Below are 72,089 nucleotides of genomic sequence, written 5' to 3'. Positions count from 1 at the left end.
TAACCAGTTAGTGTTCACATTTCTCCTTTTATCCAAAAATTTTAAAATGGTTTGTTGAACCAGCATCTAATAAAGCCCATGCATTGCAATTGGTTGCTATCTGAAATCTCCTTTATTTTAATAAGGTCCTCTCCCCTTTTTGCCCTTGTGATTTATTTATTGAAAATAGCTTTATTTGTCCTGTCAAGTTACTCGATTTGCTGATTGCATCCCTGTGAGATAGTTCAGCTATGCCCCTACCCTATGTATATATTTCCCATGATTTGGTAGCTGCATATAGAGGCCAATTGGATTCAGGTTCAATTTTTGGCAGGAATACCTCATGATTGGCGGTGTGACTTCCCTCCGGAGATATATGATATCTGATTGTCTCTTTTGTGATGTTAGTATCTCATGATGATCATTTCCTAGATCTATTATTTCATTAGGGATATTCTAATTCTATTATTTCTTCTACAATTATTGATTGCAATTTTGTAAAAAGAAACTTAACCCTCTTCAACTATTTGGTTGTCCTGTGCTAGTTTATATAGGAACATCAAAATAAATGCTTGACTCTTTTCCTTTATTTACCAGTTTTGAAAATAATGAATTGGGATTCCCTAGTCTCTGCCAAAGTTGGCCAATGAGTATTATTTCCCAATATGTTTCCCCCCCTCACTCAGCCCCACCGTCATTATGAACATAAGAACTTAAACATGTTTGATGAGGTTTAATTTGAGCATCTAATGCATTTGATATTCCAATGATCCCATCTTTGCATGGGTGGTCGGGGGATGCTCTTCAGGTTGGCTCCCGAGCTTTTTTCTTTTTATAGCCACACCTGCAGCATATGGAAGTGCCCAGGCTAGGGGTAGAATCAAAGCTGCAGCTGCTGTCCTACTCCACAGCCATGGCAACACCAGATCCTTAACCCACTGAGCAAGGCTAGTGATCGAACCCCAGTCCTCACAGACACTGTGTCAGGTTCTTACCCCACTGAGCCACAATGGGAACTCCCTGAGCTTTTTTTTGATACAACTTCAATAGACTTTAATAGCTTCCTGGCTTTCACATAGGCTCTTGCCCTTGACTTGATACCAATCATTTCTCCAACAAGCCTTGGTTTGTTTTAGTAGGAAGCAGAAATTTAGAAACCATAAACTGAGTACTAAAGGTGTTCATTGCTATTAGGTTGGTCACTATTTCTAGTCTTTTTTAGTAGTTAGAGCTAGTATAAAAAATACATTTATGTAAAGAATATAGCAAATGTGGTAAATGCTTTCATGTGTTTTACTCAAGCTATCTGATTTTTAGAATAGATTATCTTAACACATACTTTTGGAATGACATTATTAAAGATTTCCAAACTTCAAACTACAATCATAGGAGATAATATATGAGAAGAGATATCCTAATGAACAATATTTTCTTCTGATACAAAGTCCCTCCTTTAAACAAACTCTTTAATTGAAAGGCATGTTCAAAATCTTACAAGTGAAATCTTTCAGCTTACTTATGAAAAGTAAGAGCAGTCTGTAATACAAAATTATTTTAAGCTGAAATAAATACATAGTTATATTTGATAAAAATATAGCATAGAGTTGAAAAGTGCACACAGCACAAAATGATTATGGAAAAGTATAATTCCACTGAAAATAAATATACTTAATTTAATATGCTATGTAAGAAATAAAAAATTCAGGAAGTATATTAATTTTTTTTTGCTTTAAAAAACTTAATGCATGAAATAATACCTGAACATAAAATTCTAATATCAATTTTCTTTCCTTCCTTCTTCCCTTCCCTCCTTCCTTTCTTTCCTTCTTTCTTTCTTTCTTTCTTTCTTTCTTTCTTTCTTTCTTTCTTTCTTTCTTTCTTTCTTTCTTTCTTTCTTTTTTCTGCAGCAGGCAGCCACTTGATGTGGAATCTCAGTTTCCAGACCAGGGATTGAACCTGAACCACAGCATTGGAAGGGCTGAGTCCTAACCACTAGGCCACCAGGGAACTACCCACTTTTCATTTTTTAAGATTAGAAAACCTATTTTGAATAACAGTATTTCCAGAAAAGGAAAAAGGCTTTTTTCCCCAACATTAATCATTGCATCCTTAGCTTAACTAGTATCGTTTCCAGGATATTAGGCTGATTAATTTCCAACCTTATCAAATTTCAGATTTATATCAAGTAAAATATTTTCAGACACCCTTGCTCATTTTTGTATATTTCATTACATTGTGGTGCGTTACAACTTTGGGGTTCGTAGTTTTTCAGCATTTTCATCTGTACAATGCATTTTCATCCATATTTAAATGGATGAGAGCAGAGAAGAGCAGAAATAGCTTTACCCCAGAGTCAATTTCCCATACATTCTAATTCAGGAGTGTGGAGGAGAGACAAATTATGAAGTCTCTATTTTTGTCACAGTCTCTTGCTCCCCACCATTACCTTCTCATCTCTGAAAGCTTTTCATCCTATCATTAAAAGGACTGCCAGCAATGTGTGCCTATATTTTGGCATTTAACTCATAACTATTGAGAACACGTACACATTTCCCCTCCAGCTAGATGATGAATAAACCCTTAACTCATCTAAAAGGAGCCCAGTCACCAAGTTCAGTGCCCATCATTTCCGTTTCTATGTAGCCTCTGATGCCACCTGCCTCCTGAGAAAGAGGCGCAGAACTGAGAAAGGATCTGAACTCACATGAAGAGCCACTGTCAGATGCCTGAACCGCAAGCCATCTAGCAGACCCAACCTGTCATGGAAAGCAAATGTCACACTGAGAATGATATCTTGTTCACATGTGGTACCTGGGTTTTGTCAGTCTGCATTAAATAAGATGTGCACAGAGGGAGAAGGGTCCGAGCATATGTATATCAAACTGGAACATGAATCTCACAACCAAAGATGAAAGGAATCCACATCTGTAGGACAATTTGGAAGGAGAAAGCTGGCTTTTGCTGGCATCACACCTAGGCTGGGGGAGTGGGGGTGGAACGTGGAGGAAGAGGGTGCACGAATAGAAGAAAGGTCTAAGCTTTGAGCTCTGGACTTTCCTTTCTTCTCAGATGTGCCTTCATTCCACCTTTTCCATTAGTTTAAGACATTTGTTTCAAATGCACAATTAAATTTTACTACAGTATGAAGGAATTTAGAAATACACAACATAGTTGAGGAGGGAAAATCATAAATACAATTTTGAGTTAATTCTCTTGGCACAAATCTAAAACAAGAAACGCCTTCAGGTGGTCCCTGATGACATTTCACTTTCAGATGGTAAGAACTCCCTAAATGTAAAGTTTCATCTCTATGTTGGCGGCTTTTTGTTATTTTGGTTTGGTTTTTCTTTTTCTGTTGTTTTGTTTTTCCTTTTATTTATTTATTTTTTTATGGCCATACCTGTAGCATATGGGAGTTCCCTGGCTAGAGGTCAAATTAGAGCTGCAGCTGAGGCCTACACCACAGCAGCACAGGATCCAAGCTGCATCTCAACCTACACCACAGCTCATGGCAATGCCAAATCCTCAACCTATGTATCAAGGCCAGGGATCAAACCCACATCCTCCTGGACACTATGTTGGGTTCTTAACCCATTGAGCCACAGTGGGAACTCCTAGTTTTTGTTTGTTTCGGGAGAGGGAGAAGGAAAGCAGGAGGGAGGAGTCATTGTTCTCTTGAAGAATATGATGCCTGCTAAGGGTCTGAGCTGCCCCCCAGGAAAAATGTAGAGACACACACATTTTTACACACAATTCTAGGGACCATGGACTTCAGCTCTTTCATCCATATTTACTTCTCAGTCCAAAGGCAATTTACTGAGTCCCTTTCTGCTTCTGGAAGAATAAATTCCTTCCCAGGCTGATCCTAACTCCACAATCTTCAGGCCTGGCCTCGCACACCCAGTTTGTGGCCATAGGCTTCTGCCCCTAGCTTTGCTCTTTCTCTCTAATCTGAGTCTATAAAATACTGTTTCTCCCTAACTTGACATCTCCTGGAATCTTAGAATGCTTATAGATTCTGCCAGGCAAGAAGAGTCCCTGGCACTTAGAGATTCAATTTGCAACCCCACCCCCACCTTTACAATGCTCCTGTGGGAAGCCGCAGTAATGACACGGTAATGACAATTCCACAGTCTTTCCTCACAAATTTTAAAGCACTCAAGACTGTTCCATTTACATTTTAACACAAGAATCATTAGTCCCTTGATAGAGAGCTCAGCTCTTCAATTCACAGCACTTTTTTTTTTTTTTTTTTTTAACCAGTAGGGAACATTTTATCACAAGCCTAGATAAAGAAGATAAAGTACTACTTAATGGCTGCCTTCATACATATATTTCATTAGAGATTACTCTATTTTCAGAGCAACCCCCCCCCAAATCACACTATTTTCACAACGGAAAACTAAGCCAAATCAGCGTATTTCTTATCTGTTCACATTTTCCTACAAAAGTGACAGCATGCGAGAGCTAAGATTCTGTCTATTAAACACCAAAGCCCTCTTGCATTTTTATTTTTATTGAGAAATGATATAAAATGATTAAAATTATATTGTAGAAACATGCTTTTATACATGACATGCATAGAGTATTAATTATAAATTGAATTATAAGTATAATAAAAGTCTTATTTTTCCAGGGGCAAAATACTTTGAACAGTTCTAATTAATTACTGATCTGGATTTCAGGCTGTATGCAGTATATTACCAGATACATTTTTGTGACTATTTGCTTTCTTTGTGCTTTTTTTCTTTGCATAGATCCTAAAGAATTGTTAGGAAAAATATCTACAAAAATGCATGCCAATACATCATATATTTTTTAATCTAGAAATATTTGAAGAGCTTCTCATTTGAATAAATTGTTGGAAAAAAATTTTTGAAAAGGCATTCTCTCAGTAACTTATTAAAATTCCCAGGAAGCTTAACTGTGTTAGCTTCACTATTTCTTTTATTTTGATGAAAACTTTGTGGTGAAGAGATGAGAAAGTGAGAGTAGAGTCAGTATTGCCAACACACCTTGGAGAATAAGACTCTCGCTAATGAAGATGATATTAACATGAAATTGACTAGTGGTACTTTATTTAGAGTCCCTCTAAACACCATCCAGGTTGAGGACAAGAGGACCTGGGGCCAAGTGCCGAATACCAAATGAAACATCTTGATAGCATGTGAGAAGAAGGGGTACCCCCACCCCACCCAAGCTTTCATGTTCTCCCAAGGTGTGTTGAACACAGCTCTCATCAGAGCACTTTGGTGGTATGCTTACCTGTTTCCCTTTGAGACTGCCCAGTCAAAAGCATGAGATTGACTACCTTTTAGTAGTTTTGGGGTTCCCCATGCCTGCTACTTAATGGGTGATCAGTAAATGCTTTTGTTTGTTGTTTTTTGTTTGTTTTTGTTCATTTGTTTGTTGTTATCAGCTGTACCAGCAGCCTATGGAAGTTCCTGGGCCAGGGATCAAACTCATGTCACAGCAGTGACAATGCTGGATCCCTAACTTACTGAGCCACCAGGGAACTCCAATTTCAAATGCTTCTGAAATGTAGATATGACATTGGATTCTGCTATGATCTGTCTTTGTCCCCCCCAAAATTCATATGATGAAACTTAATTCTCAATGTGATGGTATTTGGTGTTGGGGCCTTTGGGAGGTGGGATTCATGACCTTATAAAAGAGACCCTGGAGAGCTAACTCAACTATTCTGCTGTGTAAGATTACAGTGAAAAGATGACCACAGAGGAAAATCTGCTGGTGTCACCATCTCAGACTTTGAAACCTCCAGAAATAAATATTGTGGGAAATAAAAGTGTGTTGTTTGTAAGCTAGACAATCTTGGGTATTTTGTTATAGCAGCCCACTATAAATTTTTCTTAGAACTTTTCATTAGGCTATTTTAATTAACTTGTATCAAGGTTGCTCAATACCTTTTGAATGCCAACCTGATGATACATTCAAATGACATCTTGCCTAGACTTCTTCTGAGCCTATTTGCCTCATTCACATCCACTCACCCTTCAGTCTCAACCAAAACCTGGAGTCTCAACTAAGAGCAGGAGTCTGCCTGATCCTCCTGGACTGGGTTTTTCCCCACCAAGGTATTCCCATAGCCCCTTGTGCTTCTGCTTCCAAAGGTAAGTGAAGAAGGAACAACCTACCAAGCTTGAACTGAGATTACTTCAAAGTAGAAATATCTGAGTTACAGAAGATGCAGAAAGAATTCTTATCTGAACCTTCCTTGTCTCACTGGAACAGAACCTTAAGACAGTCAGCTGCGATCCACTCCTCATCCCTCTGGGGAGGGAGGGCTCCAGTCAGGGAGACACTGACCCTAAACACCGGACATTCCAAAAATCTGCATAAAGAAGACTCAGCGTACTTAAATCCTTTGAAGCCCTTAAACTCCTCTCTACCTTAGTCTTCCTCTTCTTTTTTTTCTTTTTTTAATTTTTCTTTTGGCCGCACTTATGGCATGTGGAAGTTCCAGAGTCAGAGACTGAACCTGTGCCACAGCAGTGACAATGCTGGATCTTTAACCCTCTGAATCACCAGCCTTTACTGAGCTGGTATATAAACTTTTATCCTCAGCTGTTCTAGGAGCTACTATCTCCATGAGGGTACTCCTTCACGGATAATAATTTTTTTCTCATGTTAATCTTTCTGTTATCAGTTAATTTGCAGGTGCTTGATGAGTCTGACCTAGGTTGATAGAAAAGTTTTTTCTTTTCAATGTGTGGCACTGTTTATTACAATTTGGTTTTAACATGACGACAAGCTCATTGAAAGCACAGTTGAGTCTGTCTTGGACTCATTGAATCTCCTAGAAGATTCCCTAAACTGTACTTATTTTTGACTACTTTTTCACTTCATTCACACATGGACAACAAAATAATTGGAATGTGAATCCCTGTACCACAGTCTTTTTTCCCCACAAATCTGACTGGCTATTTCTTGATTCCACTAGTATTTAAATTACTAGAGGAATCAAGAATTATTAACTTGTATCAAGGTTGCTCAATACCTTTTGAATGCCAACCTGATGATACATTCAAATGACATCTTGCCTAGACTTCTTCTGAGCCTATTTGCCTCATTCACATCCACTCACCCTTCAGTCTCAACCAAAACCTGGAGTCTCAACTAAGAGCAGGAGTCTGCCTGATCCTCCTGGACTGGGTTTTTCCCCACCAAGGTATTCCCATAGCCCCCTGTGCTTCTGCTTCCAAAGGTAAGTGAAGAAGGAACAACCTTGGTATTAGATATACCAATTATTCTCCTTCTCCACATTTTCATCCCAACCTCTTCTTCCACTTCATGTTTTTCTACCTTTTTCTGACCACTGTTTTCTTTCTTTTTCTTTTTTCTTTTCTTTCTTTTTTTTTTTTTTTTTTTTTTTTTTGCTTTTTAGGATTGCACCCATGACATATGGAAGTTCTCAGGCTAGGGTTCAAAATCAGAGCTGCAGCTGCCAGCCTACGCCACAACCACAGCAACATAGGATTGAGCCTTGTCTGAAACTTACACCACAGTTCATGGCAATGCCTGAGCCTTAACCCACTGAATGGGCCCAATCGAATCCACATCCTCATGGATACTAGTCAGCTTCTTAACCGGCTGAGCCATGATGGGAACTCCATGACCACTGTTTTTGGATAGCTGGCTTCTGCCTCCATTGGCATTCCTTTTAGCCAACTCCCAATGAAGCTCAGCCAATGGGAGGTACCAGCAGAAGATCAGAGAGTGGGGGGGGGGGGCAAAGTTAGATTTTCCCCATTCCCCAGTGCTTAGTGCAGCATCTCTGGTAGTACTGTGTTCGTTTGCAGTTTTAGAAACCACACAGGGCTCCTCCTGCAGGGCTCCAGCTCACTAGACTCAGCTAATTCCACTTTCTTCCCTGGCTCCTTCAACCCAAGGTATTGAAAACTTCCCCTGTTGTTAATCTCTGGGTGCTTCACCTTCCTTTTTTGTATCTTAAATCCTCTCTGTAAGTAGGGGCTTTAGTAAAGCCTCTTCACTGAACCATCAGAAGTGGTTCCTATTTCCTACAGGGATCATAATTGACACTGTAGAAAATATGATGTGTTGTTCTTGGGTTTTTTTTTGCGGGGGGGAGTTGGTTTTGCAACACCCATGGCCTATGGAAGTTTCTGGGCCAGGGATCGAACTCATGCCACAGCAATGACCCAAGCCACAACAGTGATAAAACCAGATCTTTAACCTGCTGCACCACCAGAGAACTATTTGTTGTTATTGGCTTTATTTTGTGTGTGGGGGGGTTGGGAGTACTGAAAATGCATAGGACTTTTACAAAACCTTACTGGGAATAAAAATTTTCAAATACTTTAGTATTGTTTTGTTATGGCATTTGACTGGGAATATTATTTATACTTCGATTTATAGATGTCTAGACTGAATTTTTGTGGATCAGTAAAGTTTTCTTCTATTAACTCTTTGATCTTGGCTTCTGGCCCATCTATTCTATTCTCCCCTTTGGGATTTCCGTATCCCTTGGTTGAATCTCCATGACCTTTTCCCCATATTTTATTATTTCTATCATCGCTTTAATCTTTTATGCATTTCTTCTGTGTTCTGGGAGAGTTTTTCAGATTCTTTCTGCTTCACTAATTGATTTTCTACAATATTCTCCTTCTATGGTCTGCTTCCTCTTCTTTTAAACTTGGCAGTCATGTTTTTCAAATTCAAACCATCCTTCATTACTTAAGATTTTCATAATTGTTCATTCAAGTTATATAAATGCAATATCTCTTGAATCTTAATGAGAAGACAAACCAAATATTGTTCAAAGTGGTTTACTGAAAATGGCAGTTCTCTGAGTTGGATTATCTCCTATTTTTTTAGATTTAAAAATATCTTTGTAGGCATTATGTTATTTCTCTGTTTTCTCATCATTTAGAGGATGCTGTATGCTTCCCAGCTTGGGCTTACAATTAAGTAAAGCTTAAGTTAGGTCAGTGTGAGTTTCTATCCAGATCCTTCATTCAGAGGGCCATCAAGGTCTGTATTAAAAAATAAAGGGAAAAAGGCTTCAGAAGATACCAACAGAATTCATCAGGGAGCAAGTCAGAAGTGTCTTGGAGCATGAGTTGCTGCCAGAAACCATGTTTTATTCCTTTTTGTATTTCTAGCACTATATCTGGTTAAAAAAAGGTTTGATGAATGGATGAACTAAATAATGAGTTCAAAGTTCAAGACTTCTTAAAGTAGTCACTGAAAGAAATTTCCATAATATAAAAACAAACTTTTAAATATTCATGATTTTAACACATTGTCAACTCTACAAAATTGTAGGTTTAAAGAAAAGATTAATGTGTTTAAGTCCTAATGTGTCATTTTTATTAAAATGCTGTTGTTTTCTAAGTCCTGAATCAATAGTCTTTCTCTCTCTACTTGGAGAGAACAAATATGCAGATGAGTCATCTGACTTGCAAATAGGCCATGGGAGGCACACTGGTGTCGAGAAACGAGCAAACTGATTTGTGAGAGTAGATGGAAGTCCCATTTCCACCATTCTAGCCATATGACTTGGATATGTCATTTAAACAAAGTCTGTTTTCTTAGCTGAAAAATATGCCTTATCTACCTCAAAAGAAAGGGAAAACAGTGCATTTTAAGTGTGAAGTTACTATGCAAATTTTAGTTGTGGTTATTATTGTAATTTCATGTGCTGTAATGATTTTAAACAGAATGGTTTTTGAGTTAGAAGGTAAAGAACATGAAAGACTTCAAGAATGAGAAGGAAGAAACCCAAAGGATCTCTGGCTGCACTGAAGGTGGAACAAAAGGCAATAAGTTTTTTTTTTTTAAAAAAAAAAGAAGTTGAAAAGGTAACAAAGTCCTTGACTTTGAGTGGATAAATAAATGAAGGCGCACACAAGGAAAGTGCTGTTATTTTCCATTTCCTTTGAAATCAATCAATACTCTTTCACAGACCTTTTTCATTTAAGTGATAATCCATGGAATATGGAGAATAAGCTTTTCAAACATGTACCTTGTTTAAGCCTTTTGAACATGTACCTTGGATAAAGGGATGGAAAATAAGCCTTTCAAACATGTACCTTGGATAAAGGGATGGAGAATAAGCCATTCAAACATGCACCTTGGATAAAGTAGAGCAGGATGAGAACATTGTAAAGTCATCAGTCCATTGCTACTAGTCATTTGTCCCTGCAGTACAAAAACTGCAAAAAGTACCAGTTACAGTGTAAGCTGAAGGAAAATTGCCTGGCACTCTCTAGGGCACTCTTGAACACAGGTGGCAAGGCTGATGGACCAACCCCCTCATAAAAAATACGATTCCATCTTATGGATGTCATCAAACAGGGACCATCAGTTTTCACATTGCCTTTGAAGAGAAACGAGAGTAACAGATTTGATTTGTAATGGAAAGGCTGAAAAACAAAACAAAACAAAACAAAACCAGTATCAAGAATGAAACACTGTAAAATAGATTTCAGGATTCCTAGACTATACTCATTTAGGAAAGCATCCATAAGTCCTTGAAATATTCTTGTGTAACAGTGATCCAGCGCCCTACTTCTTCATGATCGCTACAGTAGATTAATAAATTAGGGTTAATCAAAAGTTTATACAAAAATGTTTTCAAGCTTTGAAACTTAAGCGTGGTTGCATGTGAAATGAGAGTAATATAGGTAACATCTTCCCATAATCTCAAAAGAAGGAATAGGTTCTTTATAGAATGGATCAATTCATCAATTAAGTAAATGTTATTGAGAACCATGTAGGCCCTGTTTTGAGAGCTGAGACTAAAACAATGAGCAAAACATACAGAACCCTGTACTCATGAAACGTGGATGAGCTAACATTTTAGAGAAGGTTGTAGATTTCTTCAACAGCAACATCTTCTCAGATCCACCTCTTAGAGTGATGTCAGTGAAAACAAAAACAAACAGATTTCTTAATTCTTTTTAAAAATTATAGACTCTTGTGGTAATGTTATAGGTAGTCAACATTTTGGAGAAAGGATTTTTTACATTATGTAAAAAAGAAAGTCAGTAAATAGTAATAAATCATCTTTGGGAATGAGAAAGACCAAAAAATATTTAAAGTGTAAATGAATAGTATTTTAATCGTAGAATTTAACACAATAGTTAAGTTCTTTCTGCAAATATAGGAGTCTGGGCTATAGTTAGCAACTTGTATAGTAAACCACACACACACACACACACACAATATATCTGGCACTTGAATTCTCTTTCCACACCTAAAAGTACAAAAACCAACATTTACATAGCGTAAGTTGAATAAAAATTACTCCTATAGGTAGATACATAGCGATACATATCTATCATACATATAAGAATATTACATGTGAGGATATATATGAGGGTTTTAACTTTAAGATCTGAGGACTGAGCCTTAGACACCCTGCAGAGGTGAGAAAACTGAACTCAAGATTTTCATACTAAGCCAGGACCTTAAAAGAGGATTAAAGTTAATCTAAATCAGTAGCACTCCCTGCTTTCTCATAAAAGCAAAAGCTAAAACAAATCCTCTCTGAAGAAAAGTATCTTCAATTTAGGTCCTCAAGATTTCCACAGATTAAGTTCTATAGAATTTGAGCTCTCAATTAAAAATGAAGCATAGGAAACAAAGTACAATGAGTGAAAGTGAGCAAAAACAACTCATAAAAGATGACTGGCTATTCAATGCTTCAGATATTAGAATTATTAGATAACCAACGTAAAATAATTAATATGATTAAGGAGTTCCCGTATCATGGCTCAGCAGAAATGAATCTGACTAGTATCCATGAGGATGAAGGTTCATCCCTGGCCTCATTCAGTGGGTTAAGGATCTGGCATTGCCATGAGCTATGGTGTAGGTCACAGATGCTGCTCAGATCCTGCATTGATGTGGTTGTAGTTTAGGCCAGTGGATTTGACCCCTAGCCTGGGAAACTCCACATGCCATGGATGCTGTCCTGTCCTAAAAAGATTAAAAAAAAAAAAAGTTTAAGTAATGGAAGCGGAATGAAAAAATGAACAAAGAAAAAGAGACTGTTCAAAAAACCAAGTATGCTTGGAGACCTAAAGACAATGTCTAGATGAAAAGTATAAATAAAAACAAATAAAAATGAGCTACACTTTTGATTAGACATGGCTAAAGAGAAAATGAGTTAACATAAATATAGATCTGTGGGGGAGTTCCTAATGTGACACAATGGGTTAAGAATTCGACTGCAGAGGCAGCTTAGGCTGCTGCAGAGGCACAAGTTCAATCTTGGCCTGGTGCAGCTGTGTGGCTCCAGCTCACATTGAATTCCTGGCCCAGAAACTTCCATGTGCTATGGATTTGGCCACTTAAATACACACACACACACGCACACACACACCCACACCCACATCCACACCCACACACACACATCCATGAAGATTACTCATAATTCAGCACAGAGAAGTAAGATACTGGAAAATACAAAAGGGAAATAAGAGACTTGGAAGATAGAATAAGTAAGAAGGTCTGACTTGCATTTAAGTAGAATGCCAAACAGAGAGAAAGGAAGTCATAGAAAACAGGCAATATTTGAAGCAATAATGTTGGAGCCACTTCCAGTTTTGATGAAAGACAAGAACCCACAAAAAGAGAAGGTATGATTTAAAGAGAATAAATAAGCAAACAAGTCCATACCTAGAAGCATTGTAGTGAAAGTGTAGAATAGTGTGATGGTTAGTTGTATATGTCAACTTGACTGGGCTAAGGAATGCCCAGATAATCGGTAAAGCACTGCATTTGAGTGTATCTATGGGGATGTTTCCTGAAGAGATTAACATTTGAATTCATGAACTGAGTTAAGCAGATGGCTTTGCTCAATATGGATGGGCATTATCCAATCCATTAAGGAAATAAATAGCAAAAGGGTAGAGGAAAAGTAACTCATTCTCTCTTTTTGAACTGGGGCCTGATTTTCTCCTGCCTTTGAACATTGATGCTTCTGATTCTTGAGCCTTCAAATTTGGACCAGGACTTGACATGACTGTCATGCTCATTTCTTAGTTCTCAGGCCTTTGGACTCAGGCTAAATTATACCACTGACATTCCTAGTTCTGCAGCTTGCAGTTGGCAGAACATGGGACTTCTTGGCCTCCACAATCACGTGAGCCAATTCCTATAATTGTAGTAGTTCTTTTATCTGGAGAACCCTGACTAATACAAATATCAAAGAAAAAAAGAAAGTCTTAAAAGTAACCTTAAAGGTAATCATTTAAAAGAAAATGACAACTCGACAAAGCATACTTCTCAACAGTAACAATGGATGCCAGTGACAGTGCAATTTACCTTTAAAGTGAATTGGGTACTCAACTAGATTATCTTCCAAGAAAACTGTCTTTCAAAAATGAAAGTGAAATAAATGTTTCCAGACAAACAAAAACTGAGAAAGTTATCACAAGCAGACTTTCCACAAAGAAACATTTAACTACAAAACGACACCTAACACTTATGTAACACTCACTGTCTGCCCTTATTTTTATTCATTAACCAATTGATCCTCAAAATAATCTTACATGATAGCCACTATTACCACATTTTACAGAGGTACTAAGGGCCAAAGTCACACAGTTAATAAACAGCAGTTCCAGGACTTGAACTCAGGTAAAGTATATGTCTAAATGAGGATGAAAGAAAATACTACATTATTAATGAACAAAGAAATCAGTAAATACATTGGTAAATATAAACATTATCTACATAAAATGATAATACCAATAATGATGAATCTAATCTGGGGGTTAAAAAGCACATAAAAATTGGTTACAAATTACATCGAAGAACAGTTCTGAACTCAACTGATGGTGCCACCATCACCCTGATACCAAAACCAAACAAAGATATCACAAAAAAAGAAAATTACAGGCCAATATCACTGATGAACATAGACGCAAAAATCCTCAACAAATATGATCAAACTGAATCCAACAACACATTAAAAGGATGATACTGAGTTCCCGTTGTGGAGCAGCAGAAACAAACCTGACTAGGAAACATGAGGTTGCAGGTTTGATCCCTGGCCTCGCTGAGTGGGTTAAAGATCTTGCATTGCTGTGAGCTGTGGTGTAGGCCAAGATACAGCTCGGATCTTATGTTGCTGTGGCTGTGGCATAGGCCAGTGGCTACAGCTCTGATTTGACCCCTAGCCTGGGAACCTTCACATGCCATAGGTGTGGCCCTAAAAAGAAAAAAGAAAAAAGGATCATATACCATGATCAGGTGGGATTTATTCCAGGGATGCAAGGATTTTTTAATATCTCCAAATCAGTCAATGCAATACACCACATTAACAATCTGAAGAAGAAAAGTCATATATTCATATCAATAGATGCAGAAAAAGCTTTTGTTAAAATTCAACATCCATTTATGGTAAAAATTCTTCTCAAGAAAGTGGGCATAGAGAGAACATATATCATCACTAGAAAGGCCATATATGACAAACCCATAACTAACATATTCAATGTTGAGTATGTTAGAATAAGATCAGGAATAAGACAAGGATACCCACAGTCACTGCTTTTACTCAATATAGTTCTGGAAGTCCTAGCTATGGAAATCAGAGAAAAAAAAAAAAAGAAATAAAAGGACTCCAAATTAGAAAAGAAGACATTAAGCTGTCACTGTTTGTAGATAACAGCACTATCCATAGAAAATCCTAAAGTGTCACCAGAAAACTAAGAGAGCCCATCAATGAATCTGGTAAATTTGCAGGATACAAAATTAATATACAGAAATCTGTTGCATTTTTATATACTGACAACTAAATATCAAAAAAGATATTAAGAAAAAAAATCCCATCTACCCATCACATCAAAAAGAATTAAACACCTAGGAATAAAACTACCTAAGGAGGCAAAATACCTATACTTCAAAAACTATAAGACACTGATGAAAGAAGCTGAAGACAACACAAACAGATGGAAAGATATACAACGTTCTTGAATTGGAAGACTCAGTATTGTTAAAATCACCACACTACCCAAGGCAATCTACAGATTCAATGCAATGCCTATCAAAATACCCATGGCATTTTTCACAGAACTAGAACAAAAAAATTTAAACTTGTATGGAAACACAAAAGACCCAAAATAGCCAAAGCAATCCTGAGAAAGAAAAACAAACCTGGAGGAATTGGAAGCCCTAATTTCAGACTATAATATGAAACCACAGTCATCAAAACAGTATGTACTGGCACAAAAACAAACATATACATCAATGAAACAGGATAGAAAGCCCAGAAATAAACCCATGCACTTGTGGTCAACTAATCTAAGACAATGGAGGCAAGAATATACAATGGAGAAAAGATAGTTTCTTCAGTAAGTAGTAATGGGAAAACTGTACAGCCACATGAAAAGAATGAAATTAAAACATTCTCTAACACTATATACAAAAAGAAACTCAAAATGTATTAAAGACCTAAATGTAAGACAAGATACAACAAAACTCCTAGAGGAAAACATAGGCAGAACACTTTGATATAAGTTGCAATAATATTTTTTTGGATCTGTCTTCTACAGTAATGGAAATAAAAGCAAAAGTAAACAGATGGGACCTAATGAAACTTAAAAGGTTTTGCACAGCAAAGGAAACCAGAAACAAAGTTAAAAGAAAACCTATGGAATGGGAGAAAATATTTGCAAATAATATGGCCAACAAGGGATTAATTTCCAATATATATAAACAACTCCTGCAGCTCAATACAAAAAAAAACCCAATTCAAACAATGGGCAGAAGACCTAAGTAGACATTTCTCTATTAAGAAATGGCCAACTGATGGCCAACAACCACAAGAAAACATGTCTGACACTCAGATTATTAAGAAATGCAAATCAAAAGTACAATGAGGTATTCCCTCACACCTGTCAGAATGACCATCTTCAAAACGTCTAAAAATAATAAATGCTAGAGAGGGTGTGGAGAAAAAGGAGCCCTCTTACACTGTTTACGGGAATGTAAATTGGTACAGCCACTATGGAGAACTGTATGGATGTTCCTTAAAAAACTAAACATAGAGTTACCATATGATCCAGTGATCTAACTCCCAGGCATATATTTGGAAAAGACTAGAAAACTAATTCAAAAAGATACATGCACACCCATGTTCATAAAAGCACTATTTACAATAGCCAAGACATAGAAGCAATCAAAAAATCCATCAACAGACAAATGGGTAAAGAAGATATGGTATATATGACATACAGTATGCAAAGGGATATTATTCAGCCATAAAAAGAATGAAATAATGTCATTTGGAGCAGCAGGAATAGACCTAGAGATTATTATACTAAGTGAAGTAAGTAAGACAAAGAAAGAAAATGCCATATGCTATCACTTACATGTGGAATCTTAAAACATGATACAAATGAACTTATTTACAAAACAAATACACTCACAGAGATAGAAAATATAAGAAATACACTAATAGAAATAAGTATAGTTATCAAAGGGGAAAGGAGAAGCAGGGAGGGATAAATTAGGAGTTTGGATTAACAGACACATGATACTATATACAAAATAAATAAACAATAAAAATCTACTTTATTGCACAGGCAACTACTTCAATATCTTGTAATAACCTATAATGGAAAGGAATCTGAAAAAGAATATGTATATCTGAATCACTTCTTTGTACACCTGAAATTAATACAACATTGTAAATCGACTGTACTTCAATAAACAACAAAATTTTAAAAAAGAAAAGACTCTGCACACCAAAGAAATAAATCAAGAGAGTAAAAAGGTGACTTACAGAAAGAGAGAAAATATTTGCAAGCCATATATCTGATAAAGGATTAACTTCCAAAATACAGAAGGAATTCCTATGGCTCAATAGTAAAAAAGGGCAAAATTGATTAAGTTGAGTTGATTAAAAAACAGGCTAAGGACTTGACATTTCTCAAAAGAGGATGTAGGAATGGCCAACAGGTGTATGAAAAAGATGCTCAATGTCACTAATCATCAAGGAAATGCAACTCAAAACCACAACGAGACATCACATTGGCAGCTATTTTTTTTTTTTTTTAAAGAAAACAAGTGTTGGAAATGATGGGATAATGGTGAGAATGCAAAATGTTGCAGTCACTATGAAAAACTGTATGGGGGGATCCTCAAAAAATTAAAAATAGAACTGTTATATGATCAATCCATCCACATCCGGGTGTTTACCCAAAGGAATTGAAATTAGGATCTCAAAGAGGTATAAGAACTCCTGTGTTCATAGCAGTATTATTTACAGTAGCCAGGAAGTGAAAGCAACCTAAATGTCCGTTGATAGATGAATAGTTAAGGAAATGCAGTACGTGCATAAAATGCAACATTATTTAGCCTTAAAAAAAAGGAAACCTCGGAGTTCCTGTCGTGGCTCAGTGGATAACGAATCCAACTAGGAACCATGAGGTTGCAGGTTCGTTCCCTGGCCTTGCTCAGTGGGTTAAGGATCTGGAGTTGCCTGAGCTGTGGTGTAGGCCAGCAGCTACAGCTCTGATTCGACCCCTAACCTGGGAACCTCCATATGCCCTGGGAGTGGTTCAAGAAATGGCAAAAAGACAAAAAACAAAAAAACAAAAAACAAAAACAATAACAAAAGGAAACCCTGCTATATGTGACAATATAGATGAAACTTGAGGACACCACATAAGCAAGATAATCTAGTCATGAATGACTAATAGTGAATGATTCCACTTATATGAAGTATCAAAATTAGTCAAACTCATAGGAGCAGAGATAGCAGATTGCTAATCAAGAGGTATAAAGTTTCAGTAATACAAGATGAGTAAGTTCTAGAGAACTCTTACAGCATCGTGCCTGAGTTAACAATACCATATTGCGTGCTGAGAAAATGATTAAAAGGGTGGATCTCATGTTAAGTGCTTTTAGCACAATAAAATAATTTTTTTAATTGAGAAAACTTAGGGAGAAATTGATATTTCCATCCTCGTAGTGGAAAATTTCAACATACCTCCCTCAATTATTAATAAAACAAGCTGACAAAAATTAGTAAAGCTATGGAAAACTTGGACACCAAAATTAACGAGCTTGCTATTTGGACTTGTGGAGTACCGTGTATCCACCATTTACTACATTTACAAAAGTTAACTGTGTTTTCAGCCACAGAACAAGTCACAATAAATTTCAAAGAATTTGTATCAGATAATCATCTTCTCTAACCACAACCAATGCAATTAAGTTAGATATCCATAACAAAAACGTCTCCATTCTTACAAGGTTAAATCCACCCTAAAGTTGAAAAGAATGCAACGTCAAAGAATGTAGAAAAGGAAAGCTGATATGGATAAGAGCAGAAATGAATGAAATTGTATAGAGAGACATAAAAATAAAATAAAGCTACATTTGCTACTCTCTATTTCTTTTTTTTTAAAAAAAGGCACAGTAATACAAACGTCAGGATGTCTGTTACTCTGGTGGGAGAGAAAATGTATGGGACAGGAGAAGAGTACAAACAGACATTTTTAAAAGTAAATTGGCTCTTAATTTTTTTTCACCGCAGCTCCCAGCAGTGCTGAATCTTTAGCCACTGAGTGAGGTCAGGGATCAAACTCACATCCTCATGGATACCAGTCAGATTTGTTTCCATGGTGCCACAACAGGAACTCCCTATATTTAATTTTTTAAGGAATCTCCATGCAGTTTTCCATAGAGGTTTTACCAGTTTACTTTCCCACCACCAGTGGAGGAGGTTTCCCGTCTCTCTTACCCTCTCCAGCATTTATTGTTTGTAGACCTTTTAATGATGGCCATTCTAACTGGTATAAAGCGGTATCTTGTCATAGTTTTGATGTGCATTTCCTAATAATTTGAAATTTTGAGCGTCTTTTCATGTTTGGCTCTTAAGTTGGGTGGTTATGTTCATGAGCATCTATTTTATTGTTTCATAATTTACTTATATCACATATACTTTCTTTCTGTTACCTGGTAGTGAGGCAGCTGCATGAGGCCCGAAGGAGAATGGATTCTCCAAATGTGGTCTAGGAGAGAGGTGCCCAGGGTAGCTGACAGGGTTGTTTCACTCCATCAGTAAGTTCTTGCAATGGACATGGGTATGTTAAGCCCTCCTTAGCTTCACCTCTTAGCTGCTGGTGAGGTCACCAACCTTTCTCTGTCCGCATGCCTACCAACACCCTTCTGGTAGTAATGTAACTTCCTGAGCTCTGAAGGAGACTGTGCTGATCCGAAGAGGCACAAGTGCGCAGTGGTCATCATTCATCATCATTTTAGCTCACATACATCTGTCTCTCATGAGTTTAGTTACCATGAGACAGCATCTCTTAGGGGACCTCCATCAGTGAAGGGCCCATCATGCAGAACTAAGGGTCAGCCTCCATCATGGTGTTGCCACCCTGAATATTCAGTCTCCTTCTGCATCATGGTTTTTGAACTCTCTCAGATGGAATCATGACATTTCTATACACAGTGAATTTTGTTCATGACCAAAAAAAAAAAAAGTGTTTTTTTATATGAGATAAAGCTAATATATTTCCTTATATTTCTATATAAGAAATGCAAAGTCTTATTTTAGGGGAATAGATAGATACGTATTTTATCTTTTTTTTTTTTTTTTTTTTTTTTTTTTTTTTTTTTTTTTTTTTTGCTTTTTGCTTTTTCTAGGGCCGTTCCCACGGCATATGGAGGTTCCCAGGCTGGGGGTCTAATCGCAGCTGTAGCCGCCGCCCTACACCACACCCACAGCAACGTGGGATCAGAGCCGCATCTGCAACCTACACCACAGCTCACGGCAACGCCGGATCGTTAACCCACTGAGCAAGGCCAGGGACCGAACCTGCAACCTCATGGTTCCCAGTCCGATTCGTTAACCTCTGCACCACTACGGGAACTCCGATATGTATTTTAGTTTTTTTACTTTTATTGAGCAACTTTTTAGCAAGCTCTCTTCTAGGTTGAGGTTACAAGGTTCCTCCTCTTATATAAGAGCTTATGTTCTAATGATGTGTAACAAATACAAAGGAATTTTCTCTGCACTAAAAATGTGCATTTAGGAAAATTAGACTAAAAGCATGGATAAATATTTTTAGAAGTATGATTACCATGAGATGGACTTCAAGCAACCAAAAGGAAAAAGCCACATAGTAGCAGAATAGCTTAGTAGCATTAATGTATAAAATTATATGAATATCCAGGATGTATTTTTAGGCAATGTATTCCCTTTGAAATGAAATCAGATTATATGATATTACCCATACTTATACATGCAAGTAATTAGGTAGAGGGGTAGAGTAACCTGTTTGGACAAATATGCTCCAAATATTAATAATTACTTCTGGGTAATTGGATTATAAATTACGTTAAATTTTATTATTCATACTTTTCTATACTCTATACTCGTACAATAAGTATTTAATACTATTATGATGAGAAAAAAACAGGCATTATTTCCAATTGAAAATAATAATAACAGCAACAACAATTCTCACTTGTCTATGAATATTTTACTATCCATCTGCTTCTATTAGAGATGAGAATTTTCACATCTATGCAGCCTCTAGTCCCCTGGTCACCCAGTGAACAGTGACATATGTTCTCTAGATACTGGGCAGGCTTCAGGGCAGTGAGCAAGGACCTACATGTTTTTACTCCTCTTTCATATGCTCATGGTCACTAGGTTGACCAATTTGTTTTCTCCTAGAGAAGCTCTTCTGCCCCCAAATTGCACTGTCCCTCTGGAAAGCACTGGGCAGAACTGTCTTGGCTGGGCTGGTTCTCTGACGCTGCTGTGGAGAGTTGGGGTAACTCTCTAGCTTTGGTTTCTGAGGGCTGAAGGATGAAGAAGGGATCCTGGGGAGGAGTTCCTGTCATGGTGCAGCAGAAACGAATCCAACTACGAACCATGAGGTTGTGGGTTTGATCCCTGGCCTTGCTCAGTGGGTTGAGGATCTGGCATTGCTGTGAGCTGTGGTGAAGTTTGCAGACGCAGCTGGGATCTGATCTGGCTTTGCTGTGGCTCTGGCTGTGGCCGTCGGCTATGGACCCCTAGCCTGGGAACCTCCATGTGCTGCAGGTGAGGCTCTAAAAAGACAAAAGACCAAAAAAAAAAAGAAAGGATCCCGGGAGCCAAATGAGCCCCCACTTCCTACCTGAACTGGGGAACTCAAATGTTCCCTGGCACAGTGGGTTTCATCCTTGTCAGACACGGTGCCTCTTCTTATAACAAACGTTTTGTAGTAGAACCTTAAACGTGAAATAAAATCCATAAATTATATAATTTACTATTCACATACTCTTTTAGAAAAAAAAATGAACATTACGCCCTAAATAAAATATAACAAGAACCAAAAGGCAAGTAATTTATATAATACACATACATGTCATTATATATAAGCTTGGGCATAGTGGAGGCATAGTCAGATTATACATAGAATCACTGTGAACGCACTTGTTATAAATAGAGACCAATAAAGACACGTTGGTTTAGGACTTAAAATGCCACAGTGACGCAATTTTCCAAAATGGTTAACTCTCTATTTACATCGTGGTTGTGTTCCTGGAAAATTCAATGTATATGAAAAACATGACAAGGAAAAAAAAAGAAAATCTGGATGAGTTTATAGGTCAAATCCGGTCAGGCCCTGGGCCCAGGATGATAAAGGCTCTTCACCAACACGAATGCCCACCAGAACATTTGTGTATTGTGTGGGACGCAGGACAAATGTTCACCAGGGGGTGGGGGGGACTGCCTCATGCACTGCACATGTCTAATGTCCCAGCCCCTTATCCCACCCTCCTTATCATGCTGACAACAGAATATCCTTTCTTCTACAAAGCTCCAAAGCCCCTGGGGGGCAGTACTGGTCTACTGTCTTTGAGCTAGCCCAGACAGGAGTCCAGCTCTGTCTTTACATGGCTTGGTCATGCCCATTTAAAAGGCTCAGCTGCAGTTGGCATTTTCTTTCAACATTTGAAATTCACAAAAATACAGAAAGCTGGGAGTTCCCGTCATGGCTCAGCGGTAATGAACCTGACCAGGATTCATGAGGAAGCGGGTTTGATCCCTGGCCTCCCTCAGTAGGTTAAGAATCCAGCATTGCTCTGAGCTGAGGTGTAGGTTGCAGATGCGGCTGGGATCTGGCTTTGCTGTGGGTGTGGAGTAGGCTGGCAGCTGTAGGTCCCTAGGCTGGGAACGACCACATGCCATGGGTGTGGACCTAAAAAGCAAAAAAAAAAAAAAAAAAAAAAAAAAATGCACAAAACTTTCACTTCTAGGACTTCGTCTTTTAATTCACTCAACCAATTCTATATACAAACAGTGTACAAAATGATGTACAAAACGATATATATATATATGCGTGTGTGTGTATATATACACAAACGATGTACAAAAGGATATATAAAATATATACATATATCACCATTAACAGGAAATACCTTTGAGTAAAGAGTTAAGAGATTGGGGTATGAGGGAGAGACTTGGACTTTTTACTTTCTACCACATAATTTTTCATTATAATGAGCATGTTTCACTTTTAGGAAAACAGTGGTTTTTTTAAAGGCCATTTTTACTCAAAAAGCATAATAAAGGCTGAGAATGAAAGAATCAACTTGAGTAGTGACCCAATCAATCGTGCACATTAGATGCAACATATTATTGTGATGTCACTAAAAGATGTTGTCCCGACATTGTATTGTTTTTGAATCATTTTTCTTAATAAAATAATATGGAATGGCCACACTTTATCTTGGTGGGCTTTTACTTTCAGGGCTAGTCCTAGACCAGTTCGTTTCTCTGAGGTCTTTTAGAAGAGAAATGTATCAGTCAAGAGCTGCCCTCACAGAAGACGCCAGGAATTCTCCCGGTTTGGACCCTTGGGACCACTTATGAAAGCTGAGTACTCTTACTGTGTCATAGAATCACAAATTGCACAGACCATCTCAAAACCTCATTTTCAGTATTTTTTTCTTTTTTTTTTTATTTTCCCACTGTACAGCAAGGGGGTCAGGTCATCCTTAGATGTATACATTGCAGTTACAGTTTTTTTCCCCCACCCTTTCTTCTGTTGCGACATGAGTATCTAAACATAGTTCTCAATGCTATTCAGCAGGATCTCCTTATAAATCTATTCTAGGTTGTGTCTGATAAGCAGTATTTAGAGGGGACTCTAAGATATAATAATATTCTTGAGGAATATTTCCTATTTTCTGCTTTCCTCCTGTTTCTTCTTTCCTTCTGTTTAATTTTCCTTTCCTCCATCTCCCACTTACCCATCCAACAAGCTCCTTATTAACAAAAATATTTATTAAAGGAAGAAAGAACTAAATATTTATTAAAGGAAGAAAGGGAAATAAAAGCCTTCCTCTAGAAGATGACAGAGGAGAGAAACTTGAAAAGTACTGGCAGCACAGCCTTGACATCGGGATTCTCCTCATAAAGGATCAGGATAGAACACTTCAGAACTGACGGTTTTTTAAAAATGACATTTACTGATGGTTCGTTTTACCCGTTTATATTCTTTAATAATTTTGACAATATGAGATTGTCACATGATTTCTTTTTCTAGACTGTTGTGCTGAGTCGCTATATGAGATCATATCTGGCAAATTATTAACAGCTTCTAAATTAACTTCTCATATGGGATTTCTGCGCTGTTGGACTTCTGATTCCTGGAAACCACACGGAGATGAAATTGCCCTTATTTTGCTCAATATCTACTATAGGGAAAATAGGAATTATGCAGCTTCAACACTCAGAAACCATTTTGAGGAAAATTGTATATAGATATAGGTTTTTTTTTTTTTTTTTTTTGCTTTTTTTAGGGCCACACCCATGCCACATGGATGTTCCCAGGCTAGAGGTTGAATCAGAGCTACAGCTGTCGGCCTACACCACAGCCACAGCAATGCGGGATCCGAGCTGCATCTGGGACCTACACCATAGCTCACGGAAATGCTGGATCCTTAATCCACTGAGTGTGGCCAGGGATTGAACCTACATCCTCATGGATCCTAGTTGGGTTTGTTAACCCCTGAGCCATGAAGGGAAATCCAGGAAAATTATATTTTGAAAGGAGTAACAAACCACACATTTTCCAGATTTTCATATATAAGGAAATTATATCCCCTTGAGTGGAAAAAGTCACCCCCATTGGGCAATAATTTGCAGTGTGCGGTAGCTGATTAGTCAGTTTACCAGCTCAGGTAGACATAGCATCATGCTAGGGATGGAAATTCCTTTCAGTGTCCATCATCATCCATTATCTGTGTCTAGTATTCTTGCCTAAGTGTCTTCCACTTGGTTATAGCACACTGCATCCTCATCTATGGGTCTTAGACACAAAGTAATGCCTTCACAGCTCTAAGAATCACAATTTAGTTTTTATTTTCTCTTGACAGGAGCAGAACAATTAAAATACTCTATGTGATTTTATACAACTGAGAAATCAGAGGACCATTACATTAGATAAATGATTGATGGTAATAAAATCTTTCATTGAATGTTTCTGAAAGCTCTTTCCAATGTGTTTCTATGTTTATTATTCTATTAGCCATTTTCTAAGGCAATGTGGAAGAATTTAGGCAGATTAGTCATACTCCCACCTCACAGAATAGCAAAGTGAGGTCTGGAAATGGTAAGTGAGAGCTTGGGTCATCAAACCCGTACCTGGGGGTTCAAATCTATATCCCCAGATGCTCTGCTCCCAAAGTCTCAACTATGTCCTGTCTAAATCAATAGTCCTTTAAACAAAAATTAGAAAACAACAGGAGACTTTCAATTCTTCAATGCTGTTGAAACAATACAGTCTGAGCTGTACCTGTTTCTTTAACATGTTTTAGATACAACAGACAAGACTAATCATACACCCCATTGGTTTTTGCCAATTCTCATTTTTTCATGGCAGCTGCATTTCAAGGAAAAGCTAGTGAGCTGCAGGGACTGGCTAATGGGGCCTTCTCTAGGTATCGGTACATCCAGGCCACCGTGGAAAGCAGATAATCGGTGGCATCTGTTTAGAATGGGAGCGACAGCAAAGAAGTCACAGCTGAGCCCCAAGAAACCCTCAGAATGTGAGCACTTTGTTTAGGAATCAGCTGCCCGCCTTCTGGTTTGAGAATTACAGAGCCTCCAGCCACACTGTGGTCCTCTTCAGACACTTAATACAGATGCAGCTACAAGGTGACAATAATGGTGGAAGAAATAAAAACAGCTATCATTGTGGGAGAACCTAAGTTCGAGGCCCCAGGCTGGGAGTCTTATTTTATTATTTCTTTTAATCCTCATAACCCAAGATAGATATCCATTTCTTTCTCTTTTTTAGGTTCCCTCCTGAAGTTTAAAGAACCATGAAGAACAGAGGGAAGAGAGTTTCCTCAGAGGGCAGGCCAAGTGACTATTCAAGACATACGTGTCTTTTAGCACTATTTTGCTATTATTTGCCATATTTTGACATAGTCCTGTGGCTTGCCCTATTTTTTTTTAAATAAAACATTTAGACATATCATGTTTGCAGCCTTACTAATTATGGGGTTTTGATGACTATTTTGCAAGAGTTTAATCAAGGGGGAACAAAAGCTTTATTAACCTGTTTTCGCACTCCCCTGATTTGCACTGTGTGCTTGTTTATTATCTGTTAGAACATACTCCTCATATGGTTTGAAAAGAAAGGGTGATCCATCTCCTCATTACCGATCCTCTGCCTGGTGATGGAAAACAAAACAAAACATATGAACAAAGGGAAAATGCCTTCCTGTCATTTCTCAGCCTTCCTTGCTGCTGCTTAGCTGGGACGCTAAAGAGTGAGGTTTAATGAAAGAAGGTGAGAAGGTGAAAAAAAAAAAAGGGCTTAATGAGCATATGTTTAGTTTTATGGAAAGATCACTGAGAAGCAGCAATGATTTTCTTTGAGCCAAGCATCATGCAGTGTCCCCCAAGGTCAAAGAAGCTCATCATCCTTCCTTCCTCACCGTCATTCTTGACCCAGCTTCTCCACCTTCAACAGATCGCATGAAATTTAATTTCTGATGGTGGAGTGAAAAAGAAGGTCATTCCTCATCACCAGCTTGTAGCTCTTGAGAAATACGCAGAAGTGGTGTGGGGAGGTCTTGAGGTTGCTTGCATCCCTGGTCCAGCATCTAGTGAGCAAATATTTCAGATCTCAAGCTTGGGATGACAGCGCCCCAGTCCAGTTGGCAGGCTTGCTGCCACTTACCCTTTGGATTGGGAATGAAGAATAAATTCCCATCTAGCAGTGCAGAGCCCCTGAAAAACCAAATGCTTTATGCTTCAAAGGAGAGCCAATAATAGCTATCAAACTCTAAAGCTACGCTCTGAATTAGAATGAAAACGTGTCATCATAATATCACTCTGAGAATGTCTTTAATCAGCGAGTGTTCCCGTCCTGCAGTGTGAACATCACACAGAAAATACCAAAAAAAAAAAAAAAACCAAAACCCACCAAAAACTAAAAATGAAATACAACAAAATAAAAAACCCAAACCCAACCACGTGAAGGCCAAACTCAGAACTCACAAAACTCTGAGAGAGAGTGATGTTTTGGCTTCCAGTTCCCAAACCAGGACAACATTACTCATGATTCTCAACAGATCACTCCTTTGGGGAGTACCAGCAGCAATAATAAGTTAAAAAAATAAAATAATAGAACCGTGGAGCTGCTCCTTTCAGACCAACATCTATCTCAGGGAGGCAGGACATGCTTCTCTGATGTTCTATGTCCAGTATAACTATGAACACTTTGGCAGGAATAAATTGAGATCTTTCTTTGAAGTTGAAATATGCAACCTTAACTGTGTTCTCATCCTCTACATTTCATTGAGTGAATAACCTAAATTACACAGAATGGCAGTAAACTGGCTCATCATAGCCCTGTTCTAATTTTAAAAGGATAAAGAATTAAAAAACCAAACAGCCTTGCATGTAGCAATGCAGGGTCTAGTGAAGCCCGCTAAGGGGCCCTTAGCATCTTTCCCCAGAAGGTCACGGGTTCAAATTCAACCTAGGTTTGTGATGACCAGGGACCATTCAACGTCTTAGGTTAAGTGCATGTGTGCCTTCCACATAATGTTCCCAATAAGGATGCTGACAGCTTGCATTTGTCATTCTTGCTGACTTTCTCATGAGTACAGTAGCCAGCCAATCACATGTGGAAACTAAATCATTTCCTCCAGTATAAAGGTGATCCTTGCAAAATGTGAACTCTGAGGCACGAAGGAGCATCTTTGCTTTCACAGTGTCTACAGTCTGCCCATCTTCCACCTCCAATGGAAAAGTATAGCAGCTTTTTGACTGGCAGTCTAACACCCTGATGAGCCCAGGACAGACTTTAAATTTTAAAGACGTACAAGCATGCCCACGAGAACAGCATTTTCCAAACAACATAATAACTCTCTCAATTTCAACAAAGCCTTCACTGGTGGCAATAAAATGCCAGGTCACAAGTCAAATTTTGACTCCATTACTGAGCATTATCCTTGAGCTCTAAATGGAAACTCAGTACAATCTACCAGCTGTCAGGCTCTGCCTTCCCCCCCAACCCTGAAGAGCAACAGAATAATAGGCTAAACAGTTATAGCTGCTGGAGTCACTACTTGATTAGATTCTTAATGAGTGGCTCTCTCCACAGGTCACTTCTGCCAGTCACTCAACTAACAGACTTCAAGTCCTTTTGGATCCTAAGTTTCTGCTTGGAATTTCATAGAATTCAATGAAGAGAGCCACCATCAATCAAAAGAGATTTGGGATGACTTAAAGATACTCAAGGTAATTAGATTGTTGCTCTTTTTGAAAAACCAAAAGTCAGTGCGGATGAGTTGAGATATGAGATTTCCATGGGGATCCTTCCATAGGTTATAAGTGGCTTCCACTTTTAGATTTGATGTGTCCATATAAGGGGGCACCCCCGGGATGTGTCAGTGCTGTGTGCCTGAGGGATGCTAAACAGCCCAGCCACCCCAAGAGCACAGATCACCAGGCTACAGGAAAAGGTGCCCCCATCCCATGTGAAATTCTGTTGCCTAAAAGCTTCCCAGGAGTCCAGCTTCCTAGCTTTTCCCGTCACCTGAAAGATGACCTCATCACAGCCAGAAGAAGAGCTGTCTAGGCCCTTTCTTTTAATTACTAGCAATCATCCGAACCTATACTACCAGGAAGTGGCAGAGTTTGAAGTTAATTCTTGTCAAGTCACCAGGTCACTTGGAAAAATCAGAGTCCATAAGGTCACAAGGAGGGCAAAACTTGGTGAATACTTCCTCCTGCCAAGGATGTGAGTTGAAGGTAAAATTAACAACCATGACCCCTAAAAAGAAAAAAAAAAAAAAAGAAGAAGAAGCAAATGCTTAAGGGTTCCCCAACCCCCTTTTAAATCTCTGGGTGAAGCTGCCTCTGCAGTGCAACTAGATGGAAGTCGGCTTCTTCTGACTTGAGCAGGCTCTGCCCGAAGCATCAGTTTAATGCCCAGCGCTAATCCCACATCTACCCATTGATAGATGGGTCCATCAGATCTTTGTTTATAACTTACTCCGTCTACCTAACTAGTAGAAATTGATCATTTCATCCGTGAACTCTATCTCATTTCCTTCATGGGAAAATGGGAAATACTTTTCTAACCTAAAGCAGTCTAGGGGGATTTTCAAAGACCTTAGCAGTCCTCTGAGCCTTTCTATGATTTGGCCTGCTGCTGCCAAAAGGCGCTTAACAGGCTTCCCTCCTCCAAGCTTCTGGACCCACCATCCTTGGGCTTCCTCGGCAACAATTTTTCTTCCTTCTTTGAGAGGCTCGCTTTTCCGAATTCTCACCACGTATCCAAATATGGGGCCCAGATCTGTTACCGTTAGGCTCTGGGCTTGGGGAAGAGGAGAGTGGAGGTCTGTACCAGAGCAGGTGCAGGATGAGGAATGGGGCCGAATTTGCTGGATCCCCAGCAGGGTGTCATAAAATGAACACTGAGGTGGCCACAGAAAGAAGAGCTTGGGAACCAAACCATGTGTCTTCGGCGGTTCTCTAAGGGCCAGAGTGATGTGGCTCCATCAGGTGGAAACCATGCAGTTCTCCCCTGACCCAACTCCAGAGAGATAAAGATGTCTGAATGACCAGGATCGCCGCCTCAACAATCCTGCCCGGGCCCCGGGGAGGAGGGGGAGTGCCTTTTCTGCTGAAGCAGCGGCTGGGGCTTGTTTGTAGGTCCGCAATTCACCATGATAAATGTAAAGACCAATTAAGGTTTGATCCGTGCACACGGGAGGCAGACGGTGGCTGATAGTGGAACCAATTAACGAGCATGTCCCCTAATTCCTGCCGAGGCTGCCGGGCTCACCGCGGATCCCCAGGCGCCTGCGGCTGCTGCCCCCGAGTCCCGGGCGCCCCCCGCCCGGCCTTAGAGGGGGGAGTCCTCCTCCAGCGAGAAGGTGCGAGGAGTTGGCCCCCTGGGCGGTTGGGGAGGGGGCGCGCCAGGGACGGAGGCGCAGAGCCAGCCGCCTACGGAGCCCAACTGTTTGCAGCCGGGGCCGGGCGGGTGGGGCGAGCCCGAGTGGTCCGCGCCGGGCGGGGACGGCGGGAGCTGGAGGATGCACCCGGCACGGAGCCAGGCGGTGCCCGAGGGCAGAGGACAGGTGGCCACGAGGCCGCCGCCCAGGTAGCAAACAGCTCGGGGGCTGCGCGGCGCGGTCCGCAGGCTTCTCCGGCCCCCGGGCCCGGCTCATGGCTCCCGCCGCGGGGGCGGCCCAGAGCTGGGGTAGGGTGGGCTGGAGGCCGCACCCCCCGGCCCGGCGCACCGCTGCCTTGCCCCCCTCCCCGCTCCCCCTTCCCTTCCGGCTCAGCCCTCTGGCCCAGACGTGACCCCCGCGCAAGGTATTGGCGCTGCGCGCTGCCGGGGCGCAAGAGATTAATGGACCCGAGGTCGGGGGCAGCGCAGGCACGACCCCCTTTTTGGCTCCTCCAGGGTGTGAGGGCATCCGGGATGAGAGCCAGGTCATGGCAATGGGGGCCCCCAGGACCTCAGCGGCGGCGGAAGAGGAGGAGGAGGAAGAGAAGTAGGTGAGGTGGACCAGAGAGGCTCGCCCCTCTGGCCCCGGGGCCGGCGCCGCGGCGTGTCCCCCGCGCCGGCAAAGTTTGGAGCCACAGGCGCCGCGCCGTGCCGCGCGCCGATCCCTCCCCGCGCAGTTCCCTCGGCGGGGTCTGTGCTGCCGCCGCTGCCAGGGCAGGACAAAGGCTCATTAACACGTGATGGGACCGCGCTTCATAAATGGGACCGGAGCGAGAGGGAGCCAGAGACAGAGCGCGAGCGGAGGGAGAGGCAGGGACCGAGCCAGCTGGGCGAGGCGACGGGCGCCCGGGCTGGCGAATACGGGCGGCCCCAAGCCGGGCCAGGCGGGGCGAGCGGGAGGACTCAGTGAGGAGCCCGGGAAGGGGCGAGGCTCGCGGGCGGAGGGAGCACCAGGCCCGATCCCTGTCGCGGGCGGCCGCGGGAGGCAGGGGACCGACTGACTTACTGACCGACCGACGGAGGCACACCCCGCTCCACCCCACCCTGTCTCGCCCGCACCCCCTCACCGGCACCGCCTCCCTCTCGCTACTCGCTCGGCCACCCCTTCCTTCCCCACTTCTTTTCCGCCTCCGCCCCTGCTTGGCTTCCGCGGCGCCAGTGCCTTCCCCTGCCCCGGGCGGGGCGCCTCGGCTCCCTGCAGAGCTCTCCGTAGAGTCAGAGGGACGTTTCGTTCTAGCAGAGGAGCAGCCCCTGCGCTGGGCGAGAGGTGCCCAGGGAGCTTCTCCCCCGAGGACCAGGGGATGCGAAGGGTAAGACCCGGCAGAGTTACGTTTGTAAATACTTCTTACGCCTCCCGCCCCCTCGGGTGCTGACCAGTGTGGTCCCCAAGTGTCCTTCGTGGAGTTCTTATTCCGTGTGAGCGAATTGTGCGTCGGTGTTTACTAAGCTGTATAGCCCCAGCCTGTCAACTGTGGTCTTTGCTACTTCTGGAGATTTCTACGATTTACTAGTTATTGAATGTGTGTGCACCTGGTTCTCTGTATGCACTGATGTCTGTTTGTGGAAAATGTGTAATTGTGCATGTTTGGAAAACGGGCGCTAGAGTTGATGCTTAATGCCTCTAAATCGTATCAGCAAGTAAGTCTTCCCGGAGAAACACATCGGTCTCTGCACCAGACCTAGAAACTGGCTAAAGCCAAATATTAAATGCCATATAAAGAAATGTCTGACAAATAATAAACTTTTGGGTATAGAAAAAATACAGCTACAGGAACCACTCTTTGAGGAAAAATAATAGAGCATTTAACTGATAATCTAAATTTGAATGGTGATGGAACCATTTAACAGAACTAGACATTAGGTGAAAAAAGTTGATGTTGTGTTTTAAAACACATTTCTTGCTAAGGCTCACAATCACGAATGGATCAGCTCCTGAATGAAAATGTGTTTGCTGTGACAGACGTGAGAAACTGTCATTTGGTCATTTGAAAGTTTAAAAACAACATGCATGTTTCTAATTTTAGTTTTCAGTTGAAGAGATGAGAAAAAATTTAGTCACCTATTAACCATTGTCTCCCATCCTTTTTATTTTCCTTCACATAAGTGGTATTCTTGCCTTTGTTGGTGCTTTCTTAATGTCTTAGCATCCTTGGGTATTTAATCCAGGAAGAGATTAAAAGAGATTTACTGGTTTTAAAGGTGCTGAAATATATCTTAGTAGGTCCATAACTTCTCCTTTTTATTATTGCCAAGTTAATATCTTTTGAACAACGGGGGAAATGCAGTCTCTTAGGGGAAACTCAGTGGACATTGAGTATCAGTGGGTGACCACTGCCATCAATCTATTTTGCAGAATATTGAGAAGCTCAGAGCAACCAACCTTTAAGGTTCCCCTAGGACTTTATCTGATTTAAAGTGTTGCTTTTCTAATCCTATCCTACTGACAGTTTGCAAGGGAAGATACACTGATTGATTTTTTTCTCAGTTCCTTTTTTTCCCCCGTACTCCTTGCCCCTCCCCCGCTCTCTAACTCAGTTAAGAGCAATTTTCTCAAATAAAAAGGCTACGCATAGTTTCTTAAGTGAGATAGATTATCATCTGATTATCCATACATGAACAGAATCCACGCACCTCTGGAATTTTCAACGTTGCATACTGCAGACGGTGTTGGAGGTAGCAGTAAATCACAGTTGGGCAGGAAGCTTGGACGTGGTTTTAAAAAACTAATCCATTTTAGGTTATCAAGAGAACTTATTGTAAACAGACTCTTTTTGTTCCAAAGATGTCTCCCCACTCCAGGAGAGGAGCAATCCTGGCTGAGGTATGTATTGAGTGTCTGATGGGGAGAGGTCTCATTGTGTTTCTGAGTCTCCTGGGGGGTAAAATGATGCCACAGGGGCAAATGCTCAGTTCTGACCTTTCAAAAATAAAATTACTATGCTTGCATACTCATTGTTAGGAAGGCAAATTAGATTCATGCCCCCCCTTTAATAGATAGCATCAGTATATATGCATATAAAAAGAATGTTATGCCTAGTCCCTTCAATAAGCCGTAGGTGATATTATTTAATTTGGCCTGTGAAGTTTCACCTCCTGGTGACAATCCGATCTCACGTTGGAGTAGTGCTGGGCTTTGTTTGTTATCCACTGTTTTCTGTCTTTTCCTGTTACCCTTTTCCCAGTGGACTGTGTGCCTCCCTGTCTCGCCTGTGAGATTGTTCTTCTCTAATAAGCCTAGCTGCAGGGATCAGTGTGTTCTTTTTGGCATTTCAAAATGTTAAAATAGTGAAATTGTTAAATGTTACCAAGACGAAACTGCTGCGAATGAAATTCTCCAGAAGAACCACTGTGTATTTGTGGCATGTTACAGTCCTTTTCCAAAAGAAAACTCTTTGAATCGGTTTACCTATATTCTCACGAAAGAAGCAGCCCCATTGATGTTGTTGATAAGTGTTTAGTATGCAGTGTCAGCTTATTAATTACCAAGGCAAAGCCTGAAAAACTCTTTCAAAACAATCGTGTGACATTCTTCTTTGCTTTGACTCTGAATTAAAATTAACCACCAGGAAATTTAGACAGGCTCCTGGGTTGTCTTGCATAGAAGTACGTGGAATTCGCATTGGAATACTCGGCTGTGTAAGAATAAACTATTATGAAATGGAACTTATAATAGCAGTTTATGGTTCACCACGCTTACCAAATGTTTCTTCCCAGAAAACAGTTGGCTTAATAAGGAAAGGGATTATTTCTCAAAATTAGCTCTCCAGGAATGCTGCAAAAAAAGAGTAATAAATTGAATTTGGAAATACCTAACAGCACACGATGAGTAAAACAAGATTTGGTTATAGCGTTTTGAATCTGGTTAGGAAGATGGAGCCTGTCTGTTAGTTTGCTGCCTGTTATTCCTGGGGTAATTACGTTAGCTCAGTTACATGAAGCACACTGATGAGAGCTTTTCATTCCTGCAGAAAGAGATGTCGTGTCTCTACCAGTGTAAGTCTGTCTCTCTCATTTTTGTGTTCATCCTTTTCTAATTGAGCTAACAAGTTAAGAGTTAAACCAGCCTTTGGCTTTAAATTATTTATAACTCTGCTTTGGGCTCTGAAACGACCTGGACCCAACATTGTTTGGAAAACTATGCCAGGTTTATATATGGCATATCTATGTTTTTAAGGGCTGAAAACTCTTTCTCTTTTCTTGACTAAAGGTTGGTCAAGAAGTTAAAGAGTAAGAGAAAATCAAAACTAAAGGATGTATTTTGTATTGGCAGCATTTTAACTTCATGATTCCCTCCCTCCCTGGATCGCCAGCTCTTTCCTAATCGTGTTCTCATAATATGGTTAACTTTATATTATAACTGCACAGATGATGTTTTTGAGGGATTGGAGAATTCAACACTGTGTAGCTGCATTGCCGTTTAATGTTGTGGTAACCATTTAATTCACTAATCTGTATATTCTTAGATTAGATTTGGTTTAACTTCATAACACATTACAGATCGACTCAGATTTCTCCCAGATATTTTCTGGACTAAAAGAAACAATAAATGTTATCCAGAGTATATATAGTGTCACGTTATATACTGCATCATTTGAGAGGACCAGGATGTATAAATTCACTTTTAGATATGTATACAAAATAAACTTTTTCATAGATGTATATCAAGACAGGAATAGTAATTGAGATATGTTATCTCTATATATTTGAACATATGAATCAGATTTCAAATAAATAGTACAAATTTGGGGACATGTCCAAGCTCAAGGCAGCTGTGCAGATGGACATGGAAGACTCAAGGCAAAAGGAAGTAGCCACCTCGAATCAAAACAAGGCTGTTCTTATTTTCCAGGATAGTGGAAATCTGTTCCAGTTTCGTTTGTTCTAAGAATCTTGCAAAGATGCCAGGATGGCATCCCTAAACATTGGTAGATGCGTTTAACATGGCTTTCATCCATCTTGCTAATGGTTTATTAATTTTGGAAAGGAAGTTGAAAGTTGGGTGAAGATAGTCAAGGTTATTACTGAACCACAAGATGCATATTAACGTAGTTATCTTTGTTGGTTATAACACATTTTAATGCCATCACAAATAAGTTAAAACTGTAGGAAATCTGTGAGGTGGAAAAGGGGAGGCTCTTTTAGTAGTTTTTCAGAGCTTCTCTTGGTACTCTTCAAATGGTTTGGGGTTAGATGAACTCAAATAGGCCTGCATGGATAATAGGTGTGTTTATGACTTATCAGTAATCCTAGGTCAAAAGCATTACGTAAAATAATCAGTGTGACCATCTCTCGTTCTTACCATAATGTGTTTTCTAAAAAGCTTTCCTGGGTCATATTTCTTCAATGAACAGGGTGCCTCCTGGAAAATAAAGTACATATCATTATAATAGCTTTTCCTAAGGACAGTTGCAATGACAAATATATTCTTGATCTAGTTTTCATAGATGTTTTCCATGTATCTGAATTACCTTCCATATAGATGACTATTGCTGAGTAGCTTTGGGATATCCTCTAATTTAAAAGTTTCATTTGGGCAGTTGAATGTCATGACTTAGTGAGCATGGAATTCTGAGGTTCAGAGTTGTGTGCATCTGGGTTTTTGAGGAAAGAATTATTTACTCCCCAAACCTGAGCAAATGGGCCTGACACAGTCATAGCAGTTGTTCTGAAATACCATGACTTCTGTTTAGCCCCAGCTGGAGAAATGTTCACACCTGCACTTTAGGAAAGCTTTCAAAGTTTTGCTTTGTTTGTTTGTGTTCTTTTCTTTTCTTACTGGACATGTGAGTTGAGATTGGTCAGATGGGAATCAGTGTTTTTTTTAGCCAACTCCTGTTTTTTTTCTTTAGCCCCTGTGCCATTATTGCATTATAGTCCATATTTTTGAATAAGCTTCCTAAAGTAAAATTTGCATTTTTGAATGAAACCAAGGATTTGAGTTCACTTTTCTCCTAACACAGATGGCAGATCATTTTTCCCTAGGAGTCCAATATTTTATTATCTAAGGGCTTATTTTTCCACTCTAATTTGGATTCTTAATTGTTTAGAGTTTGGATTCATTGAATAGAAATTTGATATCTTTGGCTTGATTCCTTACCATCATTCTCAACGCTGAATAGCATTCAAAAACATTTTTTAAACTACAAGACTAAAATGCAGTATAATTTTCAAACTGATGGTGTAATATCTCTTTTTTTTATTCCCACTACCAAATTCCATGCTCTTGCTTTTTAAAGAAAAGCAGAAGCAGTTTTCAAAGATGTGCCAGGCAATCTGTTGTGGTGGTTGAATATACTGGCAAATGCTCTCACAAACTGTGTATGTCAGTAGTATATTTAAAGATAATTAAAATAAAATATAATTAGGAAATAATGTGTTTCAGTTTATGTTGAAATGGGAGGATTCCCCTTTTTCCTTTATCATTGCTTTATCCATTCCTTAGACCATAGATTTAGAGAAGAAAATTAGTCAAAATGAGTTCTGTAAATTGAATGAAGTTATGAGGAGTTTTACATTTAAATTGATAAATTCATGTATGTTTGGAAAAAACCCAAAATTTCTACTTTCACACATGGACATTTGTACTGGGAACTTTTATAATGCTGATTTCTGTTGGTCAAATGGCTAAAAAAGATTTTTTTAATGCAGCAAATGAACTAGTATCATAGGTAGTATGCCTTTGTCATTCTTGTTTGCTTTTAACTCAGTTATATTTAAAAATAAGTCAACTTGATTTATTCTTGATAAGAGAGGCATATTTTAATGCCACTATGGTCTGTGTATTTTGGTTTATTCCAGCGTTGCTTCTTAAATGGACCATATTTTCAACTCATTTTAATGCGCTGCTACCAGACTTTGTAAATGTTTTCTCTAGCTTTTGTACAAGTGGTGGTGAACAAGCAATATGCATGTGAAGAAAAAGGAAAAAAAAAGATTTAAAAAGCTAAATAAGTTAACACATAACCAAAGTAAGCAAGAGATTGTCCAAAGAATTTTGTATCTTTGCATATGTGGGCATTTGACCTTAGAAAAAATGTACAGCAACTTTTGGAAATTAGATCTAAGTTCATACAAATACGGGGAAATCTTTGAATGATTTTAGTCTTTAGCTAAGGAAACTAATTATGAGTAATCTGTGATCCATTTTTATTGATGAAATAATTAGAGAGAGAACAGTCTGCCCCGAGTCGTATACTTAAGTGCTTTGGGATACATTTCCATATATTTATAACCTGTAGGTATTTTTGAAAGATCCTTGCCAGCTATAAGCAGTGCAAATTGCATAATTACCAGGGTAACTCTGTATAAGATAATTTGCAGTAGATTTGCATTACTTGGGCCTACTGCAAAATTTCCGTTTTAGCTTGTCATTTTCTGGGTTCATCTCCTGTGATACATTATCTCATGGTTTGGGAAAAGAGAACAGAAACAGAAACATTTCCATCTTAAAAAGAAAATAAGCTGGAGTGTTACTTACTTTTACTTTTTTTCCGGATCTTTAATGCTCAGTGATTATGGGTGCCTTCACGATGGTTTTGAAGGACATGGTTAGCAGTCCTATAATACTTAGTGTGGATAGAAATAAGAGAAATTGGTGTGCAGTTGTTAATTTATGTCTGCATTCTGGGTAAGTAGATGTTATATCTTGTGGCCACTTTTCTTGGCGGGACAAAAGATAGAGCAAATAAGTTCCTGAAGAAAAGTGCAGAGAAGCTCTAGATTGTAAAGTGAAAATCCTTGAGAGGTTCTCCTCTCCTCATGCTCCTCTTCAGGCTCAGCTATAGTGTTCTCTTCCCGTCAAATAGAAATAGCTTGAAACAGGGTCCTACTGTCTAGCAGAGAACTATATTCAGTGACCTATGATAAACCATAATGGAAAAGAATATGAAAAAGAAAAGAGTGTATACACACATGCACACACACACACACCTGTGTAAAACTGAATCACTTTGCTGTACACAAGGAATTAACACAGCACTGTAATTCGACTATACTTTAATAAAAAAAATTTTAAATAGAAATAACTTGGTTTTAAAGCTCTACTCTGGGAAGTTACTTTAGAATGAGCAGGCTCCCCTGGCAGTCCATTTCAATGATCTAAAAACCTATACCCTTAGAATATTCTTTGTTCCTATCTCACCTCAGTTCTTCATAGAGGTTAGGTCTCTCTTCCTCCCCGTCTAGTCTTTTTCACGTCTCCATAATCATTAACAATGGCTCTAACATTGTAGAGTGTCTTAGAGTCTCCTGGAAGCATTTGGAAAACACCGATGTGCCCCAGCCCAGAAACAGAGTTTCTGATTCTTTTGGTCTGAAGTCCGTTCGACCTGAGACCGTGCATTTCTCCTGAGTTCCGCAGTTATGCTAATGCTGCTGGTTGGAGTGTACGTTGAGGGCCACTGACCTATAAAATAACTCTGCATCCATGCAGAAGCCACCATGTGACATCTCAGACTGTTCTTTTAAGATGTACGCTGGGATGTCCAGCCTATTCTCGGCTATCTTATTTCTTAATTCTTTCTCTTCGCTTCACTCTTTCTGAATCCTTTCAGTTCCCCAACTGTGTTCAAACTCACATGATTGTATCACACAAACCCTGATTAAAGGTCAGACTCTTGAATGAGTACAATAGAACTATCTCCTGGTCTCAGCGGCATAAAAATTCTATACTTGCCTTCAACTCGTTACTACGTTTCCAAAGGATATATTACATCTTTACTGAAACCAAGTTCTGGTTCTGTTTGCACATTATTATTGCATCGTGAAAGCATATTTTTCTGCTTACATCGTACATTGTTAGTACACACTGAAATTTTTTTTCTGAAAGTAGGTGCTTTTCAACAAAAGTAGATTGTATGTAAGTACCTCGTTTTTAAAATCATGTTTAAAGGGAACCCTGAACTTATACAACAAGAAAAACATTTAAAATTATTCCAGTGATAAAATGATGGGAATGAAATTGAATTATTTCAAAAACTACGGCATCCTTGATTTGTATGAGTATTTGAACAAATATTAACTTCTCTTGTGAAATATTCCATTTTAGCCTCTGTCACAGAAAATAATTTTCCATTCTTTTTCATCACAGAGTCATGACCTGTGTTGGTGATTTCATATTTGAAAATTGGAAAGCCAAATGTTTCATGAAGTAGAAGTGAGTTGAGTTTGTTATTAGAATTGATTTTGCGCTTCCGAGACATTCCCTTCTTACTCTTAGCATCTCTTGGCATAAACATGTCATTTGTTTTCAGTATAACTACTTTCCTTTATTCATTCTTAATTACTTTCTTCAGGCAGAATTCCACATACTCACAATTAATTTTTATCAATATATTAAATTTTCTCAATGCCCTTTTGCCTCAGAAAAGCAATTAGAAATTTTGTTTTTGTAGGCAGTAGTAACCTTCTCTAACATATTTCCTTATTTATGTTTAAATTAATTCAGTTGTAAAATGCATAAAATGTTGTAGCAGGAGGTGTTGCTCAACCAAAGCAAGAACTATGTCCACTGAATAGAGAGTAAGTATCAGGTTGATTCCTGAGGGCTTATAAAAACCACTCCATCTAGTGGTTGAATTTTCACATAACTTCTCTTGACAGGTTGTTTTGAAAACACTCTTGTACATGGAGAAGTCCATTTGGGAAAGATCAGTGCGTAATAGCATGCTTTTGAGGGAAAAAAAAAGTCCATTATAATCATAAATTCATATGTTGTCTTTAAAGGTCTGTCAAAAGCATATAATTAGGATTCATTCACAGTTGTGCCTCTCACAAAGATCTCTTTGTGTATCATTGTTATGTGGTTGAGGTTCGTAATACACACCCAGGCTGAGTAAGGATCAGAAAAAAAAGTAAGTACCTGATCTTTGCCCATCACTTCCACTTGCCATCAATATAGCATCTGTTTGATACTGAGATCAAAGATTCTGGGATAAACGGTTGTTGATGCCTTTCATGTAACTTTTACATCTGGGCAGTTTTTTTCAGATGGATGTTTGTGTGAGACCTAGACCCAGGTTTACTTCCCTAATGATCAGCTGATTTTGTGCCAAGGAAAACCATCCACAGTTAAAGTCTTTCTGCTAGGATAGCTCTGCCCTATTAAAGATGCACACTGGCAGTCATTTAGTAAACAGTTATTAAGTACCTGCCCTGTGCCAGGCAGAGGACTTTCGAGACCATCTACTTCAGGCCTCTACTCTCAAGGCGTTCAGGATCTGAAGGGTTTAGACACAAGAAAAGACCACTGGGGGATGACTCAGCATTGCCCATCATCTCTCTAGGGAGGAAAAACTTCAAAACACATGTAAGAAGGGGATTTACCCAAGCCAGTGCTATTTGATGATCAAGGATCATCTGCCATGATTTGTATTCAGATGCTCCTCCATTCTGCCTTCTGTGGGAAGGGAATGGCAGGTGGGTGGGCTTTAATTGATGGCTTGCTTGGAGCGAAGAATCATTTCTCTTGCTTTCTTGATTCGTATCCATTATCCAGATGTGATATGTGGCTATATAACATCTCCAGAGCTAAGTGCAAAGCACATGCCCAATAAAAATGTCTTACATGACACCTGTCAGAGGCCATCAGCCATGTTGCAGTAGGAACACAGCTCCATGCCCACCCTGAGTCAGTCACCGTGCATTCCCTTGTAGGAACCCTACTAAGGATGACCTGGTTTCTTCTGCCTTGATTCCAGGCAAGATCTTGGGACCTGGACCCAGAGAGGCCTCCTTCCTCTGGGCCTCAGAGGAACCACACTGCTCATGGTGGGAAATGGAGTGATTTTGATTGAGTTTGAATTTCTCCATGTGGGCAATGGATGTTTCAACAACAAGCATGTTTCTGTCAACAACTGTCATGTCTCATTCAGACTTAAAGCAGGTCCCCTCTTTATTCCTCACTAGTGTAGAGACTGTCATTACCCTCCACGATCTTTACAAGTAACCACGGAAGAAAAAAAACCCTATGTAAGTTTTTTTAAACAGTGGCAAAGACAAGGTAGGTTTTATTTATTACTTGTTAACAGCCACTGCCAATAAGGTGCTAATCCAGGGCTAGGATTTATAGCTTATAGTTAATTGTCATCCTTTGTCCCTGAAGACCATGGAACGAGGATGATTTGCAAGTGCTGTGGGCAACCGTTTTTACTGTCAACAAATCATTCCTTCAAATTTTAGTCGTTCATTATATAAAATTATTATGTACTGTTTATAACCTCCATTCTCAAAAACAATTCTTTCTCTTTCTCCAGAAAGGGAAGGAAGAATGTCTTATTACATGGTTCTTGAAACTCAAAGCTAAGAGCAGGGACTTTGAGTTACACAGACCTGGGCTGAAGTTCCAACTCCTCGTCTCTAGTAGGAAACCTTGGGCGAAGCGTTGTTACCTCTCTATGCCACAATTTTCTCAGATGTGGAACGGGAACTGCAGTAGCACCTCATTCATGCGAATATTACACAAAAATAATACATATCCTTAGCATCATGCCTGGTATATAAATATACAAATGCTCCTTATTGAAAATATTTGGGAATCAGAATTTTCTCTTATGCATTTAACCACCCAAATCATCCAGCCGCTCTGAGATTTGAACCTGGAAACGAGATTTAGTTTTCAGTTAGACTTAATTTGTTTGTTCATGGATTCAAAGAGAGTATGCTTTTTTTTGCTGAAAGATGAATGAAGAAACTGAAAGGTATGCTGTTCCAGTGGACAGCGTGTAGCACACTAAGCCATTGCTGCCCTTGGCAGTGAGCCGTAAAGATGACCTACCTCCTGGGTTCTACATATTGTTTATGGCCTTTATTGATCAAATTTCATATGTGAGATAAAGACAATCTTATGGAGTATTTTGTATATGGACCAGGGCTTCTCTTGGATTGGAAACCTTGCAGATTCTAATTTAAGGGAAGGCTGCTTCTGTGATGCTCTTTACAGCTTCTATAGGAAAGGTATCTTCCCCACCCTAATCCCGCCCCCAAAAGCAAAGGCGCTTAATAGGAGAAAACCTGCAAACAGCAGAGCAAAATTAAATGGTTAATGGAATTGCTCATAAAAGTCAACCAACCTCACGAGAATCAGTTCATTCGTATCATTAATCTGCCTTTGTGATACTGTCCTTGTGACATCATTCCCTAATGGCAAGTGCTTAATTTGATGTCGTTTAAAGACATCATTTCTTGAGCCCTGAAATTCTTTATGTTTTAACAAGCCTTTAAATGTTAAGTAATTAGGCACGTGCAGGTTAAATCTGGACAGAAATACAGACTTACAAGTGTCCTAATGTCTATTTAGTTTGTATTGATATATTTTTATCAAAAACCTAACACTTATATTGTTAGCAAGAATAGACCAGAGAAAAGGATGCATTTAGTAATTTCTGCTCTAGGTTACAAAATATAAGAAAAGCTAAGGCTTTCAGAACCAATCGAGCATTACCAGCATAATGAAATTTTCTTTTATATATGGGAAAGAGCCGACATTAACACAAGGAAGACGGATTATGTATTTTTGCCTGAATTATCAAGATAATTAAGTCAATCTTTGACTTTGCTGTGGAAGATGATGCAATATGTGACCAAAGTAATAATTCCAAAACTCTATTGGCTAGATAAGAGTTAGAAAAGACTCAGTTGCCCATTCAGCTGTAACAGAAGCATCATTCATCAGGTTGTGATGTTGGTCTGTGAGATCTGCCATGTATATTAACGACATGCCTTAGACATAATGCACTTATAAGAGTCAACTAAAATTCTCCCTGCCAACTTTAGAGAAGTTATTTTTCTTGATCAAATTAGCAGAAACCAGACTTGTTCCCAGAAATGAATGGAAAATAACAAACAAATATATCCATGGGCAACTTCCTTCTCTTAAACCCCTCACAAGATTCTTTTATAAGTTTAGCCAAGCAGAACAACACAGAACCAATGAACTAGGAAAACAACATGATTCATAAAAGGCCTGGGACTCCTGCATTTGATATCCTGGACTCTTATAGACAAAATGAGCTTGGCTTTGTCTCCTGAAAGCATTTACAAACTTAGGCTCTAGAATAGGAGCCTGGTGGGCCAATACACTCTGTAATTATATTGGGAGCATCAGTGCTTCTCATGCTTTCAGAATATTTTCTGCCTCCCTGGACTACTTGCAGGAAGCAAGTAGTATCTATTGCCTATTCCTCCAGAGATGCTGCAAGGGTTTTAACTCCAGAATCAACAGTGACCAGTAGCTAAATAATTGAAATGTCTCTAAAACAAAGAAGGTCTTCAGTGGGGCAATGATGACTAAAGTACCTTGCTATTAAATTATACTGGTACAGGAGTTCCCACTGTGGTGCAATGGGATCCTTGGCTTCTCAACAGGTTTGGCCTCAGCCCGGTCCCCAGTGGGTTAAGAATTCTGTGTTGCTGCATTTGTGGTGTAGGTTAGCTCAGATCTGATCCCTGTCCTGGGAATTCCATGTGACTAAAAAATAAAAATTATGCTGATATACAAACGACTCTATTTGAAGTCCTGTTTTGAGAACTTACTCCATGTTCACCCTAATCAGGACTTGGATGTTTTATACCCTTACTTGTTATAGAAACAAAGATATAGACTCTTGAGTAGACAAAAACAAACAAAGAAACAACTCTCATGCTCCTGCCAAATCCATAAAATCTCTTGATGGTACTACAGCCTGCTAGTTGTATAAGCTTGGAGGTGGTGGATGGAAAAGGAGGTGTGCATGGAGAGAAGAGGGCAAAAAGAACAGGTGATATTATTCTTAAAAAAATGAAATTTAAAAAAGTAGAGTCAACATCTTAAAATATTTGTATTATTATTGTAAAGTCATGGTTTGTATCCTAAATTGTTCAAATGTTTTGCCTATTTTGAAAAGCAGAATTCTAGGAATATCCCCTTAAATGTCATTCAATCATTCTTTTCCAATGATACTAATAAAAACCAACTGTTTCTTTATAGGTGCATCTACGCATCTTGCTGGAAATTTCCAATTATGATTTTCCCAGTAGCAAACAAAAACAACATTAATGGCAGCTGCATCCCCCAAAGCCTAAACTATATCACTAATGAACTCTCAAAGACAACTCTCAATGCAAAAAAAAAAAAAAAAAAAAAAAATCAGGTGGAAATTACTGTAATAATCCAAATGCAGACATAAAGGAAAGAATTACTGAAATGCAGAGAACAGGTTTCCTGCCATGATCCTATTAACTGTTCAGATAGCCTGTGACACGACTGAGATCCTTGAACTGCACAAAATCCATGTCTATTTTTTAACTGTATTCTTTAATTAAAGTTGGCTTATATTTGGAGTTCCCGTACAATGAATCCGACTAGGAACCATGAGGTTGCGGCCCTGGCCTCGCTCAGTGGGTTAAGGATCCGGCGTTGCCATGAGCTGTGATGTAGGTTGCAGATGCAGCTCAGATCCCACATTGCTGTGGCTCTGGCGTAGGCTGGTGGCTACAGCTCCAATTAGACCCCTAGCCTGGGAACCTCCATATGCCACGGGATTGGCCCAGAAAAGGTAAAAAGACAAAAAGATTTGGCTTATATTGGACAGAAATTACTCTATATCTCACCACCACACCATGCCCTGGCTTGGGTTTTAACAAGCTAGTTTGTTTTAATGAAAGTGCTTGGTCATATTAAAATGGCTTAACTATGACGTTACGTGTAGATCTTAAGAGTAAATCACAGGCACACATTTTGCATTGCTGAGATAAGGTCTGTGATCCTTTGTCTTTACTGAGGAAGATTTATAGCCCTTCCAAACAAGAAAAGTTTCATCCTCGAGGCCACACCAGTGGGCAGATTTACCTAGATGGGCTGGGATAGGAAAGAGTGATTTAGTAGGAGGTAGTCTTATTTGCTATTGGCAAAATGCCTTAATTTGTGCTTGTAAGAAGCTGGGAGACTGGAATATACTATAAAATGCAACATGGCTTTATCCTAGTTACTGTTAATCCTTGAAACAGTACATGAAGTCCAAAAGCAGAAACCTTGGGGTCAGACCCCCCAGAAAGATGGGTTCAAGCTACAAACTCTTCATATTCTGGATAATTTATTTAAAACCGAATGGTCTCCATTTCCTTATCTGTGAAATGGGGATTATAAATAAGCACCTGATAGAGTTGTCATGACAATTTAATAATAGAATATATGCAAAGTCTCTCAAATACCTGAAATACAATAGACATTCAGTAAAATTTCTTCCTCCCTCACCCATGTGTGTATCTTCTGTTTGCTTCATGCTTTAAGTGCTGAGACAAAAAATAAAAATTGAATAAGCAGCCTGTGATCTGATTAAGACCATGAATTATCTTGAAGTGTAATTAATAATATATGACAATGAGCCATTATACTAAGTAATGATAATAATAATTAATATTTACCGAAGACTTACATTCTATGCCAGGCACTATGTTAAGTACTTTACATGCACTTTTTTTTTCCATTTAATTGTCAGGACAAGTCTATGATTGAGGCTTCCTCCTCCTCCTCCTCCTCCTCCTCCTCCTTTCCATTATACAAGTGAAATACTAAGTTTTAAAAAGATTAACTACTTACCCAAATGCTAATATTGGTTTGCTAACTCTTAATTCTATGTTCTCTCCACTGCTAGTGCTTTGACTGGTTGGAATTAGTGGGGAAGAGAAGGGAGATAGTAGCATCTCTGTCTTAGGTTAGGGAAATGTGTATTATAAAGGTTCAATCCTCTCCAGACCTATGATATCCAATATGGTAGCCATTAGCCACATGTCGCTATTAAGTACCTGAAATGTGGCTAGTTCCACATGTTAAAAGGGTAATATTTTGGAGCCAGTGGTTTAAATAAAATAGAATTATTAGAATTAATTTCACTTTGTACTTTTTTCTTTTTACCTAGCTACTGGAAACTTTAAAATTGCATATGTATCTTGCGTTCCATTTTTATTGGACAGCACTGCCCTAGAACCAGAATATCTGAATTCATTCTGGCTCTGCCACCTACTAGCTGTGTGAATGGCAATTTACTTACCCTCCGTGTAAAATAGGGATAATAATGACATCTACCTCACCAGGCTACTATGAAAACAAACAATCTGATATATGACAAAGGCTCAGAGCACTACCCACACATAATAAGCTCTATGCATGTGCTTTAAAATGGGAAATCGGCAAGACTTAGTTGTCTGCCTGATAATAGGGGCCAAGAAGAAGGAAGCCAGGGTAAGTCCAGAGGATGAGCTTGGGTGACTAGAAAGATTATTCACAAGACGTTAAGAAATGTGAAAACTGACATGGCTGCATTATTTGTATTAGCAAGAGGTGATAAATAACCTAAGCCTGCATCCGTAGGAGGCTGGTCACATTCATCTAGCAGCTACTTAAGGCAGCTGCTGAATGAGGAGGGAGGTTTTGCAAGCTGATGTGGAACTGCCTTCATGTAGACTTTGACGTGGAAAAGCAAGGTGCAGAACATTACGTATATTAGTGTTTGTTGGAAAGAAAATAAAGAAGGGATAAATTTATGTATATTTGCCTGAATATGCAATGGAATAGTTCTGGAAGGAGTAACAAGAAACTTCTTGCCAGTGAGGAGGAAAACTGGAGAGAACATCAGAATGGGAGAGATTAGATTGACTCTTTGCTGTATATTCTTTTGTACATTTTGAATTCTCTGAATGGATTATATACATATAAATATTTCAAATAAATTCGTTTTTAATTGGCAGTGTGAAGGGAAAATGTGTTCCTTGAGAGAAGATGACTTAAGGAGTAGAGGTCATGGACCAGCTCCCAGGAGCTGCTTAGGAATGTTGGGCTCAAGCTTTGATCTTCAGGCCAAATACCCATTGAATTAATTACCTTTCTCTCTTCCAATTTAAAAATAAAAGGCAAATATATATTGTTAAATCATAGCTTTCATGCATCAGTTAATAAAATTCAACAGCCGCCTGATTAGGTTCATGGGAACATTTCTAAGAAAGTCCAGCCTCCCTGACCCTCCTCATCTGCTTTCGTGTTATCAGACCTGAGAATCACCTAAGGGGGGAAAAAAATTCCTGTGCTTAGAAATAAATATATAAACTCCTGATTAAGTACTATGATGAAGCCTATAAGCGAGGGAAAGATCGGAAAAACTTGTCCTGCCTGGTGGGAAGGGCAGGTCAAGGAGGTCTCAGAAAGATGACTTTAACAGAGAGCTTGGAAGGAAAGAAGGAAGCTGTGCAAGGGTGGTTGAAGGAGCAGGGAGTCAGTCCTGGGCCAGGAAGCTGTGTGTTTCAGTATGGATGAGAGCTGAGAAGCAAAAGTAAGACTTGAGGCTATGCCAGGACCGCTAATAGCTCTCACAGATTGTGGCTCTCTTCTGTGTCCCTCCCATTACATGAAGATGTTCCTGTGTCAGTGGAGTGGTCCAGCAAATGGAATTTTGCCCAAAGAACAAAGGTGACTCTGAAGACATAGCCCAATGGTGGTAGGACATTTTCTGAAGGAACCTAGGATGTGAGAAAGGATATGACAGGCATATGGCTAAACAAGGACCCTGAGCATGCTTGAGAGTTAGCAGGTGAAGCCAGGCTGAACTGGGGACTCAAGAGAGATTTTCATAGAGGAACCAGGAAGTACTGGGCACCCATCTTGGCTATGGGACTTCAGTCTTTTATTTTTGCATCCTTTATTTCTCTGTCCTCCACAACTCACCTCCATTCCTGGGGCATTTGGTTGGGCTTGACCAGACTCTCACATACCCCGGGTGTCTCTGTGCGGTCTGTGTAGTAGTGCTCCTGCCTCTGGTCAAGCAGGTCCCAGGCCCCGTGTGCCTTGCACTATGTCACTGTAGGAGGGGGTGCAGAACTGCTCAAGAGCCCAGACTAAGGAAAAAGCTAATCTCCTGATTGATGCCAGAAGTTAGCCATGGAGGATGCAAGGCCTTTGGTTCAGTGGTGCCCCCATACCATCAGTGCAGGCCACACTGATCATGCGAAAGGGCTACAGGACCATAAAGGTGCTAAAGGGAACCCTTCTGACTTACCTGTCTTACATCATTTGCTTTGCTCACCATCTGGTAAAATACTGCTGGTATTTTTGTTTGCTCTACTTAGCCATAGTTGCCCATGTCATGACTCATTCCAGAAGCATTTAGGCTACTCATTCTACCAATGGATTGGGTAGTTATTTAGGATTTAATTAAAGATACCTCAATTCAAACTACATGCTTATTACCATTCTGATTGGAAGGATCCCTCCCCCCACCTTGGGTAGGAAAGGGATTTTCTTTTTTTCTATTGTTAAATGTGTATATTCAACTAACCACCTTATCTAGGGCCTCCTTCTACATGCCAGGCATTATGCTAAATGCTGTGAATAAACACTAAGTGAGCTCACCATCTAGTGGGTTGGAGGGAGGGGTAAAACAGATGCAAACACAGAGAAATGTTTGAATATTTAGTAAGCACCATGATAGAACACTATTTGGCTATTGCATGAGCCCCAAAGAGCATACTTCATCTGATCTGGAGGTGGTGACACCAAACTCAGGAGAAGGAGTTGACCACGTGGAGGAAGGGAAAGGGCGTTTGCTCAGAGGAGTGTGAAAAGCAGAGGGGGTGAAGGCACCAAGTTGAGATGCAGTAGCCTTGGTGTGTTCATGGAACTCTATCTGGTATCATCCAAGTGGTAAGTCCAGGAGTGGTGAGAGGAGGGTTGGAGAGACAGGCAGGGGCTAGATCATCCTGGGAAGCCTTTGACTGAACTTCATCCTATGGGTGTGGGGATAGAGATGGAGAGCTCTTGTTTTGTTCAGGGAGAACAGGACATGGAGAATTCTGGGCACAAGTGAGTGAGGGTCAGATCGGGGCTGACACAGAAGGCAAAGAGAAGAGCCATGTGTTATAGTCTGGAGAGTGTGGACCTGAAAGGGAAACCTCATGAACAAATTTGAACTTGGTCTTTAGGGCAAAGAGGTTGATTACGAGAGTCACATAATCAGCCACCTATTTGATGAAGATCACTGGAGTAGCTATTTGGCAAATGATCACAAGGGGATTGGTCCAGAGAAAGGCAGGAAAACTGGAAAGGAGGCTGGTGCTCTGGTGTGGGTGAGTAGTGATGGTGGCCTGGACGTAGAGGTGGCAGAACATGGAAATTGGGCCACATTCAGCATGTTGTGTTACCAGTTACTAGACAAAGAGAACAAAAACACATCACGATACTTAAGGTTTTCATTAAATTTTTTTTTTCTGCGCCTCTGTGTCCTGTCTCCACCCACATTTATTTCTACATACTCTTGGCATAAACATCTTTTCGTTGGGGAAGCCGCCTTCAACCCCCTAGACTGCTGTTCCCACGGCATCTTGTATGTCCCTGATTGTAGCTGTCACCATGCTTCCTCATACTTAAGGGGTCAGCTGCCTGTCTCCTCCGCTACGCTGTACTTCATGTGATCAGGGACCCTTCCCAGATAATGCCGTGTTCCTTCGGCCCTGGACAGAGCCTGGCACATAGTGGGCGCTCCATGATTTGTTGGATGGAAAAATAATTATTAATTATTAATTTGGATAGGCAGGATCTCTGTATTTTGGCAGGAGGACTCAGAACATTTTAACTGGATCCAAACTAATGATGATCTTCCCCCCGCCCCCACCCTTAATACAGCATATATTTAGGAACAATAAAAAGACAACTAGTAAAAAAAAAATATTAGTTTTTATGAGTTTTAAAATGATTGTAGCTATCACTCAGTACTTTAAGTAATATATAATAATATATAATATTTTTATGTCTTTATATTGAGGTCATTGACATTTAATATTATATCAGTTTCAGATCTACGGCATCATGATTTGCCTCTCCCACCATCTCATCGGGGCCCTTTTATCATTTGTTGTGAAGTACTGATCAGCTAGGTCTTTCTCAGAGGGAAATGTCCATTTGTAGCTGAAGATTAGGTGTGCCAGTGGGAGGAAGGGAGTTCGTGATCTTTCTACACCACCATCTTGGGCCGCCCTCAGTATTTCTAATATCTCAATAAGTTAAAGCACCTAATAGCCACATTTTAAACAAACATTTAAAAATGGTAAAACCAATTCTCCGGCTGTTTATTTGTAAACAGAACCAAGTTGGCTTAGCTTAGAATTGAAGAGCCCTTCAAAATTGGCCCGTCCTTTCCACAATCCTTATGTCCAGCGCCGTCCACATGTGGAAGGCCTTGGACAATCAGGCCTGTCTCCCATCTTCCAATGTGTACTGGTGGCCCTACAGCGTTGGGGACACTGTCAGGAAGCACTATCCATTGTCACTCCTTCCTCGTGTTAAAGATCTCGGTCTTCTTCTGACCCTCAGTGCAAGTCTGCCCTTCGTACCATTTTTCTTGGCTAGAAGTTCGTCTCAGCCATGGCTTAGTTCAGCCATCTCTGGGTGAGGAAACCTGCCTGATGGAGTCTGGGCTAGAACGTGGATATTCCCATCATGCTCAGGTGCTTACTACAGTCCCAGCAGTCTCTTCCTCCCTTTGACACTCAACACCAAGGCCACACAGCTCAATCCCTGATGCCACACTGTCTCATTCTTTGGCTGTCTTGTATGCTTGGTCTTATCTGTGTGACAAGGCAGTAAAGTCTTCAAGAAAAGAGGTTGTGCGATACGGGGTTTCTTTCCCCCACCAGCATTGCATCACTGTGGGTATGCGCATGCATGATAGTAGAAGCCAGGTGGCAAACACTCCCTAACACAACCATGAAATGCACACCACGCCCAAGACACATTGCCTTCTCTCGACTGCCAGAGCCTGGCGGTCCATGCAGGACTCACCCTGCGACTCAGGTTCAGAGAGCTTACATAATGATAGACATGGATATGTTTGGTGTGTATATCACCCACTTTGAGCGGCTCTTTAACTAAAGGACTGACTCATTTTGTTGACTGAATCGGGCAAGGATTTTACCTATGTTCACAGCCAGGAATGAAATAACACAGGGGTACATATTTGGGATTTTTACTGTAGTTCTGAGCGGCTTTGACCTGAGTGTTTTAATTCTCCTGGTTTTCTCACCATTCATGGTGATTGTTTTCCCTCCTGGCAGGACTCCCCGCGGTGGGGCGCTTTCTCAGTCATTGTGGGCGTGGCCTAATCCAAGACCGAGGGTATGAAGTCGATCCTCGATGGCCTTGCAGATACCACCTTCCGGACCATCACCACAGACCTCCTCTACGTGGGCGCCAATGACATTCAGTACGAAGACATCAAAGGCGACATGGCATCCAAATTAGGGTACTTCCCGCAGAAATTTCCTTTAACTTCCTTTAGGGGAAGTCCCTTCCAAGAAAAGATGACTGCAGGCGACAACCCCCAGTTAGTCCCGGCTGACCAGGTGAACATCACCGAATTTTACAACAAGTCTCTGTCCTCCTACAAGGAGAATGACGAGAACATTCAGTGCGGGGAGAACTTTATGGACATGGAGTGCTTCATGATTCTGAACCCCAGCCAGCAGCTGGCCATCGCTGTGCTGTCTCTCACGTTGGGCACCTTCACGGTTCTGGAGAACCTTCTGGTACTGTGCGTTATCCTCCATTCCCGCAGCCTCCGCTGCAGGCCCTCTTACCACTTCATAGGCAGCCTGGCCGTCGCCGACCTCCTGGGGAGCGTCATCTTCGTCTACAGCTTCGTCGACTTCCACGTCTTCCACCGCAAAGACAGCCCCAACGTGTTTCTGTTCAAATTGGGCGGGGTCACAGCCTCGTTCACGGCCTCAGTGGGCAGCCTGTTCCTCACGGCTATCGACAGGTACATATCCATCCACAGGCCTCTGGCCTATAAGAGGATCGTCACCAGACCCAAGGCCGTGGTGGCCTTTTGCCTGATGTGGACCATCGCAATCGTGATCGCCGTGCTGCCCCTCCTGGGCTGGAACTGCAAGAAACTGCAGTCCGTGTGCTCAGACATTTTCCCTCTCATCGACGAAACCTACCTGATGTTCTGGATCGGGGTCACCAGCGTGCTGCTGCTGTTCATCGTGTATGCCTACATGTACATTCTCTGGAAGGCGCACAGCCATGCGGTGCGCATGATCCAGCGCGGTACCCAGAAGAGCATCATCATCCACACGTCAGAGGACGGCAAGGTGCAGGTGACTCGGCCGGACCAAGCCCGTATGGACATTCGGCTGGCCAAGACCCTGGTCCTGATCCTGGTGGTCTTGATCATCTGCTGGGGCCCTCTGCTCGCGATCATGGTGTACGATGTCTTTGGGAAGATGAACAAGCTCATTAAGACGGTGTTTGCCTTCTGCAGCATGCTGTGCCTGCTGAATTCCACCGTGAACCCCATCATCTATGCTCTGCGGAGCAAGGACCTGAGACATGCTTTCCGGAGCATGTTCCCCTCGTGTGAAGGCACTGCACAGCCTCTGGATAACAGCATGGGGGACTCAGACTGCCTGCACAAGCATGCCAACAACACGGCCAGCGTCCACAGGGCCGCGGAGAGCTGCATCAAGAGCACGGTCAAGATCGCCAAGGTGACCATGTCTGTGTCCACGGACACGTCTGCCGAGGCTCTGTGAGCCAGACGCGTCCCTGGCAATACAGGAAAAGAAATTCTCTTTCTCTTTTTTTTAAAGCCTAAAACCCAGAAGAGTCTGTCGTCTCATCGGTTTTATTTTTTTTAAGTTGACCATGCTCAGTGAAAAAGTGATTGTCAAAGTGATCAGTTCTCAGTTCTCTACTGTTTCATTAGCCTACGTCCTCAAACTCAGTTCTCCAGGGGTTTACAGTGAAGAAAACCTGTTGCTTAAGGGACTGGAAGGTCCTTCAAAGTCTCAATGAAATAGGAGAAAAACCTTTGGCTACACAGTTTGAAGCCTAAGTATCCATAGAAAAAGGCCATCCGATGAGTAATGCCTTTGAAACCACAGCTTTCATTATAATGTGAAGTGTATTTGTCTCGAAGTATCAGAGATGTCCATTTTTACAGCAGTTAGAGTACTAAAGTAGAACTATTTTGTAACATGTATTGTGTCCTGTGAAATGTGTATCAGTGTTTACTATGTGTTATTTCTATTTGTCTGGTTCAGCAGAACTGCAAGGTGGGCTTCTGTGAGAACCGTGGAACATAAGCAGTGGATTGATGTCAGTGAGACCACTTTTCAAAACATTATTGCCCATGATGTAACTTGAGAAACCTTAATATTTTTTCAAATATCTCTCTTTAAATTTGACATTGAAATAACATTAAAGGTTTATTTTTCTGTTAATACAACAAGAAGAATTTGAAGACTAACCAAAGTCTTGAGCAGAACTCATTGACACTTAAAAAAATTTATTAGTCCCACATTTTCATATGAGGACGTCTTCTGGACTTTAGCTGTTCTGTGGATGGAGTACAATCAGAACAGAAGAGAGACGGCATATTGACTTTTGGCTGACATCTCTGACTCTCTTTAGTCTTTAGCTATTACTGGACCTCTTAAGATAGCATGTGTCAATCTTAATGTGTGTTGTTATCACTGTGCAATCGTTGTTTACTTGAAAAGTATTGCATCCTTATATTCCAGGTTTAAGTAGATTTCCTGCCTGGGTGGGCAAACAACAGTCTTCATTTTTTTCTTAATTGAAAAGAAGTATTGTCTGGATCAGTAAAATTATATCGTGTGTGAGTGTGAATGTAAATGTGTGTATGTGTATGTTTCTATCCTGTGACTGTTCTAGTAGTGTCCTAAAGTGAGAAAACTGTGACCACGTTTAAACTTGCTGCACTATTGCACATGGATTCAGTTTCTAAAATTGAGTTCTTCCAGAAATCTTGTTCATAAAAAGACTGACTATAAACATTCAGAGCCCTCTCCCTTTGTGATTGCATCAAGTATTACCAAACTGACCTCTAGGTATTCCATAAGACCAGTGTTTAGCGAGGAATCATCAATAATGAACATTCAAGTTGAGATCTGTATTTATAGTGTTAGTATCAGAAGGTGGGAGTGTTTTGGTTTCTGAGCACCTAATATTGATCAAATCCATGGAGAGGTAAGTCATTATAAGGGAAAGACTTCTAAAAAAACCCCTCTGTGGCAAAACATTTAGTTGTGTGTGTAGGCAGCGTGATCCTAGTTTAAGTAGCACTATAGGAGTTCTCTCATGGCTCAGTGGCTTAAGGATCCAGTGTTGTCACTGCTGTGGCCCAGGTTTGATCCCTGGCTCAGGAGTCTCTGTATGCTACAAGCACAACCAAAAAATAAAGAAGGCATACAATTCAATAGTTTTTTTTTAAAACAAAACAAAACAAAACACTATGCCCGGCTCACTGGAGTAAGACTACCAGATCTGACTTATGTGGCAAGAAGGCTGATTGGATGGGATGAGACAGAAAAGGGCAATGAGGAGCTGGCACACTTGTGATGGGGGCCTGGGTGTCATATGGCTGCTTCTTTGCTTTGCCCAGATATCCTTTGGGACAGCCCAGTAACCGGCTTTGTCTGTCTAGGTTAAAGAAAGGTCCTCTCTCCTCTGTTCCTGGTTGGCTAGATGTGCTCAAGCATAAAGATGAGCATGGCTTGCTTTCTTCTTATGCCCCAGTTTCACACTCTTTAATGGTGCCATAGGTGCTCCAAATTCACCCCTTTCCAAGTAAGCATTGATAATGCTTAAGAAGCCACCTGAGGAGTTCCCGTCGTGGCGCAGTGGTTAACGAATCCAACTAGGAACCATGAGGTTGCGGGTTTGGTCCCTGCCCTTGCTCAGTGGGTTAACGATCCGGCGTTGCCGTGAGCTGTGGTGTAGGTTGCAGACGCGGCTCGGATCCTGCGTTGCTGTGCCTCTGGCGTAGGCCGGTGGCTACAGCTCCGATTCGACCCCTAGCCTGGGAACCTCCATATGCCGCGGGAGCGGCCCAAGAAATAGCAACAACAACAACAACAACAACAACAAAAGACCAAAAGACAAAAAAAAAAAAAAAAAAAAAAAAAAAAGAAGCCACCTGACTCTGACAAATTTTGCTCACAAGCGATCTTCTCCCTCAACAGATAAGGCATGGCTCCTGTAGGACCCATAGGCCTGCATAGCATGATGTAAAGCAGAGAGCTAGTTCTCTGGTGACTCCTAGCTATGTGGTACCCAAGCAGCTTGGTGGAGCAGAATCCTTTCTTGCAGTGCAAAGCTGAATGTGGTTTATGGAGGAAACTGGAGTGTTTTGAATTGTCTATGCAGCTTGAGTCTTCCTGTTGGTTCCCTCACTTCACCTCTCTGTGATGTGCAGGTGGGGGGCTGAGGGTGCTAGAGGGTTAATAAGATCTTTTAGGAGGAGAAAATATTATTTATGAAAAAACATACCAGGGTCCAGTTTCCATTGAAGAATTGCCACTGTTTTGTCCCAAATTTCCCTGAATATTTGTCTACACATCTCGGCGTTCACTGGGTATTACCAACGCTTCCCTTGCAGGTATGACAACCTGGTGAAGATGCAATTCTTGCTATTGGTAGAAAAATTCCAGGATTCATTTTTGAAACTGCATTTGTGTGTACTCAATGTAGATTTTATAGTGTGTTGTGCTTACCAGATCTAAATCATTTATCATAAATTAAGGGACAATGGGGCTGACAGCACTAAACTTGGTGCTTATTGATATTCTAAGAAATATCTGTGAAATATCATCATGTATGTTTTACCACCTTCATTTGAAAATGTTTAAATGAGTTCAATTCATTCTGACACTTTTAATATCAATTCCTAACCCAAGTGACTCAAATGTTCTTCTCAATGAATATACTCATTAGAATTATTATTCATTAGTATCATTCATTAATTAATTAGTCCCTGAATTAGACCCATTGATGTCAATATAATTTAGAGCTCAGTAAGTTTTATAAAGTCTGACTCCAGAGTTACCCACTTTCCTCTGGGGCTCACATATGTGTCCTGACCATCATTTCACCATCACATATGTCTTTAGAAAGGGCCAAATTGCCCACCCGCTCAGTTTCTTCAGAGTAATTATGGCTCTCAATCCCCCAGCAACAGCCTCATTTAGACAAGGAGGGCTGTCTCCAAGAGCCTCTAATTTTCCATCACATATGAAATATATGCGAAAGAATTATGGCCCTAGAAGAAGCTGCAGACATATGCTAATACTTGAGATGATTTCCAAGCCTCCTGGTCACTTTGAGTCAGGTCTATCTGACATTAAGTGTCATGGAATTTTGGCCATCTAAACCCACACTGCAGGAAATAGGCCTGATGTCCAGAAGAGAATTAAGCCCTTGATGAGTAGCCTTCTAGTTACTGTCCCGTTGGTTAATTTCTGCCATTCCATGTCTGTAAAAGAGACCACTAATATCATGTGCAAAATTAGATTTCTCACAATCTAACTGTATATTTGTATGATATTTTAAAATCTCCTAAATGCTGGGCAATGGCTATTAACAATCGTCTTGCACTGGCCTTCTGATGAAATGTTAACAATGCCTATTGTAATATAGACAAAACATTTTATCTACTGATTTGGGCTGAATGTATGTAAATAGGTTTTAAAAAAAGTCAGATGTTTAAGCAGTGGCCTCCAAATCAGTAATTTTCAGATAGGAGAGTTTCTTTACACTGCTGTGGCATCCTAAAAGCTATCTTCACGTGAACTTAGTGTACCGGGCCTGCTGGGGATGGGAGTCCCCAAGAGAGGGAACCTTTTCTTGTAATACTATGACTCAAGATACCAGATTATCTGGATTCTTATTTCCAATGTTTCAGGTGGAAAACATAACTCTTTATTGTCTGTAAATCTAACATGATTACTTTTCCTCTTAGAAGAATATTGTATTGTTAGATGTTTGTTGAGCTGGTAACATCCTTGCAACCGCTGCAATATCTTTGTTAGTAATAAAACTTTGTACACAAGTACTAGTAAGATTGTTACTCAATGTAGCTTCAGTCATTAAATTACTATAGTGAAGTAGTACTTCTGTAATATTTACAATGTATTAAGCCCACACTATATTTTATTTCAATGATGTAATTAAATTGTTATTTATTCAAAGAGAAAACATCCCATCATGTCTATTGTCCAAGGTTACCTGGAATCAAATAAAAATTCTAGATTATCACAGTGTCTTTGAATTTTGCCTTATTTCACAGTCTGATATTAAAAGACTTGGGGTTTAATTCTAAAAATTCATTTTTTCCCTAAAAGCAGTTAAGACTGTATTTGAGAAATGAGAACAGATTGGAATAATATGTTCATTTTTAACATAGGAAAAACATGCAAAAAGCCATCATTTACATACTAAAGGAGAAAAATCTCTCATACCTTTTAAAAGCATTATTTAATTAAAGAGTTTCATGATTTTGCAGTAAATTAAAGCAAAACATACTATCTTCAATGTATAGATTTAATTGGAATTTAGCGGATTTAGTAAAATACGTAAATCTAAGGAATTTATGACATTATGTATTCTGAACCATGTAAAAGAGATAATTTATTTTCCATCTTATAAAAACAACTTTTATTTGAACAATAAGAGGAACTAGTTGGAAAATTTTATAATAAACGAGCATTACAATGAAGTTTACACATTATCACTGTCTTAAATAAGGCATGTTTGCACTCAATTTTGAAAGAAGACAAAATTTTTCAAATGATGAATTGGCAAATATTTGAAAATAGATTTTTTAAAAAATAACTATAATTAAAACTCTTCATTCATCTCCTTTTAGTAAACATTGTAGTTAACTGCATATGCTGAATGCTTCTAACAAAGAACAAATGACATGTGTTCTTGGTTCTTAAATTTTATACTGGGGCCTGAAGGGAATAAAATATTTATTTCAGTATCTTTATATCACATATTGAAACTCAAACCTGATCCCAATCAATAATATGGGTTTCCATCTATTCTGAAGTATACATTAAGAATGACATAGAAACAGAAAACTGACTGAGGTTTGTAAGAAGCCCCACAGTAGCCACATAATGTTTCCAACTGGAAAAATTTCATCATCCCATCTAGAATATTTTATGCTAAATGTTTCTCTTGGATTGAAGGCAACAACATGTCAAATTCTTGGCTCCATCTTGGATATAGAAAGTGAACAAAACCCATTTTCCTCGTTCCTCAATTCCCTCTCCATGAAATGCTGGTTAGGGAAATTTAGTGTGTACATATCTGATTAGTTTAGGAGGTAATTAAGAATGCAGAATGGGTGCGTCTCTGAACATCTCAGAAATACAGGTTGTTGTGCTACTTGTGAACCACTTCACAAGTTTCTGGGTAAGGGTGAGTAATGAATATAGAGGATTATAGGATACTTAGTTCCCTGTGACACATCCAAAAGAAGAAAGTGACAAGGAGGAATGACAAATGCGATAAGTAATTAAAATAATACAGTTGCAGTCTTGGATTGAGGGACAGATAAAATTCTGAGACTTTCCAGTATCAACTGCAGCACCTTACTCTGCTTTGAACATGGGTGCTCAGATATTTATAGAGCAACTAAATAATTTTTATTTTAACTCTAAGAAATTAGATGACTAATGTGGCACTTCAGTTGTTTGTTTATTTTAATACTACTACTAATAATAATAGAATTCCTAACATCTTTGGGTAAGCCTGATCCATTTGAAAATGTTCAAATGTTTCTCATCCAGCACATAATCTTTTTGGCTAATATCAGAATAATGGCAAATGTCAAAGAGGCCCAGCTCTGACAGACAAAGGCAGCCATTGCACTGGCAAGAGCACTGGAGAAGAAATTTGATCCTGGATAGAGTTCTGGATAAGTCACTTTCTTTCTAGCTATTTGGCCCTGGAGAAGCGACAACCTCTGATTTGGTTTTCTCATCAGTGAAAATGCCAGCTCTGAAAATATCAGTAGCATCAGATGATGTAAAGCCTTTCCTAGATCAAAAACTATGAAGGGCTATACTAATGAAAAGTATTAGAATTAAGCCATATTTAAACAATCCCTTTTATTTTATTCACTCAATGCCTGTACCAGTCCTTCAGCTAATAATTAGGAATAAAGAAGCTACATTTTATTGAGCCTCCTGGGTGACAGGCATTGTACCAATGCTTGACATTTGCACTATAGATATGTGTGTGTGTATAAATATATTTATATATATAATTTATGTGTTAAATATTAAAATACATTATTTTATAAATACATTATATGTTATACAAATATATTAATAGTAAATATATTATATATTTAATATATACTTATAAATTTATGTTTATAATTTTGTATTATCAATGTGTATTATATTATATATTATATAAAATATATATTTAATATATATAATTTAATTCCCAGCAACCCTCTCGTATATATATTATTACCTTCATATTACAGGTGAGACAAAAAGTCATTGAGATAAAGACTGCATAGCTAGGGTTAGAACCCAGGCATTCTTGATTCCAAAGCCCCTATTATTTTTATTAAACAACAGTGCCCCCATTCATCATCCATTACTCCTTTAAAGCCATATATTCCATAAGTATTTAGGAAAAATTTTCCCTGTACTAGGAAATGCAAAGATGAAGGACTTAACCTTTTCTCACCAGAATGCCTGGTACAAACAATGACCAAAGTTCTTGTGTTTCACAGCACACTTCTACATGTGCAGACCCAAGACTCTTGCCAGAGTTGACATGGATAGCAAATTGAACATCTGGGGCTCAAACCCAAGTCCTTCGTCTCTAAACTCGGAATCTTTTCCTCATAACACATTGCATGGTTACATGGAGTGTGATGAGATGCATGGGTCTAAGCAGATACCCGTGTTTTCCTTCCTTCATTCTTCAGGCAGCAACAATTCAAAACTTTATCAAACCCATTCCAGCTGTCAAAATAAATTAAATCTGTGTTCTTTATTACTTGGCTAGTATGAATCATCACTCACCTTGGGTAGCCGAAACAGTGACTGAGGATAAGTTTGATTTATTTTCTCCCCAGAGCTGGATGCTACAAATATACTTCCAGCTCTTTGGCCACTTCCTACCACTAAATTTTCATTTTAATTCTTTCAAAAAAAAAAAAACCTTTCTTATATTTTTAACCTGTATATAAAACAAAGCATCTAAGAAGTAATACTCTACTAGTCAGTGAAATGCAACCTGTCAAAATTGTAAAATACACTTTAGCAACTATTTACTGAGAACCTACATTGTACTTGGCACTAATAATAGTGGTTAGCATTATCTCATTTGTGTTGAGATGCAGCATCTCATTTAAGCCTCTTAGTATTATTATCCACATTTGGCAGACAGTAACCTGCCCAAGGTCACACAGCCAGTAAATGATGGAGTTCAGATTTGCTCTTAGCCATTACATTAAGGAGTTGCTAGCCTCAAGCCATTCTTCATTTAGCAAACTGTACTGTGCATTTATTCTCAATTTAAGTAATGCTCACTGAGTATCTAACATGATGGGTCCTCAAATTACTTAAGAACGAATGAGAGAAGGTAAACACTTAAACATATAATCTCAAAGCAATGCAACCAATGAGAAAATAGATAAACCAAAGGAAACCAAAATGGGCCCAAGAAACTAACTTAGGAAGAAGTGATATCTGAGCTGAACAATGAAGATGGAGAGGGAGATAGCCAGAAAAAAAAGAGAAAAGGAGAAAAATAAAGATAAAGGATGTTATAGGGAAGGAAATAAGGGTAGGGTCGGGGAGATAGGTGAGAGAGTGTGATATGTCCAGAGAACGACACATAGTCTGATGTGCTGGGATGCGGTACCCACAAGAGAGTAACAAGGAGGAGGACCAGGGGCCAGATCACCAAAGGCCAGGGATGATAAGGAGATTCATTTTTCTTGGTGCACCTCAATGATTTACAGAGAGCTGAGCAGATTCGTAAACTTAGTCAAAAAAGGTCAAAATTTAGATAGCCTTTTCCCCTGGCTCTGCTGGTTCAGAGATTTTTTTTTTTTAACAAAGCATTTTATCCGTATGTAAAATATCCCTTCCTGTTAGGCCCAGTAAAGCACCCAGGCGTGGGGGTGGGGCTCTGTATCCTGTTTCCTCATTAGCTGGCCACATATTTTCCCTCCTGATGACATTACTGTCACTTCTAGAAAGAGCATTATTCACAAGGAACGGAGGGACATCAATTAGCTCCCCAAACAGAGCGGTCATCAGTCACGAAGTGTTCCTGGTCATTATTCACCTGGGCTGGGGCAAACCCTCTGATCTCAGGATGACAGGGACGATATTGAACTCCAGCCCTTGGGGCCTCCAACCCTGTGCCCTCTTGCTCCCTTTGTAAATAAGATTATTGCTGCTGCTACTGCTTGGTTTGCCCGAAGAGATACAGAAATCCTTCAGGGAACAAATAGATAAGGACTAAGAGGGAGAATCTTTTAAAACTGTCTAAATCAACCCACCTACACCTGACCTAAGTGTCATTATTTCATTCACATTGAATAACACCGATTGTTTTTCAGTGAGTAGTTTGAGTTTATAAAGGGAAGGAAAAAACTGAAAACATATTTGAGTTATGCTGTGGGGAGGAAAATTATTCTGGCATTACTCCTTTTCCAAATTAATTGCATATATCACAATTTTTGTAAAGATTTCGCTGTACCAGTATTCACAACATCTATACAAAGAAATTCTTTTTGGGGGGGAGCGTGGATTTTTCTACATATTTATGATAGATTTTATTTACTTGCACTTATAAACCAAACAATGGTTTTTCTGATTTGTGCTTTGTCCAATTCTCTGATTAGTCTATAAAGGGACAGAGACCCTTTAGTCATTCAATTCAGCCTCTGATTGCTTGTCTTGTTAAATTCCCATCTTTCTAACATGGGTGGCTGTGAACAATTTGTCTTACTTGGTCATCCAATGAAAATATTTTCAAGTATGAATCCCTTCCTGCTGGTTGAGGAATTAGAAAGCTGTAGAAAATACCCTCCGTTTCCTAACAGAGGGAAAACCCCCATCTATGGCAGCATTATTCGCAGACATTAGATAAATCCAAATATCCCTTTGAATGACCCAGAATAGGTCACACTTACTACAGAATGCCACATCACCCAGGGACAGCCTCCAGGGAGAGATGAGCAAGAGGGAGCATGATGCTCTAACAGCAAATATGAACCAACAAAGGTCTTGGTGCAAGTTGCCCCTTCTAGAGGCCCCTCTGAGAAGATAGAGGCACATTTACTTCCCCTAGAGGCCCAGTTCCAAGCCTGCTGGGTTGAGCCCCGCCCCCATGGAAAGGGGACAGCTGAGTTCACATGTGAGAGAAGGACAGCTGGACAGTGTTTCTTTAGCAGCAGTTCTGATGAGTCCTAAAGCATGAGAGTTCTTTGTTCTAATCACATTATGTCCAAGCAGAGGGAAATAGGAAAAGAAATATTGATTCTGAGAAACTGATTATGAAAGTAAATTCTTTAACAAGGTGGCCTCAGGAGATGCCTGCAGTAGAATAGGAAGCTTCTTGAGGCTTTGTGTGCATATTACCAGACCACCCTTGACAGTTTGAAGAGAGAAATGAACACTACCATGGTTAAAACGCAGTGCCCAATGAAATCAGCTTCGGTGACTCTTTTAGGGAGAATCTGGACTTCTTTAGGTTGAAAGGACCAAAAGTGCTGCCAAGTCTGCTTCTAAGGATGATTAAACATGTAACCAACATGTGACTTTTGTCTCAGATGCAAGGATGGGAATGAAAACCAAAGCCAGGGGACAGTAGTGGACAGAGGGACTTGGCAACAAAGCTTAATTCCTTTATTCTCATTCTCTGACGGTATATAGAATAAACTAATCTAAAACGTAAGCTCTTTCCTTTGTGTCCAGGGCTAGAGTATTCAGACAATAGGCAGTGGGCCAAGGGAGACGAAAACTGTGGGCAAAATTAGCTTTACCATATATTGAACACTCACAAAATTTTTGGCTTATTTTTCATGGCACCATATGTTTGCGTTGGAACTCTGAAGTCATTTGCACAAAGGATAGCAAAGACAGCAATTATCTGGAAAATGGGAGCTAAAAACACCACTTTTTTCCCCCTCCAGATAGGAAAGTAAAGATGACGTATGAAGAGCAGAAAAAAGTATGCAATTTATGAATGAGAATGAGCTTATTCCAACTTTCTAGGTCTAATAAGAATTCTGTCAGCAAGTGATTAAAGTATTTGCAAAGATAGTAGATTTAGAGACTTAAAAGCAAATAGGTCTTTCCTATTCAAACATATATAAACACAATAACCAACAGATTTAACATTTCATAAAGCAGAAACTTCTAACCTAGATGTATAAACGGGTCCATTTGCTTCTCTCCTATAGGCAGAGAATGAGTATTCAAGAAGAGTAGGAACCTAACCAGGTGTGGCCCATTAAAAACCTTATGTCCAATTTACATTAAGCACTTCTCACCTCTGAAAGAGGTGGAAAGAGCCAGACAGCTTCTCACGCTCCCATGACAGAATGAATTTGTTCATCTACCAGGTAGTCAATGGAAAGCATCTTGGCAGATTTAGCTATACAGGTGTTTTAAGACAACTTGATAGACTCAAATTCAAATTCATAAAAAAGACAAATGGGGAGGGAATTATTTCCTCACAAAAAATACTTTGCACCTGCAAAAGAGTATGCCTTGAGTTGTGATCTCCTCTGATAGATTCCAAATATAGCTAAATGTGCATAAACACAATTTTTAGAAGAATTTATTTTTCAAGTATAGTTGACTTATAACATGTTAATTTCTGCTGTATAGCAAAATGATTCAGTTATACATATATGTATTCTTTTTCATATTCTTTTCCATTGTAGTTTATCATAGAATATTATAGTTCCTTGGGCTACACAGTGGGACCTTGTTTATCTATTCTATATATAATAGTTTGCACCTGCTAAACCCAAACTTCTACTTTTTTTTTTTTTTTTTTTTTTGTCTTTTTGCCATTTCTTGGGCTGCTCCCGCAGCATATGGAAGTTCCCAGACTAGGGGTCCAATTGGAGCTGTAGCTGCCAGCCTACACCAGAGCCACAGCAACGCGGGATCCGAGCTGCGTCTGTGACCTACACCACAGCTCATGGCAACGCCGGATCCTTAATCCTCTGAGCGAGGCCAGGGATCGAACCGCAACCTCATGGTTCCTAGTCGGATTCATTAACCACTGCACCACGACGGGAACTCCTAAACCCAAACTTCTAGTCCATCCCTTCCCAACCAGTCTTCCCCCTTGGCAACCACAGTATGTTCTCTATGTCTATGAATCTGTTTCTGTTTCATAGAGTTCATTTGTGTCATACTTTAGATTCTCTTTCTGACCTACTTCACTCTAAGTATGATAATGATAATCTCTAAGTATGATAATCTCTAAATCCATCCATGTTGCTGCAAATGGCATTATTTCATTCTTTTCTAAGGCTAATAGAATTCCATTATATATATCACATTTCCTTAATCCATTCATCTCTTGATGGACAGTTAGGTTGTTTCCATGTCTTAACTATTATAAATAGTGCTGCTGTGAACATAGGGCTGCATGTATCTTTTTGAATTAGGATTTTCTCCAGATATATGCTCAGGAGTGGGGTTGCTGGATCATATAGCAACTCTATTTTTTGTTTTTGAGGAACCTCTATACTGTTTTCCACAGTGGCTACACCAATTTATATTCCCTCCAATAGTTCGTTTCGTGGCTCAGCAGAAATGAACCTGACTAATATCCATGAGGGCGCAGGTTCAATCCCTGGCTTCACTCAGTGGGTTAAGGATCTTGCATTGCCATGAGCTGTGGTGTAGGCTGGCAGCTGCAGCTCCAATTCAACCCCTAGCCTGGGAACCTCCATATGCCACAAGTGTGGCCCTAAAACAAATAAACAAATAAAACAAAACAAAACAAAAATGATGTAGTAAGATTCCTTTTTCTCCTCACCTTCTTCACCATTTTTTATCTGTAGACTTTTTTTTTTTTTCCAATGGCTGCACCCATGGCATGTGGAAGTTCCTGGGCCAGGGATTGGATCTGAGCTACACCTGCAAACTACACCTCATCTGTGACAACACTGGATTCTTTAACCCATCTGCACCTCCCCAGTGACCCAAGCCATGGCAGTCAGATTCTTAACCCATTGTGCCACAGTAGGAACTCCTGTAGATTTTTCATGATAGCCATTCTGACTGGTATGAGATGGTACCTCACTGCAGTTTTGCAGAAATTCAATTTTAAATAGCTTTTCAGAAAGAGTTCTCTCATTCAGAGGAGATGTTCCTAGAGTTTAAAATCTTTTCACCCCTCTTGCCCTCTAATCCTACGCAAGCGTTTCTTGCATCCTTCCTTATTCTGTAACCTGAAAGTGTTCACGGCAGATAGATGTGATGAACCAAATAGCTTTGATTCCTCAGGGCATAGGACCCCTCTGCAAACTTGGCATTGTATTTGCCATCTTGACAAACCTCAGCTCTCCACAGCAATAGTGAATGGAATACAGTGCATAATGAAATCCATAAATAATCCCTGGATGTCCAAATCCTTGATAGCCAACTATGAAACATTTTGTAAAGATTTTTTTCACTGATGCTCACAAGTGGGAGAGGAGGCTGATTAAAGTCTCTCCCTCTCGCTGACCTGTCTACTGACAGAAATAGCAGGCAGGCAAATGGTCAGAGAGCGGGCAGCACGAGGTCTGGGAGCAGAGACAGCAGCAGACTGCATAATCTGCTCCTAAGTAACAGGGAGGAGAGCATAAACAAGGCAGCAGTGAGCCAGAGGGGATTTTACTTCTATTTAGCCTTGATTTTGTCCGTGTCCCCTGGGTGTCCCCCAGGACTAAAACACTCAGCCTTGGGCCTCTCCCAAAGCTCTCCAGAAAGGCAGTCATCATGAGGCAGTTCCCTCACTCAGTGGCTCCCCAAGGCTGCAGAGACTCCATGAAGCCCCTGTCCTGGAAAGGATGACAGGCCCAAGTTCAAGGCTTGACCTAATAGCTGAGTCTGAGGTTGGTCCTCTTTTCCCGCTCCATAGAAGGGCCCCAGTAATCATGAGGCCTAAATAATTGTTCTCCTGGCTACTCTGAAGAACAAATGGGCTAGAATTGTGATTAAGCGGAATTACTTCTGTGGCTGTATGTTAAGTCTGAACAGTGTTGTATTAATGTGAGGTATTATTTTGGGAGGGTTTGGAAAATGAGACAGCAGGGCAAGTAATGTCCCTTGGAAGGGGTGGTGGTTTCCCAGGAGCCTCCAATGGGGTCCAATCCCTTTATTCTGTCCCACTTTTCCTACCGTCCTCCCAAAACCCTGACAGCCTAAAGGGGAGTGTGGTGTTTGCAGCCAACACTGAAAAGTGGCAAACCTCTGCTCTAGAGCTGAATTGCTGGGAGAATTCTTTTAAAAATATGACTCTGTCTTCTATGATCAAATTCAGTGCCATCTAGCTCTCCCCAGAGCCTCCCAGGTGACTCAGTAGCGTCAATCTCTGTGCACAGAATTCGTATGTAAAGTCAAACTCTGCGTTAGAGATTATTTTTTCTCCAAAGACCATACATAGGGAAAAAAATTGAAGGCACTGAAAGTAAATAAAATTGATTCCTGGAGGACCTAGAGTTCTATGTGGAACTTCTCTTTGTAATTGATAACACTACTTCAGGACCGATTTGAGATCTAATTGGGAGGATCAACTTTGGGAATACAGGTGGAAAAACTTAGCTTGTCTATTTCACTCTCAAAAACAGGATTGTACCATGATTCCCAGCTCTCAACTATCCCGTTATGATGTTTTAGAATAATTGTTTATTTCTACTTTGTTCTTGATTCTTTAACCAGGCTAAAGCACAATGCAAAGACCAAATTATTGTCCTTTATTCCTTTATGATAATTGACATGAATCGACAGAATTAGATTATTTGTTGACTTTATGTTATTCATTCAACAAACACTGGTTGTGCAAATCTGCTACCTACGGTGGGAAAACAACCCGAAGCCCCTTGGAAGTTACATGGGTCTATGATAATTTAGAGCATATAAGCCATCCTCTGCAGTCATGCATGGATTTATAATTCTTTGGATTTTGAATACCAAACAATTTCATGCCAACACTCACTTCTCCCTCCAATAATGACTATTTTTACCAAGTCTCCTGTGATATGAAGTCACTTGTAACAGTGTTAGGATAAAGGTATATAGGTGACACAAGACTTTCTAAAAAACAGTATTGATTCTGTACACGGTACAGAGCTGGTTTGCAAGCAGGGAAGTAGGGGGGAATGTTGACCCCACAGATGAGATGAAGGGAATGAGTGGTTGCTAGGGGAAGAGAAGCTGTGATTTCTCCAATTAGCAATGAATTTGGATAAACAAGATCCATTATTAGACTGCATGTGTCCTCCTGACATATTGAACTTAGTCATTTATACATTAGTGTAAACATTCTAAAATAACAGCTTCAATGATATGTATTTTTTTTAATAAGTACTTTTATTTCACTTATCCTGTGTTGGGCACTATTCTAAATGATAAGAGAAAAATGCTAATCTGCAATGCTATGCCATAAAGCCTATGTTTTAAATACTATATATGTATGCTATGTGGATTCTGATCTACTGTCAATGTCTTCCCCTTCGGATCAGACATTGACTCATCTGGTAATTCTCCTGGTATGTCTTGATCTCATTCATAAGAAGGCCAGTAGGCTGCTTGCTTTCACCACCTTGGTCTCATAATGCCTTTTAAGCTTCCAGGGTTCCATCAATGAAATAAGTGCTTATTCTGCCCTGGGAATTTCAAGTTCTAAGTAAACATTATAGTAGATCACTGTTTCTGAATAAAAGTGATTGAAAGATGATTCTGACAGGCTGCAACTGAGATGTTCTGTATCCTTTCAAAGTTAGTAATAATGCTGTTGTTCATGTGTATGATATTTTCTTCTTTTTGAAAAGTGTTTTCCAATAATTTATTAGTTTCGCTCCATCGAATGCACTTGCCCTTTGATCTCCATGCTTCCTACTGTTCTTCTCTTTCCCAGTCATAACTGGTGTTAGGCCAGGATCTTTCATTTTTGTTTTAATTGATATAATACTTTGACCCAAAGAAGCCAGAAGTCTTTACACACATATGGCTTTTAAAAAACCCATCAGGCCATAGGCATTACCTGCCATTTACAGATGTAGATGTTGCCTTTTATAAATGTTGGTAGGAGGCTCACTTGAGAATTCCTTCCTTTTAAAGTCATGTACAAATAAAAAGCAGATCTGGGAATTCAAGTGTTCTAGCCCCTGTAATGTCTTTTTTAAAGGATACAGAGATGGTGAGGTGGGGAAAGTGAGTGAGGACTAGTGGGGAGAGAAATAGTCTCATGGAAATCTTCCAAATTCCCTCACCCTTACGGCAGGCATATCTGAACTTGTACAATAATTGAGGTTAAGTGAAAATTTTAGGGTACAACGGCTTCTCCACCTGAGACAGGTTAGACTGTGGAGGGATGCCACATCCTATTGTCCATAAATCTGGAGACTCAGGGGCAGTTAAGCGTATGGACGTTTAGCTGATTAAGAATAGAGGTTCTGGCAGTTCCCGTCGTGGCTCAGTGGTTAACAAACCCGACTAGTAACCCTGAGGTTGTGGGTTCAATCCCTGGCCTCGCTCAGTGGGTTAAGGCTCTGGTGTTGCCATAAGCTGTGGTGTAAGTCGCAGACGTGGCTCGGATCCTGCGTTGCTATGTCTGTGGCTGAGGCCGGCAGCTGTAGCTCCGATAAAACCCTAGCCTGGGAACCTCCATATACCATTGGTGCAGCCCTAAAAAGAAAAAAGACAAAAAAAAAAAAATGTGAATAGAGGTTCTGCAATCAGAGTGCCTGGGTTCAAAACTCTGCTCTATCTCTTTGTGACCTGGGGTAATTTAACCTGTCCACTTCCAGTTTTCTCCGTTTGTACCATTTTGAAAGTTTGTAAGAAACTGTACACAAAGGACAAAGAGTCAACATTTGAAGCTTAAAAACTAACAATTCTCATCTCTCTTTTTAGGGTTGCAACCGAAGCATATGGAGGTTCCCACGTTAGGGATAAAATCATAGCTGCAGCCGCTGACCTACATCACAGCCACAGTAAAGCTAGATTCAAGCTGCATCTTTGACCTACACCACAGCTCATGGCAACGCGGGATCTTTAACCCACTGAGTGAGGCCAGGGATGGAACCTGCATCCTCATGGGTGCTAGTCAGATTTGTTTCCACTGAGCCATGACAAGAACTCCCTTCTCATCTTTTCTTATTACCTTCAACATCTGTTTGCAAATAACCAGTTTGCTATACTGATGAGTCTGTTGAGATAGGTGCCTTTCACATTGCTGTCTTCCGCCTGTGTCATGGGGTGTTTCTTCGCTCTGTGGCAACTGATTCCTACCCTTGTTGCCTTCAAGATGGTCTGACCTTGGGCAAATAGAAAGCAGGACTGTGGAATCATCCACTTCCACTGACAATTTGCCATGTCATCAGGAGCACTTTTATCATTGGTTCTAAAACAAACTCCAGGCAGGATACTGAATTTACATTTAAATATTACAGATCCCACATTGGTTCCAATACGATGGCCACACACACACATGCAAGTTTTTCAATTTGTCAATCACCTTCTGGTTCTTCATCCAAAGGAAAGGTCAAGGTTTCCACTTGGGAATGTACTTTAGGGCCACATATAAAAGCTGCCAAACAGGCAGCCCCACCTCTACTCATTGGCTTTAAAATAACCCAGAGCCCAATCCACCCCTCCACCTCTGCCCACCCATCAAAAGGGCTGGCGTCCCCAGTGCGGAGAGGCTTTCTTATATTTGATACTGAGTATCTTCTTCCACTCTAGGGATCCAGAGGTGGATAAAAGCACCACAGCCTCAGAGAAGGTGAAACTGAGCTGGACTCCATGGGGCCCCCGGGGCACAAAAGCCTTTGTGACCCATTCCTTTTTATAGTAAGCAGGCTTCCTTCAGCCTCCCCAACCTTCCCAGAGTTCCCAAAGGCAAGTTCAAACAGTTGCTAATGAGGGAAGGGAGGGGCTACAGAGACATGGGAGGAGCGGCCAAAAAGCAATAGGGCAACCTTGGGGCAGAGTCCTGGTTTCTCCTCAAGGAACACACGTGACAGTATCTTTGAGCTCTTCTGCAGGAACTAAAGTCCCCACCAGGTGGAGGATAGCTTCAGACTGAGGGCAAGCTTTCTAGAGCCCCGCCCCATTACCTCACCACCAACCCATCAGAAGAAAGTCACACATCCTGCAAGCCCTTACCCAAACTTTGCCTATGAAAACTTGTCCCCCCCTGCCGCCCCCCCCACGCAAACCCTCAGGGAATTCAGGGTTTTTAAGCACAAGCCACCCACTGTCCTTGCTTGGCCCTGCAGTAAACCTTTCTCTGCTCCAAATTCCAAGGTTTTGGTTTATTTGGCCTCAGTGTGTGACAGGCGCGAAAACTAACAATGGCATACATTTTCCTTTCTCCTTCTTCACCCTCTCCCAACCCACTGCTGATGACCAAATGTTGCTTTCGGTGACCCTACCATTATGGAAGAGAGGCATTTTCCTACCCCAAATGCATTCCTTCCTGTCCTTTATAAATGGGGATAAGGTATAGTTAAAAATGGCACTATTAATATTATTCTAACAGGAACCGCAGGGGTTGATCTGGTTACCTAAGAACCATAGATAACAAGACAAACATCTATAGGAAAACTTCCTCCAAATGCTAATCAACCACCCTACAAACCAACTTGAGGGATAGGAACTCCCTCTAGACCAAAAAGATGCTGTATTTCTGTGTTTAGCCTCAAAGATGCTGTGTGTATCTGGAACAGTGGTTGCTTAAACTTCCAGTGAGATTGGCAGCCTGACTTGCCTCCCAGATGGACAGTCCCACACGCCATCACTCTGTCTCTCAATAGCTGTGACAAGAATGGTCCGTTTGCTCCAACCTGACCTGGACCTGGGGTAGCCCTGGGCAGCCTAATTATTCAACATCCCTTGGAATGCACTTTCATTAAATATTTCTTCAACATATATTCAAGATGAAGTTTAGCATGACCAGGAGGAGGGGTCAAAAACGAAGGCCACAGGTAGCAATGTCCCAGTTCGTATGCCCAGTCACAAATTAAAAGCCCTGCAATTAACTGAATATGCTTTCTTTTGAAAATACTTTATGCCTGACCTCTTAAGCACTTCAAGTAGCTCACAAGAGGCCACACAGTGGGCACCATCTGCAGAAAGTATTTTGAGAAGCCAGCCCTTTGTATGGCTGGACCTCACTCTTGGTCTTGGGTAGGGACCCTCTCCTTGCTCCTTTGGGTGATGGTGGAGCCCCCCTACTGGAGACAACAGACACCCCTGTCCCCATGCTATTTCTCAGAAGGTAGTCCAGATGGGTAATTAGCTATTGATTTCTTTCTTACAGTTTTACCAAGATTCACTTAAAAACAAACAAACAAACAAACAAAAAGAACAGTTCTTTTAATCCTAAATGAGTCCTCAGAAAAATGCAGGAAAAACTGAAGGCACAGTAAGAGCCCCATAGCCAAGAAATATTCAGTGGCTCCATTCCAGGTGCCCCTTGGCTGTTTCCATGGCAAGAGTTCCTGCCCTGAAACTTAGAGAGATAAATGCCTAGTTCAGTGAGTCTCAAACTTTAGCTTATGTCAAGATCAGCTGGATTGTTTGCTAAAACACAGATTGCTGGGCCCTGTTCACAGTTTTCAGTTCAGTAGGTCTGGAATAGAATCTGGGAAATGGCATTTTTAACAAGTTCCCAGGTGATGCTTTAACACAATGCATTTTCTCTGCCTCCTCTTAATATTTTCATATTCTCTGTCACCTTTTAACATTTGTCTTCCCTTTTATAACATAAGTTTCTTGAGGGAAGGCACTGAGTCTGTGTCATTCTTTGCAATAACATAGTTCCTCACATTGAGTCTCAAATATTGGTTGACTGAATAAATAAGATGATATTTATGATGTTACCATTTGCGTCCCTCTCTCTCAAAATCCTCCCTGTCTTAACAAGCATAGTAGTTATAGTAAGGGCTAGTGTCCATTGAATGCTTAAGACGTACTAGGCACTGTGCCAGGTGTTGACATGCTTAATCTCACTTAATGATCCCAACAATCTTCTGAAGATTTTGTATTATTATTATTCTCTCTCTCTCTCTCTTTTTTTTTTTTTTTTTTGTCTTTTTAAGGCCACACCTGCAGCATATGGAATTTCCTGGGCTAGGGGTCAAATCAGAGCCTCATCTGCAACCTATGCCACAGCTTGCGGCAACACCAGATCCTTAACCTACAGAGCAAGACCAGGGATGGAACCCAAATCGTCATGGATACTAGTCTGGTTCTTAACCTGCTGAGCCACAACAGTATTTTACAGTTGAAGAAATAGATATTGAGAGATTAAGTAACTTGAGGTAGGTTATTTTACAAGTAAATTACAGACCCAAGATTTAACCAGGAAGTCTGAGCCAGGCTTATAGTATGACTGTGTTTTCCTTCCACCTCTGTAAAAATCACCATATGCTAGTCATGACCTGCCCCTTCCTACTTCTCTACCCTTTCCTTCACCTTCATACCCAATGTTGTTTTTACCCGTGCCTTCTGCTTTTCATGGCTTTCTCTCTTTATGGGTCTGGGAAACACCTACCCATCTTTTAACCCTCA

General features: G+C 40.2%; 1 protein-coding gene across 6 annotated transcripts; it reads left to right on the top strand.

The window, feature by feature from the left end:
- On the top strand, positions 29,294–56,547 carry CNR1 (cannabinoid receptor 1). 6 transcript variants are annotated; one of them, XM_021089914.1, is made up of 2 exons: positions 29,294–29,391; positions 50,541–56,547. In XM_021089914.1, the coding sequence occupies exon 2, from the start codon at positions 50,604–50,606 to the stop codon at positions 52,020–52,022; it is 1,419 nt and encodes a 472-aa protein (XP_020945573.1). In that variant the 5' UTR covers positions 29,294–29,391; positions 50,541–50,603; the 3' UTR covers positions 52,023–56,547. The 6 variants fall into 6 exon arrangements, with proteins under 6 accessions (XP_020945573.1, XP_013848129.1, XP_013848127.1 ...); XM_013992675.2 differs by lacking the exon at positions 29,294–29,391 and adding an exon at positions 29,874–30,015; XM_013992673.2 differs by lacking the exon at positions 29,294–29,391 and adding an exon at positions 29,883–30,019.

This window comes from Sus scrofa, chromosome 1, assembly GCF_000003025.6.
Source record: "Sus scrofa isolate TJ Tabasco breed Duroc chromosome 1, Sscrofa11.1, whole genome shotgun sequence".
NCBI lineage: Eukaryota > Metazoa > Chordata > Mammalia > Artiodactyla > Suidae > Sus > Sus scrofa.
The sequence above is the reverse complement of the archived record's forward strand: the minus strand, read 5'-3'. Positions and strand labels throughout refer to the sequence as shown.

What these genes read in the sequence shown, in the direction of transcription:
- CNR1 (XM_021089914.1), top strand. Translation starts at nt 50,604, where the DNA reads ATGAAGTCGATCCTCGATGGCCTTGCAGATACCACCTTCCGGACCATC.